A 72,089-nucleotide genomic window follows, 5' to 3' on the forward strand; every position below is an offset into this window, starting at 1 on the left:
AGCCAAGCTATATATGTCTCTGTTTCATGTCCATACACGAGATATCTATCTAAACTTATACTTCCGTGATGAAATAAAAGTTATCCGCATAAAACAAAATTAAACATGAGGAAGTGACTAGCCCTTCTTCTCCTCCGAGGCTGATTCCATACGTGTCGGGTCCTTAGTTGTTGATCCATGCATCTCATTCAGCTCTATGATGCATGGAATGTGACAATCAATTCTGTCCAACTTGATGTCTTGCTTATGAAGTTGGAATTGAATTTTATGAAATTCTTACTTGTAACTTGGCATACCTTGGAGTTTCACTAGAATTTCTATTGATATTTGTTCCATTTCTTTTCCCAATAGACTCTTCATCAACTATTAGAGGTATAGGGTCTGTTTAAACTACATAATTCTTCCTCTAGTGTTTCCTAGGTCTAGGACTAAGGCCCTCGAGTTGTCCATATCCTCATTTGTGTCACTGCCTTGCTTTATTTCCTCCTCCCACTCTTCTAACAGTTTGTGGATTCCTTCATGAGTCTCCTCACGGTGAGCCTCAACAGCTTCGGCAATAAGGTGTTCTATCAAATTTCTTCCCCTACGGGACTTTGACGTACTTGGATCCTTATCCTTCCTAGCGGCCTATCCATGTCCTCTCGTAGACCTAGCCATATCAGAATTTCCTGAGACCTGTTGACATCAACAATTTGTTAATCCAAAAACAGATCACAGTAATTTGGTTCCTTCCTATATTGTATTGTGGGCGAAGTGAGCGATACCATGCTTCTCCTCGACCCTTACACTATCGGACCCAGAGCTAGGATGGTCGGAAGACTGGTCCCCAAATTGGGTCTGACTCCAGCCTCCCACTCACTCCCCTCCTCCATACCCATCACCTTCTAGTCACGATTGGGTACGACGCCCCTTTCCTTAGCCAAACACACGAGCCCACCCTCATCCTCGCATAATTCCAAGCAAACATTAGGAAGCCTTCCCTCTCTACCAAAGAATTTTTAGTGCTACCACTCACTTTCTCATATTCAACTTTCTATTATAGCTCCCCGGCATTGCCAAAGCCCTAGTGGGAATTCCCGCTAGCCTGGGAATTGATTTGGTTACGATTGTAAGGTCTGCCTTCTATGGAATTTGTTGACTATTTCCCCCTTCCCCCATCTTCCATCCCATTTCGCTCACCCATTTTCCTTCTTCGTTCAGCCCCATGCCAAACTCGGTTTACAGAACCCGGGTTGTCCAAACCAGACATCATAAGGTCATCCAACAGTAGCCATATGCATTACCCAGCTGGCACAGGATATAGACACAAAACCAAGAAATTGCCACCAATTGCCTACCCCATTGCCACCAGAAATTCTCAACCCCCTAGTTAATCTTCCTACCTTCCGCCCTCTCCCACCAGCCAAATCCAAAATACGACGTCATTGTAATGGAGGAGCAAAGCCAGAAAACATATCCGAGTATAGTTGTATGTCGTCTTGAAGCTTGGGGTCAAAAGATATGTCTCCTTCTCATTCCTCTATAGCACCTCCTTATTCAAAAAGAAGAACTCTAACGATTCTCTCTTGCCTGTCATGCTTACCTTTACACCTTCCCTCACCTCTCGCCTTGCCACCTTTCTCTCCACCCTTGCATGCACTCATTCCATGGGTCTCCACACTCATCACCTTAACCGTGTGGGGGGTCGTAGTGCAAGTCTCAGAGGTATGTGTCATTACAATATCCAGTTTTCCCATAAGAGAATAGGCAAAATGATTCTCGAGACAAAATTTTGAGAGCTCCACCAACATAAACAATATACAATGCTTGCATGCTGAATGTATGGAAAACCAATATATGAACAAAGTATTTTCCATACCTGAGTTGTATGTTGACATGTAAGGAAACTATGATTGTCATTTTCTGATTCCTCTTTGCAGGTAGGACAAATGCTAGGTCCTTTCCATTATTGATTTTGCAAGTTTTCCCAAGTAAGATTTTATTATGGAAAACCAACTAGGTAAATAGAATGATTTTGTTTGGGATATTAGTTTTCCAAAAATAAAGTAATACATGTTTCTTGGTCAGTTGTGTATCCTCAGAACATAGAGATAGGTATATATCTGCAACTTTGATGTTATCATTCTTCATCTTTCCTGACCAGATTAATTTATCATGATTGCTAGCCCGACAAATCCCAAGTTGTTTCATCCCAGCAACAATGCGGTCCCATTCTAGGATCCAGTACCAAGATAGACCCAATTCATGTGCATTCTTCTGGGCTGGGTATGGACCCCTCCTTAGTGAAATGGCTTGACACTAGAAGTATATGCCTCTTCTATTAAGAATATTTAAGAGCCCCTCTCAGATCATATCCATATTGTGAGCACTCAGAATGTGGTCAATGCTAATTAGAATGTTGTGGCTAGACCCAATGTTCCAAGCTAGGTGTTGTAGGAATATTTTTGTGAATTTTTTGAAGTTGAGCCAGATAGTCGATCCATTTGATACCCCAATGGAAACTCTTTCGAACCAGTATATAAAATCAGGATTCTTTAAGTATTTTTGTCTGATGACCAGAATCCATGTTCCTGTCCTAAAAATACCTCTCTGTAGTGACTTGATTAATGACGCCCATCCAAAACGATGGAGGTCAAGAACTCCCCATCCCCCCATCACCTTTGGTAGAGTGATCTTGGATAATTTAGACAAGTGAAATTTCTTATGTTCATGACTATCACCCCAAATAAAATTAGCCATAACATGATTGAGTGAGTGAATGATGGTAGCAGGAATATGATAAAGATGGGCCCAGTATACCCCTAATTGATTAAGGACAACTTGTGTAAGGAGGCTTGTGTATAGGATAGATTCCTATATTCCCAGCCAGAGATATTCTTGAAAAATCTATCTATAAGCCATAACCAATCAACATTCCTATATTTGCAGGGTTTGAGATGTATCCCAAGTACTTCATGCCATGACCCATCAACTCAGCTTCAATTCAAACAGAATTTTTATATATGCAATGATGTCCAATTCACAATTCCCATGATAAATAATATATTTGTGAGCATTCATATACAGACTAGTAGAATTTGCAAATTTCCTTAAAATATGGAAAAGGAATAACCATGAAAAATGATTTAGCATACCCATAATGAGCACATCATCGACAAAGAAACCATGTGATATGTTGATTTTTTAGCCCATCTTAAGAGCCTGGAAATGATCTTGTTCCACCACTTTTGAAATATGTAGGCTCAAACCATCCATAGCGAGGATAAATAATAGCAGCGACAAAGAAAAACCCTGTCTCAAACCACGCCTTGCTTGGAAGAAATTTGTGGGGTATCCATTAATGATCACAGAATAATAAAAATTTATGACACATGCCATAATCCATTCCACACATTTGAGATGTAGGCCTATCTTGAATAGGACCAGCATGAGGTAACCCCAATCCAGGAAATCAAAAGCCTTCTTCAGATCAACTTGCAGGATGGTTTCACTTAGATTTTTGGTACGTATCGAATGCAAGAGTTCTTGTGCATTTGCAATGCTGTCATGTATTTATTTGCCTTGTAGAAACCCATCTTGTTCAGGAGATGTATGGTATGAAAGAGTACTTCGTAGACGCCTGACAATGGTTTTTGAGATAACTTTGTAGATAAGGTCTCATAGCAAAATTGGTCTATATTCCTTAAAACAGGTAGGAGGATATTGCTTCAGGATAAGGGAATTATAGGATTTTATGTGATGGTGTACATTCCAAGAAATTATAGACTCCACCATTTGCAGAAGTTCATTTTTGAAAAGATCAAAGAAATGTGTGAACAACTCCACGGTCCATCCATCTGGTCCCAGACTTTTATCACCCTTGAATGATTTAAGGACACTGATTAATTCCTCTTCAGTGATTCTTTTGTATAGTGCATCAATTGATTCTTGGTCAAACATAGTTGGGTAGTGCTCAATCCCCCATATGACATCTTCGGCATCAATGTTTTCGCTGCGCTTATATGCCGCTTTGAAATGTGTGGTCGTAACTTTAAAGATTATCTCCTGCTACTGGATATGATTTCCCTCAGCATCTTGAATCCCCCATATATAATTTGTATTACATCTATGGTTTGCATAACGATGGGAATTTTTTGTATTTCTGTCTCCCTCTTTAATCCATATAGCCTGGTCCTTATGCTACCAAGTGGCTTCTTTAAATTCTAAGAGTCGTTTCCTTTTTAATTCCAACTCTGGAATGTGTGAGAGGGTAGCATCTGGAAGATTGTTCATGGCCATCAACAGGAGGAGGAGGTGGATGTCCTTAATCTCTTTTATCATGGATTGATTTTTTCTCTTCTGTCAGTTTTTCACTTCCCTACGAAGAGTCTCCAGTTTGTCTAGTATATGATCCATAGGGGAGGATTCAATATCGCCCTCACAATGCCATGTGTCCCTGACCATAGTGGTAAATTCTAGATCATCCAACCATGTTCTGTTGAATTTAAATGGGATACCTAGGTGCACCATCGACTTCTTCCAAACAAATGTAATAGGTCTGTGATCTGATAAGAAATTGTTGATGATTTCTGTCTACACATATCCAAAGTAAGAAATCAACTGTTCATGCATTAAAAAATGATCCATTCTCTTGGTAACATATGCCTCACCAGTGCGTCCATTGTCACAAGTGGGAGCCATTTCCTCCAGGAAAATGTCCACAAAGTTGTGTGCTAGAAGAGCATCACGAAACATCCACTCCAAGGGGTCAATCCTTCTGGACTATCCCCAAACTTCTTCCAAACCAATGGTACAGTTTAGATCACCATCAATGATAAGGGAGGCCAACTCCATTATACTAGAAGAAAACAAACGGTTCCAAAAAATAGTCCTATCTCTGTGAGGATTATAGGTGTTTAAACTATGAATGCGACCACCCATTCCTTGGACATGTCCTTCAAGGAGAATGCCCGTGGAACATCTGTATTCTTTCAAAATGACCCATGTAGGGTCCCAAATTTCCAATAAACCACCAGAGAGATCCACAGCCACAGTAGCAGATATAAGCCATTCTAGGAGCATTTTCCTAAAATACTATACAACCTATGGAACAGAGTGCATGGATTCTTGCAAAAGAATGATATAAGGGTGAAGAGAGGAGAAGAGACTCTTGAGTGCCCAATATTTTGGGGCAGGCCCCAAACCTCGTATGTTTAATGACAGAATGAAATTCATGGAGACACCTGTTCCGACAGCCCTTCTCTAAGGGACTATGGGGGGGGATGTCAACAATAGGAATATCATCTAAAAAGTGTTCCATTGGGGAGGTAAGAGCATTAGGCCTAGGACGTACTCTAAAATGCCAGCTTCCACGGTTTTATTTCTACCGGACAGTAATGTTACTAGCAGAAGTAGGGCTAATGTGGGGGGTAGGAGAGCCAGATGGCTTGTGGATGGTAAGGGTCTATAAGTCTAATGATTTTCTATCGAGCAAAAATTCTAGGTCACTACCCACTAAGTTGGTAGGTGAGTCCAGTGGCGAGTTGGACGGAGTGACACTTGTCCTAGGTCCCTTGTTCCAATTAGTAAAAATGGAAGGTGACGAAGATGGAATGTATGTGATTGGGTGGTGGAGCATATGTTAAGGAGAGGGTATGGAGCCAAGAAAGGTGGGGAGGCTTTTGGGCCAAGGTGGATTGCTCTCGGAGAGGGTTTATTGGAGAGTATTATTGGACTAGAAGGAGTCAGAAAATCAGACTTCAGTGAAGATAAAGGAGAGTAAGGAACCAAAATGGATGATGAACCATTTAGAGAAGAGTCTAATGTATCAGAGTAGGGAGGACAAGATCCAAGGGGAATACCTGAATGCTATCGAGTAGAAATTCCATGTCGAAAAATTTATGCAGGCTGACCTTCCTCATGATGAGACTTCAAAAATTCCCAAAAGAAAGGCCTACCATGTAATCGTCATCCCGGCCGACGTGGGAATTATGCTAATAGATGTCCAGTGTGGTGGAAGAGTGAACACAAGAAAGGAACTCCCCATAAGTCCAGTCTTCGAGATAGCTAAGTCTCACCCTAGAACAAATCTATATGGTCTAGAAAATCACCACGATATTCCTTTTCAATCAAGATCGATGCCACCCAATTTTCCGGAGCCCCCAAGCATCGAGGGTCTACATAAAAGAAATTTTACAATTGCGTTACCAATATCCATAAGGATCTGTTTTGTCCAAAGCTCAATTGGAAAACTCGGTAATTTCACCCACATAAGCTTGTTTTGTTGCATGTGTATGGAGAGAATTGTATCTAATGTAGTAGCAGTGTAGTGCTAGGAAGCTCTTCCCATTAATCCATGGCACAAATTTTATTTTTTCCAAGTCCTCCCGACTTAGAAAATGGAAACTATACTAGCCTTTCAATAGCCGCACGACAATCAGCATGTCACCAAGCATTGATTTCCACTTCTTCTCTACCCAATCCCTCATATATGCGTTAGAAATTTATGAGAAGTACCACCTTTCTACTAGAGCATGCTTCTATAGACTGATAATCCTGTCATATAGAACAACATTGCTCAAAGATAACGCAGGTGGCGGGGAGATGGTTTTAATTGAACACTGCTTGTGTTTGGTACGTCATCCCCATGCAACATGTTCTCCACCTTGCGTAAAGAGGGATGCATGGTCTCCATCTGGAAGACGAGAATCACCCAATATGTTGTGACAAGTATCGGGTGAATGTGGGCCACCCTAGCAGTTAGCATTAGTAGATTGCAGAAGGAGTGACTCAACATCCATCGTGGCCCAAATAAGGGCCTTGTTGGAAGATGAGTCAGAATAGTGACCCGCCATAATAACTAGAGCACAAAAAGACTACAATCGAATCCCAAAGGGTCGTCTGACAACAATAAATGAAGATGTACAGGGGGGTAGCTAAGAAAATAAATAAACTGGGTTCTGAAATATCTGCGATCCCCTTAGGGACTGGGAGGAATGTTCACGAGGGAGAGGACACGGTCGGAAAATAAACCCACATACCACCAAGAATGAAGTATGTCGTCAAGAGATCATCCAAATCAAGAAAAAATGTCGATGTTGACATGGGGAATAATACCATATTTAAAGGGGCGATGTATGAGGATCCCGAAGCACATGGTAAAGTGTCTGGTAGACAAGTGTTGTTAGCGAGATGTGATCTCAGAAGTAAATGCCACCTACACTCGTCAGAACAATACCGTGCGTCAAAGAGAGGGACAATTCTAGTACTAAATAAAAGTAACCGACAAGAGGCCAAAGTCGAATGACTAATTCTGATAGGAGCAGATGAGAGGATGGCAAAGATTAACAAGTTCCTAGCTGCAACATGAGTAATAATAGTCATAGCATGACATCTAGTAATTACATACCCTGAAGCCAAAATTTTTGCAAGGTCGGGTGATATAGCAAATGCAGGGCCAATGATCCTGAATGGTAGAAATAATGTTAAGGAGTAGACAAGGTTCTTCCTTAGTGAAGAAGGCCGACCAAGAGTCTCTAAAAGAATTAGACCCGGGCATATGGATATATATATATATATATATATATATATATATATATATATATATATATATATATATATAGAGAATATAGAGAGAAATAGAAAATATAAGTAAAATATGACATAGAACAGATTGCATAAGGCGATACCTAAACATGATATCATACCAAGAAACCTATCATTCGAAGATAGAGACAAAACAGGGTGGAGCAGAGCTAATACTGGACACCCACAGTGATCTTAAAACTCCATAGGATATCTGAAAACACACCTCGAAGGCTAAAGAGTGGAGTAGTTGTTATTCAGACGAAACCAAAAAACTTCTCACCTTTGATTGAGTGATTTAGTATATTCCTCCAAACCATACTCTGTCTGGCCTCCTTTCTTTCTGGCATTTCGTAAGAGCACAGTTGGAGGTAAGGAAAATTTCATTTTTTTCCTTGTGGTAAGGAAACAACATTCTTGGTAAAAGGAATACGAGTGATCAAAAAGGGTGGAAATAGTTATAGGAATGTGTTGTAATGCAATTGCAATGCTATATAGTTTACATAAGCAACTAGTAAAATTTAAGGTGAACTGTGAAACGTCCTAATCAGTCAACAAAATCAAACGTAGTTACTATGTTGTGGAGTTGGGAATAAATAACAACTATTCCTTTTAACATTTCACTAAAAATATTCCATGATTAGTAATCTTCATTATTTATTTTCAAATTTCCATTAAATAATATATGATCTACTTCGTGTTCTATGTAAGAGGTCATATACGTAATTATTTGGATTTTTTTAACTAAACCCGATTTTTTTGTTAGCCAAGCCTTCTAAATAACTTGACTAAAAATATGTATTAATAGCCACAAACATCAATTCATCATAAACTCAAAATATTTATTTAATAGTATATTTACTTTGTTAAAATAAAAAAATAAAAAAATAAAAAAAATCATAAAAAAAATAATTAAATTATTATTATTATTAAAAAATTATATATATATATATATATATATATATATATATATATATATAAGAAAACATGTAGAAAGATTCTTAATCATGAAAATTCATCTCCACTTTATCATATATTTAGATAGTATATGTTACAATATCATGAACATGATTTACCAATATCACATACAGAACAAAATAGCCTATAATTTATCAATACCATAGACCAAAAAAAAACATAGCTAATTTCATAAGACACATGATATTTTCTTTAATTAATCAATTTAATTAAAAAAACATAAATAAATTTCAACATTTAAATTTTACATATAATTAAAATTATTCTAAATTAAATATATGCTATCCACTCAATAATTAATAATAATTAAATATATTTATATAAAGTCACCCTCATCTTTCTATCCATTAGCTAAAATACTACCAAAACCCAAAAATTAATCGACATCCCTTCGCATGTCCATAAAATATTTGTAACACATCCATATTAAACTCATAATATATAAAAAAAGGTTATCATTACCATATCACTAAAGTGCTAACTTCCACAATCCTTGACATTATAATAGTCTAAGATTAACTTTATAAAAGTAAATACAATCCATTATTAAACCTTGAAATGCAATGATAGTTAAAACCTTAGATTTTATTATGCATTGGGTTCATAATCCATGGCGGGATCATTTACATGTGCAATCAATTAACTTATGGTTTGAAATTAATTTACATTTATTGATTTTGGTACTAAGCTGGATTTGGCGTTTATTGTAAATCGGCTCCAGTCCTTGAAAACCCACCATTTGTTTTATGCCAATTTAATGGACCTAGTTGTCCTGGCCTAGCCAGTAGTCTAATATACTCCAAGTTGTCAACTTGCTACACTTTTCTTGGGATCTGCCTTCCTCATCGACGACTCTTGTCAACTTGATTGATCATATGGTACTCAAGGGTTCCAACCTTCATTTCCCAATGGTTTTGCTCCTGTTTGGCATTGTGTTACTTTAGAAATATGATAGACTTCGACTCTATTACGGTCTGGTGACTTGGGTCCTGGTTCATCTGGTTGCTTTGCCCGAAGTAGAGGTTTTCTTATCTATTAGCTCCGTTCCCCAACGTCCAGGTTGTATTTGGACTTGTTTGTCACATTGTCATAGATTCGTTAGGGCCCTGGAGCTCAATCTGTTGCGTCAGGGTTTTCATATTGCTACACAATGGTAAGATTCAACAGTTTTCCATGCCTTACATTTTATGGTTATATAGTTCGTTATGAAGGTTTTATCTAATCATTGGTTATTTGTTGTCTTTATGGGAGGACTTTCAAGTGTCGAAGTTTTTAGATGGTGCCGGGGAGGAAACCCGCTTACCAACTTCGTCTTTCAAGAGAAAGAACCCACCATTCATTGGGTATTTAACTCCTATTTTTCTCCTTATTTGGAAAGGTTATGCGGCCAGAGGGCCTGGAGTTTCTTAGAAATTTAATATCATAGTCATGAAGGCTTTCTTGTCTTATGGAAGATTTGACCCTACTGTTTAGATTGTTTTAAATTGTACAAAATTAAATGGCTTCGGCCATATATAGTAATTTTGGGCACTTTTCCTCGGACCGCCATTTCATACAAGCATGGTCATTTGAACCTATAAATAATGTATGGTTCTAGCTACTAGTAAAATTTATTTTTCCTCTATCGAGACATTGTTCATGATTGATATATTTATATATATTTACAAGATTTGAGTAAAGATTTGGATTATTGTAACCAGTCATATATCTGCAAATTTCGATCTCTTTATTCCTTGGAAATGTCTTTGTTTATAATATGGTGAAGGATTGGATATTGCTTGGTTTATATAATGGCAAAAGTGCATCATAGAGTACTATGCAAAGTCTAGCAATAGCTCAGAATTTCTCAGTTTTGTACTTGCATTATTTCGTTCTATACAAAGTCTGAATATTGATGTTTAATCTTGTTAAAAGTAACAGTCTGCATGGAACCCTTTAGGGGTGTCGGATAAATTCATAATAACTGTGCTACTCTCATTGTTAACCTTTTTCTGTCTAAACTTATATCCAGAACATGCTAGAATGTGTAGACAACTAGGGTTTTTGTGACTGATATTCCTATATTAATGTGAATAGAAAATTAGAGGACTCTGATATTTTATTGATTTCGTTTATACATACAATTTACTATACCCTGTAAGGGTTCTTTCTGTTTGTAATGGGGCTTTACTTCTTTATGGAAATTTTTTTTACCAGAGTCTTTTAAAATTAAATTCCTATAGAATAAAGGTATTTTGTAATTCCTTCCAGTTGAATTCATCAATTTATAATACATAACTTTGTATTTCTTTAATTGTATTCACTACTGAACTTTTTTGTTACTAGCTTTCCTTTCTTGGGTTTGTATTTGGTATTCACTATTTCTCTTAATAATTACTGCAATTTTCATTTCGAATAATGAAGGTGGTTCCTTGCTTTTGTTCATGTAACTCTTTATTTAGGAAACTTTTTAAAAGAAATCTATCCTTCAAATAGAAGATAACCTACTGATATCTTTCTAGAATTAAACAGACTAAGTAATTAAATCATTCAATAACTCAGAAAAAGGATTATTTATCTACATAATACTAAGCTTTACCCAGAAAATATCACTTATTTGATTATGCTACTTCCAAACAGATGTTAACTTATCTAATTACGTTGCGTCCCAATTAGATATATGCATAGACCTACACTTTATTACCTGAATGTCTTTCCATTTGATTATATGATTAGTGTCATAAATATATTTCTTAAGTAGAGAAACATGGAAGACATTGAGTACACGAATTTGACTAGGTAAGGCATGTTGGTAAGCCACTCGTGCGATTCGAGCCAAGATTTGAAAAGGTACACAAAATCGGGGTGCTAATTTAACACACCTGGTCCATTGCAAGGTGCTTTTCTTGGCTCGTACTTGAATGTAGACATGATCCCCTACTTTGAATTCCCAAAATCTCCTCTTCTGATCAACAAAGTACTTTTTCCAGTCCTGAGTAGCCTTTTAATTGATTCTTATCTTTTTCACCATTTCCTTCATCTCTTCTAACATGTTCGGTCCTAGCAACATCATATCCTTATGTCCACTCCAACTCAAACATGTCGTGCATTTTTGCCCATATAATTCCTCAAAGGGACTCATCTATGAGGATGCATGGTACCCATTGTTATAGGAAAACTCCTCCAGGTGTAGATAATCTTCCTATTTAGTGGGCTACTGCAATACATAAACTCACAGCATGTCTTCAACAACTTGATTTACTCGCTTAGTCTGCCCATCCATTTGTGGATGGTATGCAGTACTGAAGTGCAGTTGTGTGCCCAATCCCTCAAAGAGGGCTTTCCAGAAAGCTGATGTAAATTTTACATCTTGGTCAGAAATGATCATCTTGGGGATTCTATGCAGTTTAAAAATGTTATGCATAAAAATATTAGCAATTTGGACTGCTTTATAAGTTGATTGGACAGGTATAAAATGAGCATATTTTCTCAATTTGTCCACCACCACCATGATGGAGTCATTTTTCTTTCTTGATTTAGGCAGCCCGGTAATGAAATCAATAGATATTGTTTCCCATTTCCATTCTGGGATGGGCAGAGGGTGAAGTAATCCTGCTGGATGTTGGTGCTCAACTTTCACTTGCTTGCACTCCAAGCATTTGGCTAAGTATTATGCCACCTCCTTCTTCATACCACGCTAGAAAAATTTCTTCCAAGTAGAAATCATCTTCTGGTATCTAGGATGGCCTGCAGAAGGAACCTTATGGTATTCATCTAAAATTAAATTTTTAAGATGTTGTTGGTTAGGCACATATATCCTCTTCCTATAAATCAATAAATTTTCTACATTTATTTCACAACCCAATTGTTGTTTATGGCTGTTTGTAATTTTTTCTTGTTGCCATAAATGTTTATATGTTGAATCCTTCATGGTTGATTCTTGAATTTGCCCAAAAAAGGTAGTTTGTGATTCACTTAAATAAATTTCATATAAACTATTTACCTTCCGACTTAAAGCATCTACCACCCAATTTTATTTTCCTTTTAAATGTTTGATCTTGAAATCGAATTCACTTAGAAAATATGCCCAACAAGCATGCCTGGCATTTAAAGTTGGATTTTTGAAGTAATTAATTAGACTATGGTGGTCAGTCATCAACAAAAATTTCTTACCTAATAGGTAATGTTGCCACATTTTTAAGGCATGAATGACTGATGTTAGCTCCAAATCATATGTTGAATACTTTTGTTCATATTCTTTAAGTTTTCTAGATTCATAGGCCACCACTCTACCTTCTTGCATTAATATGCAACCCACATCTTCCTTACTAGCATCAGTACAAACCACATATTCTTTATTTGGATCAATAATGCTCAGAATAGGTGTTGTGGTAAGAAGATGTTTGAGCTAATCAAAGCTACTCTGACAGTCAGGGGTCCATTTGAAAGATTTTCCTTTCTTTTTTAGGGAGGTAATAGGATATGCCATTCTAGAGAAACCCTCCACAAATCTTCGATAATAACCAGCTAGGCCCATAAATGATCTTATATCGACTACATCCTCTGGTACTGGCCAGTCCATAATGGTTCTTATCTTTTCTGGATCTACCACAATTCCATCCTTGGTGATGACATGTCCCAAGTATTGGATTTTCTCCTTAAAGAAATCACATTTACTATACTTGGCGTACAATTGGTGTTCTCTTAGGACTTGCAGAACAATACAGAGATGCTCCTTATGTTCTTCCATGTTCCGAGAGTAGATCAGTATGTCATCAATGAAGATTAATACAAATTTATATAAGAACTGAAGGAATATGATGTTCATGAGACACATTAAGGTTGTTGGGAATTAGTTAGCCCAAAAGGTAAAACCATGAACTCATAATGTCCATAACACATCCTGAATGCAGTTTTTTCAATATCTTCCTCCTTTATCCTGATCTGATGATACCCAGAATGGAGATCGATCTTTGAGAAGACGGTTGCACCTTTCACTTGGTCAAATAACTCGTCTATACAAGGAAGGGGGTATTTGTTTTTAATGGTCAACTTGTTTAGCTCGCAGTAATCCATGCACATCCATAGGGTTCCGTCTTTCTTTTTAACAAATAATATCGGAGCTCCCCAAGGGAACACACTGGGGTGGATATAATTCTTATCAAGAAACTCTTGGAGTTGCATTTTTAACTATGTTAGCTCTGGTATTCTCATTCGGTAAGGTGCTCGAGAAACTGGGACAGCTCCTGGAATTAGTGCAATGGTAAAGTCTATGTCTCTTTTTGGGGGTAGGCCTGGTATTTCTTTGGGAAATACATCTGGGAAATTTTGTATAATAGGTATATTCTCTAATGATATAGATTTATCTTTAGAGTCAGCATACCCTACTTGTATGGCATAGACTTGACAACCTTTTCTGATGCATTTGGCTAATTAGGAGGTTGTTATAGGCCTTAATTGCAGAGGTTTCTGCACACCTTGAATTTCCTCTCTTCCCTCCCTCATCTTGGTAGTTAATAGTTTTTGTCCTACAATTTATGAGGGACTAGTCTTTCTCCAACTAGTCCATGCCTATAACAATGTCGTATGACCCCAGCGGTAACACATTCAAGTCAGCTAAAATAGGTTGAATAGATAATTTTAAAGTGAAGTTTCTTACTTTAGACAAAAATATCCTTTTTGCTTTTGTGACTAGCTGTACTAACCATGGGTTATTAAATTAACAACTTGTAATTTAAATCGTTCCACTATCTTGGGACTAATGTAGCTTAATGTGGCCATGAGATCTATTAAAATAGAATAGGTTTGGTAAAAAATAGTACCTTCAAATTCAACCATGATCGCTGAAACTCTGCCTGATGATATTCAAGAGTTTCGTTAAGTTTAGGGATGCTCCTTGCCACTTTTCCCACCATAGATGCCTGTTGAATTTGTGAGATCTGATCTACTCCCTTGCGGTGGGGACAATTTTTGACATTGTGCGAGCCTCCGCATCCCCAACATTGTACAACTGGTCTGCTAATAAATTCTACTTCATTTCTTCTAGCCTGTTCATTTGTCCTGGTTTCACCTAGTACTTTAAATATGGGTTTATCCACATTTCAGTTAGTTTGACCTTTCTATAATCCTTTTTTGTTGGTGCCCTTATCCCCCTTGTGGTTGGCAATAAATTTATTTTTGATCGTATCTCCCTTTGGTTTATTTTGTTGATAGTAGATTAGTGCTTTCCGAATGACTTCGTCCATGGTTTTTGGGTTGTCGAATTCCAACAGTTCCTTCATGAACAAAAGAAGACTGTTGATAAACTATTATCCTTTGGCCTTTTCTTCATGAATATAAGGAACGTACTGCAATGATGATGTAAATTTTTTTATAAACTCATCCATGGTCATTTGGCCTAGGTGGAGATCATGGAATTCTTTCTCATCATAAAACCTTTTGGTTAGATATTTTTCTTTAACAAAATTATGAAATTTCTCCCATGTTATGTTTTTCTCATTGACCCCACGGACTATTTTTACTTCCTCCCACCACAATGTGGCTTTCCCTTGAAGTTGAAAAATGGCCAGATGGGCCTTCAAATTGTAATCATACTCGTATAGTTGGAAATAGTTATTCATATTAATTAACCATGCTTTCACCGCCTCTTCTTGCTCACCATCGAAGAGAGGAGGCTTGATTTTCCAAAACTCCCCTTGGAGTTCAATTTTTTGCTTTTTCTGAGTCTTGTGATCAGACACATTACCTAATTCTTATTCTTGGTTTTCTTCACCTCCTCCCATTTCCACATTTTCAATTCAAAACTCTTGTTCCCCGGTTGTATGGTCATGCTCCGTGTTGGGAACTAGTGGTCGATGATTCTATCTATCTGATAGGCTTTTTAGAAGCTTTTCTTGTTCCTGCATCAATATTTCGTTGTCTGCCTGGAGTTGGGCCATTTCCCCTTTCAATTCTTATACAGTCACCTAGATGTTTGTATTGGGATTTTGCGGCTCATCCCCTAGTTGCACCCAAACCTCAGGATTGCCTTCCTGAAATGGTGTTGACCCTGTTCCCAATATGGAGCCATGTGGTGGATTCCCAATTCGCCTCATACTGACTTTTGCTACCTCCTATGTGCACATCACCGAGTTTGTTATTCCTTATTCCAAAGGTCTTAGTTTTGGAAACTTGAGAACTCTGATACCATATGTAACACATCCATATTAAAGTCATAATATATATAAAAAAATTATTATTACCATATCACCAAAGTGCTAACTTCGATAATTCTTGACATTATAATAGTCTAAGATTAACTTTATAAAACTAAATACAATCCATTATTAAAGTTTCAAATGCAATGACAATTAAACCCTTAGATTTTATTATGCATTGGGTTCATAATCCATGGTGGGATCATTTACACATGCAATCAATTAAATTATGGTTCACAATCAGTTTACATTTATTGATTTTGATACTAAGCTGGATTTGGCATTATTGTAAATTGGCTCCAGTCCTCGAAAACCCGCCATTTTTTTTATGCCAATTTAATGGACCTAACTATTCTAGGCTAGGTGGTAGTTCGATATACTCTGAGTTGTCCACCTATTGCACTTTCCTTAGGATCTGACTTCCTCATCGACAACACTTGTCGACTCGATTGATCATATGGTACTCAAGGGTTCTAACTTTGTTTCCCAGTTGTTTTGTTCATGTTTTGCATTCTGTTACTCTAGAACTATGATGGACTTTGTCTCTGTTCCAGTCTAGTGACTTGGGTCTTGATTCATCTGGTTTCTTTGCCCAAACTAGAGGTTTGCATGTTCCCCGACATCTCGGCTATATTTGGACTTGTTTGTCAAACTTCCATAGATTATTCAGGGTCCTTGAGCTCAGTTCATTCTGTCAGGGTTTCTCATATTGCTACTCAATGGTAAGATTCAACGGTTTTCCACGCCTCGCATTTTCTGGTTAGTTTTTATACAGTTCCTTATGGAGGTTATTATCTAATCACTAGTTATTTGTTTTGTTTGTGGGAGGTCTTTTAGGTGTCGAAGTTTTCAGATGGTGCCAAGGAGGAAACCCTCTTACCAGCTTCATCTTTCAAGAGAAAGAACCCACCATGCACTGGGTATTTAACTCCTATTGTTCTCCTTCTTTGGCAAGGTTCTGTGGCCAGAGGGTCGGGATTTTCTTAGAATTCAGATATCATAGTCATGAAGGCTTTCTCGGCTTATGGAAGCTTTGACCCTACTATTTTAGTTTCTTTTACGCTGTACAAATTTAAACAGCTTCGGCCATATATGGCACTTCTAGGCACTTTTCCTTAGACCTCCATTTCATACAAGCATGGTCATTTGAAATTATAAATAACACATGGTTCTAGCTACTCGTAAAATATTTTTTTTCCTCTGTCGAGACATTGCTCATAATATCTTTATTTATATATATTTACAGGATTTCAGTAAATATTTGGATCACTGTAATCAATCTTATATCCAGAAATTTTGAGCTCTTTCTTAGTTGGAAATGTCTCTTTTTATAATATGGCGAAGGATTGGATATTCCTTAGTTTATATAATGGCAAAAGCACATCATAGCGTTCTATGCAAAGTCTAGCAATAGCTTAGAATTTCTCAATTTTGTACATGCATTATTTCGTTCTATACAGGGTCCGAATATTGATGTTTAATATTGTTAAAAGTAACAATCTGCATGGAACCATTTAGGGGTATCAGATAAATTCGTAATAACTTTGTTGCTCTCATTGTTAACCTTTTTCCATCTAAACTTATATCGAGAACATGCTAGAATGTGTAGACAGCTAGGGTTTTTGTGACTAATATTCCTACATTAATGTGAATAGAAAATTAGAGGACTCTAATATTTTATAGATTTCGTTTATACAAACAATTTACTATACCCAGTAAGGGTTCTTTCTTTTTGTAATGGGGCTTTACTTCTTTACGACAATTTTTTTTACTAGAGTATTTTAAACTTAAATTCCTTTAGAATGAAGGTCTTTTGTAATTCCTTCCAGTTGACTTTATCAATTTATAATACATAATTCTGTATGCCTTTAACTATATTCACTACTAAACTTTTTTGTTACTAGCATTCCTTGGGGTTTGCTATTTCTCTTAATATTTACTGCAGTTTTCATTTTGAATAATGAAGGTGGTTCCTTGCTTTTGTTCATGTAAATTTTTATTTAGGAAAGTTTTGAAAATTAATCTATCCTTCAAATGGAAGATAACCTACTGATATCTTTCTAGAATTAAACAGACTAAGTAATTAAAACATTCAATAACTTAGAAAAAGGCTTATTTATCTACATAATTCTAAGCTTTCCCTAAAATATATTAGTTACTTGATTATGCTGCTTCCAAAGAGATAATTAAATCATTCAATAACTCAGAAAAAGGCTTATTTATCTACATAATTCTAAGTATTACCCAGAAAATATCAGTTATTTGATTATGTTTCTTCCAAACATATTTTAACTTATCTGATTACGGTTCTTCCAAATTTGATCTGTACATAGACCTGCACTTTTCTTTCCTCCTTACCGTGAGATTCACTATGCGAGTAAATCTCGCCTCATGCTACCGGTGATCCCAGGGAATTCTTTCTCTCCTTAGAGACTAAGTGTATATCCAGTTGTTTGGTCTTAACTAGACATAACTATCACAAAGTGTCTGACTTCTCAGCACAATTTCTTTTCCTTTTACTGATCTTAGATACCCCTATCCTCTTGATCTCTGTTTTTTAAATTACTCTCCAAGATTCAGTTTTTCTTTTCTTGGAACAGCTCTTTTAACTAATTAACCAAAAGAGACAACATTTACTAATAAGTGCAAAATTTCTTTCCATAACTTAATTTAAGAACATTTTATAATTTTAAAGAAAAGTAATAGTTTGTTTGGTTGAAGTAAAAATAAATATTTACACTAATAAGGATGTTACAATATTAGTTGTACTTAACATTATAAACATTAGAAAATAATGACAAAGACAAATCACTAAGAGAATAATGAATAGACGCACTGAGATATTCTTCATACAAGGATCACAAAAAATGAGGAAGAGGTAACATACATATGTCTTATAGTTATTATGTTCTTTATTTCCATTTTTATGGTTTTATAATGTATTCTAGTATGTTGATCATCTTTGATATTTATATAAAACAAGGCTGTATAGCTAGGATTCCCTACTGCTTAGTTTAATAAAATATTTTAATGTCATGATGTGTTGTATTTACTCCAAACAATAACATCTAATTGTCCAACACAGCTCAGACAAAGGGTCTTCATCCTCAATGATTAACTGCTCTACTTCCAGCGCAGAGGTAAACTCAACCTCATATCTGCTTCACTTACTGCTCCCAGAATACGTACCATCTGTTCCTGTCTCCCAACCTCATATCTGCTTCACTTACTGCTCCCAGAATACGTACCATCTGTTCCTGTCTCCCACACGCAACGTGCTAAGTCAATGAACTCTGCGGTCAGTTATCCTCAATCACTGAATCATGGCCCTAGTTCTGAATTATTCATATATAACCGAGAGTCTAATTCAGGTATGGATTCGTTAATTCAAGACAACTATTGCAACAACCATTTTAATTTTAGGCATGATGATATTTCAGATTCAAATATACATCATGTCAATGACACTTTGAGGAATAAGAAATATATTTCATGTTTTAATAATAGAATTGTTAATTATTACGCTGATTTTAATAATGCGAATAAACATAATAATGAAGTTAGTTTAAGTTATAATAATATTAATAACAATAATTATGATAATAATGAAATTAGCTATGACAAGGATTTTTCTAATTCTAATAGTTCTATTAGTAAGAAAACTATTAATATTATTAATAATAATAAGAATAACAATAATGATATTAATAATAATTATGATAATAATAATAGTATAAGTATTGAAAATAGTTATGATAGTTTTATTAATAAGAAATATATTGTTTTGACTAATAATAACAAGAATAAAATTATTAATAATAACCTTTATTATGGTAGGACCATGAGTTATGATAATAGTATTTTTAATCACAATAAAAATAATAGTAATAATAATAATCTTCCTCCTTTCTCTCATTCTAATAAAGTGGTCAATCTCTCTAGTCTCTCCTTTCCCCCTTCTGTCTTTAATCTTTTGGGTAAGGGTTTAAATTTTTCCCTAGCCCCTAAAAAGATCCTGATAGAAGACATTATATGCGACATAGAGTTTGGGATTAAGGGCTTACCCGATAATATTAAGGACACTATAAGGCAAGATTGTGTCATTGTCCTTAGGAAGGCTAAGCCCCCTAGAAGCAACATCAGCAGGGATGAATTTGAGGCCCTCAAATCCTTAAACCACAATAAAGATATAGTGGTTCTGAAAGTCGATAAAGGAGGGGCTGCCGTCATCCTTAACAAGGAGGATTATCGGCATAAGATGTTGGATCATCTCTGTAATAGTGGAAGCTACAAGAAGCTCTCCAAGAATCCCCTGAAAAAGATATCAAGGGTAGTGGCTCTTGCCATCAAGTCTAGTAACTCTGTGGCTTCCATTAGCCATAAGCTAATTGAGAGTAGCCCCATTACTCCAAGGATCTATGGGCTTCGAAAGATTCACAAAGAAGACCCCCCCCCTAAGGCCCATTGTCAATACCATTGGTGGTCCTACTTACCTTCTGGCAAAATTCCTTGCCTCAAAACTTAAACCCCTAGTTGGCCTCACAGAGTCTTTTATCAAAGACTTTTCATCTTTCATCGAAGAGCTTAAGGGCATAAAGCTTGACCCTGAGGACATGCTTGTTAGTTTTGATGTTGTATCCCTTTACACGTGCATTCCTATAAAAGAGGCCATCGATGTCATCAACCACCTCATGGACCCTAATACCGCTCATTTAGTGGAGATCTGTCTTACTTCAACTTTCTTCAGATTTGAGGGTGAGTTCTTTGAGTAGACCTGTGGTGTTGCCATGGGTTCCCCCTTGTCCCCAGTTGTTGCTAATCTTTTTTATGGAAGATTTTGAATCCAAGGCTTTGGATTCTGCTCGACTCATTCCCAAGCTTTGGAAGAGATTTTTGGATGAGACAAATGTCATCTAGCCCCATGGCCAAGAAGAGTTGGATCTTTTCTTTAATCATCTCAACAATCAGTCCTCCTCCATAAAGTTCAATATGGAGCAAGAAGTTGATGGGAAACTGCCCTTCCTCGATGTTCTCATTTCTAAGAATGATGACGGTTCGGTCTCCCACCAAGTGTTTCAGAAAAAATCTCATACTGAGCAGTATCTTCATGCTAGTTCCCATCATTTCCCCACCCAAAAGTTAGGTGTTTTGAACATGCTAGCTACTCGGGCTCTTAGGATTTCTGATGAAAAGAGCCTCAATAAGGAGAAGGCTCATCTCCTTAATGTTTTTTCCAATAATGGTGATAGTAGGCACCTCGGTGAGAAAGCTTTCCTCAAAGCCAGCAAGAATTCATTGGACAAGGAAGACTCTAAAGAGCATGTCTCAGGGGTTCATATCCCTTTCATCCAAGGGATGACTGATAATATTGTTATAATTCTCAGGAAGCATAATGTTCCCTCCACCTTTAGACCCCTTAACACCATACATAACTCCCTCAGATCGATAAAAGATCCGATTGACCCTAAGGACATGAAAAGTGTCTATGTTATTCCTTGCTCCTGTGCAATGCCATATGTTGGTGAGACTAGTTGCCCTATTAACCAAAGGATTAATGAACACTCAACCAACATAAACCATAGGAGAACCCGGTCTTTCGCCCTGGCTGAACATGTGGAGAAGACAAAGCACCATATATGTATTGAGGAAGCCCATGTCATCGCCAAGGTGGCGCATTTCCATCACTGTAAATTTAGGGAAGCTATAGAAATCTAAAGAAGACTGAGAAACCTCAATAGGGATGACAGGTGAAAGATTAGTAGTTGTTGGATCCCTACCCTCTCTTCCTAGCTACCTCCCCATTTTTCCCTTCCTCTCCCCCCGTCCCCGGCTCGGTTTCCTTGTTTTTCCCCCTCCTTGCCTTGACTTCTTTGATCATTGTGATTTTTCCCTTCTTGTCTCTCTATTCTCCTTCACTCCCTATATATATATATATATATATATATATATATATATATATATATATATATATATATCTTTTTATAATTAGGTTTGTTTTATTTACAGATAGGCAGATTAATAGGTTTAGCTCATGTGATTTTTTTTTTTTTAGAAACTAATTTGCATAATAAGTAATTAACTACTTATATATTTAATTCAGTAAATGATTTAAGGTTTTGTTTTGAGGATATAGATGTATTTAGTTCTCCATATATATATATATATCATTTTTTAGAACATTCATTTGTGTTTTTAAATAGGCTATTAATAAGACAGGGTCAGGGTCTTATGAGTTAATGTTTTTTTTTTAATAACTCATTCACTATTTACTTATTAAATTAGGAAGGTATATTTTTACATATCTTTCCTTACTATAATATTGATGTATATGTGTATTTCATAATTATCTCACAATATACGAAATCATTTAACTAGTATTCCTATTAGCAATTTTAAGTTAACCAAAAAACTAACTTCATGATTTATGAACAATTGATATATTTTTATTATAATTGAGCAACTAATTTTATTAATTTTCAAAAAATAAATAAAATAAAATTCAAATGCTAGTAATTTATATAACAATATTTTGATAATAATCATAACTTAATCATTTTTCCTCTCCCTCGGTCCAGTCAATTTGGCCTGTCAAATTTAACCGTTTCTTTGTCAAAATAGTTGTTTCCTAGTCAAATATAGTCGTTGCAATATCTGCCCTCCCTATTTAAACTCTAGCCATGGTCTGGTTCTTCAACTTGTGGTGACGATGAACCACACTCGTTGGTTCGAAACACATCCACAAAAATACTATAATATGATCTCCCAAGAAAAATCTTCTCATTAAACTTATGGATCACAGAAGCTTAAATTCAACAATAATAAAATTGTAAAATGAATTGTATGAATATTTGTTTAACCTTTTTTACTAATTTTTTAAATATAATTAAACATTTTTTGGTAAATAATATATATATATATATATAATTGACATTGAAGAGAATGGAAAAAAGTTAATAATTATTTATTTAATATTGAATGATGACAACCTTTTTATATAATGCTCATATTATAGTACACATATCATGTTATTAGAGTATAGATTGATATAATGAGAGTTGTACAAATTGTACACATGTTATTCTTACATTTTTTTTTAATTTATATTTTTTAAAATTAGTTTTTTGTAAATTAAAAATAAAACCCATAAAAATTGTCTATTCAATACTTTGCACCAATGAGAAAATGGAAGTTTTGAATTTAATTACAAACGATTCGTGTTTATTTTTCAAATTATTCATATTTATTGTATATGGTAATTAGTGATATGGTACCTATTAATTAATAATAGACTACACAAAAGTCAATTCTTGTGATCATTACACAATAAGAGAGAGACATTTCAACCAATCATATTTGAGATAAATAGAAATAAATTTTATTTAAAAATAATAAATTTAATTTATAATGTTAAACTTGGAATAGATTTTAAATTTTTTTAGTCAATGAAAAACTAAATACGTGATAGTAAGTCAATGCAAAACTGAATACATTATATCTTGGAGCCAAAAGGATAATCACAATATCAATAATGCTGCTCTGTTTCAGCATCGTTTTCCTTTGTCAAACAAAACATTTTTGGAAAAATCAAAATGTTCGGAACAAAAAGAAAGGTTCAAATAATCACTCTAATATTTTTAAATTTTTTTATAACAATGATATGAACTTCATACTATAAAAAATTAAAAATTCAATAAAATTTGATATGCATCACATAATTGTGATACATTTTATTATTAATATTTTAAAAATCCATACGAAATAGATAAAATTAAAATTTTATTTTAAATTATTGTTACTATAAATTAATAAAACAAAAATTATTCAAAAATTGATTAATCAATTTAATATCTTTTAATTTTACTGGTTAGTGTATTTTTTTCCTTTTCTGATAAAGTGATTATGAAGTTCATAGCTACATAAAATAAAAAATTGGTTTAAAAAATGATATGCATCAAAATAATTGTGATATTTTATATTATTAAAATAAAAACAAAAATTATTAAAATAAAAACAAATTAATTAATAATTGTAATTATAATTATTATTAATTAAAAAAATAAAAATCGGTTAATTACCAAAATTAATATTAGAGTTTATAACCAAGTTTTTATAATGAAAGTGACTCCATATATTATGATAAATATATTAAAAATCTAATATAGTATTTATAAGAAGAATTTAAATGAAATAATTATCTTTTTCTTACTATATTATATAAGGAGTAATATTATTAAATATAAAAATTGAAAAGGTAGATAAACCAAAAAAATATATCAAAAATAAAATTGTTATATTAATATATACACAGATGATAAAGAAATTTTTAAATAAATAAAAAACAATCGTTGGCAAATAAATAAAACTCAATAATTATATGTCATAAATTCTTAGATTGCTATATTAATATATATAGATGCATATGGATAAAGATTTTTTAAATAAATAAAAAGCAATATTTCTAAAATAAATAATACTCAATAATTATATGTCATAAATTTTTATGATATTTTTAAAATTTTATATTTTGTTTTTTTGGCAAGACTTAGGATCGATCACCATTTTCAACTTGTTAGGCCAATATGTCTCTCAAGAATAAAACTAAAGTGGAGGGGAAATTAAACTCACTAATTACCACTCAAGCTATTGTTTTTTGACAACTCTTTTTTCTGTAGTCGATAAACCATCTTTTATTAATTCATTAAAAGATTATAGTTGAGAGACACCAATACTCTTGCTCTCTCGGTGTCACTCCTTCTGGATTAAGCAAGAAATATAAAAATTGAGAGAATACTTCCAAAATTTACATAATAACCATAAGAAAAATGACCACAAAACCCAAAACACCAGATGCATCTGGAGTTATAACATCCCTGTGTACATGAAACTACAAATGATAAAGGCTACCCTAAACTTGATCAAGATGATCATTTATGCACCATTGAATCCTTCTAAGCAAAACCAAGTGGTCGAGAATGTCCCACTTACTTGGTTGTAGGTCATTCATAGATGTTATCATTCTGTTATGGATCTCATGACGACGTTGTTGTCCTAATTCTTCTAAAAGTGCAGTGATGTGACACATTTGTAGGTCCAAAGAATCCATGGAGGGTGGTAGGTCTACTCAACCGGGAGAAGCAACCTAGTCTTGAGCTAACTCACCATCGAACGCTACCTCTATGCCCCCATCACCATCCACATCCCCCGCGGAACCACTGCAATTCACCCATTAGCCACAAGTTCCTAGCACCTGTCGAGCCTGCCCTCGTTGCCCAAGCATTGTAACATATGCAAAAAACCAACAAGACCTAGGACTAGTACTTGCCCAAGCACGAGGGACTATCACAATTGCCTGATTTCCATATGGCACAATGAGAAGGCCTCCAAGAATTACCCATCTAGCCCCCATGGTGAAAATCACCTCTCACTTATAACACATGAAACACCTTTGACTACACTGTCTGAAGCGGCCAAGGGAGAGTGACTCCAGAAAACAAAAGAGCCACCCCAGTACTCCAAACTCCATGCCCGTACCCATAGTGACCAAGGTTCAAAAAAACATGCTAATTACCACTATCAACTTGACAATTCTTGAAAATTTTCATAGTTTCCAGGGTAGAGGGGACTGAATTAAAATAAAATCAACCCACTCAAGCTTCTCGTGGGAGAAAATCTCTGAAATCTAGTGGCCCAAGAAAAAGGACTTACTAGGAAGGCATTAACAGTACCCAAGTCACCTTGTCTTGGAAAGAAGTGAGCCGAACCAGTGAAGAACCCTCCCACACTAGCACTAACCAGAAATAGGAAAAATTCTCGTGGAACCTTTCTCTAGGATCCTAAACCCTATGAATTGGTGTCTCAATGGAGCTACACTACAAATCCCAAGAGCCAACTATAGACATAATTGTAGAGCTCATGAGACTCAAGAGCGTGCACAAGTTGGTATCCTTTACTTACTCAACATTGTTCTCACCAACCTTGCAATTTCACATATCCTAAAACCATAATTGATGGAGCTGAATCGTCATCCAATTTATGTATAAAACAATGAGCATATCAAAGCTTTAGAGCGTCCACTAACAACTATCCTTGGTGTCACCCTTGTATCTGTCAATTTTAAAATAGGAGGGTGAAACCCACTCCTTTCACACAAAAAATCCATGCTCCTACACCCCCATCAAGGTCTCCTTATTGTTATCTACAATTCTCCTTAATTGATCCATCCAGTTGGAGGGTAACAAGGGTAGCCAACCTTGGGGGAGTGAGACGCCTATGTCCTGACTCTCCTAGTTCACGATCAATTTCATTGCCTTATTCTCTGATCTCATCAATTCATTTGTGATAATGGTAGGGGAAGAAAGCACCGAGGAATGAATTTTATGGATCAAAACACCTAGGCACTATCTCTTTATGACTTTCTTATAATAACCCTCCTCACGTGCTAGAATCAGAACTCACTTGAGAGTTGTAAAATTTTCCAGATTATTTATTATATTGCTATAATACCCAACATAGAAATGAAGGGATCTGCCTCTGTCATCCTCAGGTAGTCCACCATACCTTACTAGCATTGGATATCCTTTAGACACTCCATCAAATTTAAATTTTACAAAACATTGGGGGGAAAGGGAAAAAAATCAAAGATTACTTCTCTAATCCACATAGTTGTCATACTAGATTAGGAGCTAACAAATTTTGTAATGTTTCCAGGTCATTCAAGATTTGAACCTAGACCCCTTCTACCTTCTAGTCCTCGTTTGCCACTTTTTCGAGAATTGTTTCCCTAATATTCATCTTCATTCTCTGCCACACTTCATCCTTGGTGCTCCTACAATTCTTAAAGATAATTATTTCGCACTCCTTCCAAACATTCCATAGTAAAAATCCTAGAGCTAACACCTAGGCCATATTAACAATTGGGTTTTTTAAGAGAGTGGTTTACCATAATTCAAATCTTTCCCAAAGATTATTGTAGGACCTATCAAGGTGAACCAATAGGGATTTGATCTGGATCCACAAAATTTCCATTCAGAGGCAAGTGTTGAGTAAATTTTCCATGCTTTCTTATCTCTTTTAATAGATTAGGCGCCATGATAGCCCTTCAATTCCTTTGCATGGCAAGAGGTCCCAAGTTAGCATTATTAGATATCTAATCAACTAGAGAAAACTTGTAACCTTCAACCACAATTTCCCCCTCCCCAAACATTTCACAAGTGCACTTCCTTTGGGATATTTTTGTGATTTTCCATAAGGTTGTAGGAATCCTTTATAGTTAACATACCTTGAGTTTTGTATCCCCATCTCAGCCTGTCCCCATCCCGCACCACCTAGATTTTCCTTTCCTTAAGGATTTCTTCCATATTTTTTCATTCCTATTAGGTGTTGTCATGGTTTCAATCATCTTGATTCTTCCACTATATCCACTTCTCCTTAGTAGCAATGACCTTCCAAAAATCCATTATGACTGTAACCCCTATCATTATAGTGTTCTCTTTAATACTTCATAGATCCTTATGACTCTCCATCCATGGAAATTGTTTCCAAGATTCTTCCCAAAATATGTTCGTACTCCCATTTATGATCTCCTAAAACATGTGATCTTGGATGAGTGTTCTTTGTGCCATTACCAAATTCAAAATCAAATACCCCACCAAGAAGTCTTGATGCCTCGCTATCTCTTCTTGCTCAGTCACCAGAAAATATTGCCTTTGCCATATTTTTCTCCAAAATTCTCGACCTCCTGAAGCCAATTCCACCATAATTTAGCACCATAAATTTGTTAATCATTTCAGGATCTCTCAACCCTAAGTCTCTACCTTTTTTTAGCATGCAGGCCTTCTCCCATGCGACTAAAGTCAACTTTATGGTCTATTGACCCCCTTGCCACAAAAAAAATTGAAAGCTTGACAAAATGTCTTTATAAACAACTTTTGGATTAGGGAGTATGGAAAATTTATAAACTGGAAGAGCTTGTAGCACCACTCTTAGGAAAAATAGGTGCATCAAGAGATTTAATGTTATGAATGTCTAGTTAGACAACTTGTGTCATATCTTTTCCTTAATATGAGACCATAGGGAGACCTTTAAGTAGTTGGCTGTTAGGGGGATGCCATGGTACTTGGTTGGTAAAGTTCTGATTTGAAACCCCATAATTCTTGTTAGGTTCCTTTGAACTATCCTATTCGTGTTGAAGAAGTACATACATAATTTATCTCCATTAATTGGGATACTAGAGGCTTCCTAAAATTTTATAAGGATATGGTTCAATGTCCTTATCTCTTGGATCAATGGTTCCCCAAATAACATAATGCCTTCCAAATATTGTTGATGTGATATAGGCAGGTCCTACCTCCATAATTGAAAGCCCTTAACAATGCCCTGTTTGACTGTCACTTTGATATATCAACCCAAACCTTTAATGACTAGAATGGAGATAAATGGGTACAACGGATCACCTTGATGAAGGCCTCATAAGACCCTAAAGGTCCGCGATGGCGATCCATCAATTGGGATGGAGAAGTAAGGGGATGATATCAGGATTTGGATCAAATGAATCCACTCAAGAGAAAACCCATAGGCGGCCATAATACTGAGAAGATACTCCCAATTAAGTCTACCATAATCTTTGGAGAGATCCAACTTGATCACCATCCCTAACTTTCCATTCCTCTTGAGCGAGTGAACAACTTCATGGGAAGTGATAAGTCCATCCTAGATTTGGCACTCTTTAGTGAAACCATATTGCTATGGATCAATGAGGTGTTTTAGTAGTGGTTTAATCCTCTTAACTATGACAAAATAAATGGTATTATATATCACGTTGCACATAATGATTGGCCTAAAGCCAATAGCTTCCCTATATTGACTAATTTTGGCAATCAAAGTGAGGAAAGTAGTGTTCAAACCCACACCTGTTCGGAGCTTCATGATTCCTCTAGTACAACATTCAACTCTTTACTAATAAATGATCAACATACCTTGAAGAAGTTGGTGGTGAACCCATCTAGACTTGCGGCTTTGTTGTTGGACACCTCTTTGATTACTTCCTCCACCTCAGAGAAGGAAATAAGGAAATTTCCCTCATGGGTGTCACATTCTACTCTTGGTTGACCAGTTTCAGGATGTATTCAATAATTTTAGATATGGCTTCACCTCTATCTCCATGATTCTTAGAGAGGAGATCTTTATAGAATGATACTAGCTCCTCCTTTATGTCCCCATGCTCAACAAGTGATGTGCCATCACTAGAATTTAGGGAGTAAATATAATTGTGGTGTCTATGCTTATCAGGGATTTATGGAAGAAGGATGTATTTTCTTCACCTTCATGGATTCATTGCACTATTGTTTTCTCTAGCGAAAAGATCATTATTAATAAATTTAGGTCAATTAATATATCATTATTAACTATTATATACATTTCTAATTGCTAGTTGTTTTAGATTTTTAGGTTTTAGCTTTTTTGTTCTGATGGTTAGGTTTCTCATCCATCCAATTTTTTCATCCTCTTTTTTCTTTATATTTATACATCTCCCCTTCCTTCTCTCATGCATTATGTCCTCATCATGGGTACATTTTGGACTCCAAATGTCAACTAAAAATGATTATTATTAATCAACTTCTAGACTTTATTTCTTCAGGTTCTAACCACCACATAAACTTACAAACAATAAAACATTTTTTCTAATAAATAAAATTTAATTAAAATATATTAAAAATTTTCACAATACTACTTAAAATAATTCATATTAAATACTTTTAATTTTATTTTCTAAATATTTTTTAAAAAATTATAAATTAAAAAAAAAAAGTAGTGATATATTTAAAATAGAATAATAAAAAATAAAAGTCTATATTTAATTCATAAGAATATTTATTTAATAAAATAAATTTTATTAATATTTGAAAATTTTATTAAAAATATATATTTTTATAAATTATTAGTAACATTTTATTATATTTAATTTTTTATTTTTTGTTATTGTTGTTGTAAGTTTGGGAGGAATACATCTTCATCATGTCCAACATATCATCCTATCAAAACAAGAAATTAAACTCCCTTAAACTTGTTGTTTAAATCCCCTAAAAATATAATGTAGAATTTCTATATGTTTTTAAAAATAATATATAAAATAAATTTATTAATTATCATTTTAACTAAAAACTTATACAAATGAAAATAATAAACTCAAAAACTTAATCAAAATATTCCACAAACCAAATTAATCTATAAAATCATCATCATTTAAATTAATAAATATAATAAAATTATCATTTTATTATTTATATTAATAAATCATTTAAATTATCAATACAAATTTATATCGATATAGAAATAATCTACATTTTATATATGAAAATATATAAAAATAAGGAAAACAAATTCCACAAATTTAAAAAAAAAAAAAAAAAACTAAAATGGTTTGCAACCCATTTATTTGAAATATTACATTATGATAATGGAAAATTGAATTTTTTTATATTAATTTAAAATTATAGGTACTAATTATAAATTTAATTTAAAATAATAAATTTTAAAAATACAAATGATTCTAGGAATGTTAGGTAGATTCATGTATTTCTAATAGTATGTTTTTCCATAATGAATTTTGCTTCTCTGCCATTTTAATTCTTAAAAACAAATTACAAATATTATAGTCCTTTCAACGCAGAATTCCAAAAAAGCTACTTGCACGCGCAATTCCTTCTTTGTCACTTAACAATGATTCACCTAGTGTACAAATACTTATTTTTTTCGCGTGGACGCGGAATAAAAAGAAAATTCTTTGACCGTTACTTGGTTCTGAATCGTGATGATGGATCTGCATACCCGTAGAGGAGAGTAAAGACGCACCTAGTGTACAAATATTATATATTTTTCGAAACATGCGATTGGTATAAATAAAGATTATGTTAAAAATAATAATTTATCATAGGGTGATGATAATTTAGTTTTTTATTTATTAATTTTTAATGTTTCATATTATTAAAATAAATTAGTAATAGTTTTATATAATCAAATTTAATAGAGCTATTTAATTTTGAGAGCTAATTCATAAAATATATTACTAAATGGTCACCATCATCACATTTAATAGAGTTACTTAATTGTGAAATTCTAACATTTATATATTGATTATGCTAGAGTTTTTAAAATTATTAAATTTTTTTAAACAATATTGTTATTCTACAGTTTTTAAAATTATTAATTTTTTTTAAACAAAGCAGAAATTGAAGATATTTTAGATATTAAGAATATCACAATGATAATATATGAGAATATATATTGTTTTGATTTATATGGATGATTGAAAAAATAAATAAAATGTCATAATCTTTAATATTAGTGAGAAAATAAGAATGATAACATATGAGAATATATATTGTTTTAATTTATATGAATGATTAAAATAGATAAAATGTCATGATTTTTAATATTAGTGAGAAAATAGGGTTGATATATGTATTGATAATTTATTAGTCAAGTATAAATTATATGGTTTATATGAGATTTAGTTAAAGAAGGGTTAAGATTGGAAACTAATTATGTAGGTTGCAATGTCCCCATAAACATTTAAATTAAAAACAAAATATTTTCTTTGTCATCTTCATACATAATAATAATAATAATAAGTCATATTAAACTTTAGTTAATAAAATTTATCCTTATTATTTTATTTTAATAATACAATATATATTTCATAATTATTATTATAAAAAAATAAAAAATTATGAATAATAAAATTTGAAAAGTAAAATTATAATAGAAAAATCCATTACTATCATAAAGCAAGGATAAAAATTTCATTTAGTTATACAAAAATATAAATTAATTTCAATGATAATGACTGTTCATATTAATCTATTATTTAACTTATTTAACCCACATGGTAGCACTAATATTAGCCAGCTAGTTTTATTTATGTTTTATCTTTATAAATAGCCCTTAAAATAATTGAAACAAACTATACTTTTTTCCACCGACCGAAATGAAGGTAAGGAAAACTCCAATGTTTCTCGTGGAAATGAAACAACATGGTAGGTAAAGGGAACGTCAGTGACCAAAAAGAGCTGAAATAGGTTACAAAAATGTTCAGAAATGCCTTGCAGCAACTAGAGTGCTATATAGTTTCCATATGGAACAGTAAATGTTAAGGTGAACTGTGAAACCAAACATAGTTAATGAGTTGTATGGGATTTGTAACACTTTAGGTTACTTGAAAGAATTAATGTGGTTATTAAGTTTTTTTTATTTCTTGTTGTATTATTTTTTTTACATTATGATAATGACTAGGTTGGAAGACTACATTACAATTTCTTACCTAATTAATGAGTAATTAGGTGTTCAGACATGTTAATAAAAAAATAAATTGTTTGCAATAGTTAAGAGAAACAGTTAAATCCAAAAGGAAAATATAGAGGGGAAAATAATGGAGAAAGGCTATCTTGGAGCTGGGTGGAATAAATGAGTGGGAAGCCACTCAAATACAATAAAAAAACAGATAATGAGACCTCAGGTACCTGACTGTATCTGGATATAATCCAGTTGTAAAAGAGCGAAAGTGTTCGAAGAAAAGTTACCGAACTGTAGTTGGATATAGTCTAGTTGTGAAAGAGAGCAGTTGGTCGTGAGAATTGGGGAGGCAACTTTTTGCATGTGATTTCCCAGCATGATATTGTTCCTCGGATGCTCCTTGCACCGGTTGAATCCATTGCTGAGCCTTTGACTGCTATCTTGCCGTATTGGCATGGCAAAGTCGCTGATGTTTCTATTGAAGATGCTTGTAGGACTCTTCTTAAAAGTGTCCTGCAGTATACTGCTACAGTGGCATACTATGGAGTTGATTCAAGGGGATCAGATGGGGTTATAAAGAGAAGCCCATACAAACCTTTTGGTACTTGTATGTTTTGCTCAAACCATGGCGCAGCTTGTATTGAGAATTCTGAGACCGTTTTGATGATGCTTCATTTGACAATGCAGAGCCATGAAAAGCTTTCTGATATTATTGTACAGGACTGGTTTTCAGAGCATATAGGATATGGTTCTGTTTTGAAACATGTCATAGAAAACTCCATAAGTGGTAAAAGATTTGCCAATTCTGATTCCAAATCCTCTTACGAGATGGGAATCTCAGTGCAATTAGAAGCTATTGGTTTTGAAGCTCAGGTAATACCCAAAATTCCTTTTTGATTAACATTTGAAAGAACAAAAAAATGTAATGTGTTTTTTTATATCAGTAAATATGTCTAAAATGTATGAGAAGTATAAAAGTACAGCTAGAATAGCTAGAATGGGCTTACTGGTTATGAACATGTGTTTTGTTGTATGACTTTGTACGTTTAAATCCAAAAAGAATTTAAATCCATTAACTTTAGTAGTCAAGTGAGTGCAAAGTTGGATACGATGATATTATTGGGCCTCATTTGATATTAGTAAAGCCACAAATTCACACAAAGGGATCCCCCACCATGGCTGTAGAGCACCTCCCTTCTCGAGATGGAACAACATTCCAATCTAATGAATTACAGGTCTTTATTGTGAACGCTGTGGTTCTTAGGCTGGCCTTTTCAGCTTTCTTCATGCTAGTTTATTATTGTATAAGATCTGATATAAGATTTTACTGTAGCGTTGTATTGATCTTCCCTGCTGCTCTTTTGAATTTTATTTTCAGGCACAGTAATCCTTGTTTGAAATGTTGTTGAATTGGTGATCATAACTTTGTGCAGAATGATCATGCACAGCTTGCCCTACGAAAAGCTGGAGAAACTGAAAACAGGTATAACACAAATGTTGATAGGCTAGCTATTGAGTTAAGCCTGAACCAAAGTCTTATGGCAGAGATTGAATGGTATAAAGAGGGTTGTGAGAAGAACGGTGGCATCGGATATTATGATACCTTCAAGGGACTTGACAAGAGGGATATCGATGCTAATTTGCGTAGGCAAAGGCTTGGCGGGTTTTGGGATGATATTATTGAAAAATGGGAGGCTCATGAGTTGCCAAGTGATTTCGAATCCCAAAATAAGTGGATAAATGCTGGCAATACATATAGAAAACTGGTAGAGCCTCTGGATATTGCATATTATTATCGCAATAACAGCAATGGCAACTATCTTTCAGATGGAAGACACAATCGCCATAAAGTTCTTCAGAAATGGATGGAAGCGAAAGAAAAAGCTCGCGGTTCAAAAGGTCAACGACCCCGCACAAAGCGTACATCCCTCACCCCGGACTCGTGCCTTTGGGCACATGTAGAAGAGGCTTGGAAAGACCTGGAAAATCTAAAACAAGGCCAACACGAAAGCCTACAAAAGCTTGAAAAGTTTGAAGAGTATGTAACAAAGATGGAAAACGATCTCAGCATTTCTCGAGATGTTTTCTTCCAAGGAAGCAGCTTCATGATGTGGTGGGAAGAATGGAAAGAGTATAAGAAAAATCAATCCCCTGATTGGAGCTCTCCTTTATGTCAGAAAATGGAAACGTTGCAGGTTATTTGAATGGAAAAGCTGTTTAGAACATGATCTTCCCCTGAATGGAGCTCTCCTTTATGTCAGATAATGGGAAAGTTTCAAAGTTGCAGGTTATCTGAATGAAAAAAAACATGATCTTCCGGTTAGGTTGCTTGTATTGTTTTCGAGATTCAAGGAAGAGGGTCTTCTGCTAATTAGATTGCTTGTTTTGCTTTAGATATGCAATTTCTGTTTCTACCTCCAACTAAAAGACATTTTCCAATGAGGTTGCTTCTTCTCTCAAGAAGAGGAGCTTCTCCCAATAGCTTTATTTTTGAATAACTGTAATATTTTGATTTTTATGTGTATTTTGCTTCTCACTTTCCAAGAAGAATTGAACTTTTTCCTCTGTAGCAATCCTGATGTTTCATAAATGTGCGTCCTCATGTTTGAGTAAAAACACTCCGGCCATTGGATATACTTATAGTTACAATATAAAGTTTGTTTATATATATATGTTGATGTTGAAAAAATGAGATAGTTGAACATAGAGGATTTTTCTTCAATAAATTATTGATAATTTTTTATCAAATTAATAGTTTTTTTTATAATAGAAGACAAGTTTAGGAGGTGAGATTTTAAGGGAAATCATAGAATATTATATCAACAAATTATTTTTTAGTTTTGGTTAATAAGTATGTTTATTTTGGAACAGATTTACATAATTTTAAATTAATTATCAATAATGATTAAATAGATGGTAGGGATTTAATTTCTACAAAATATTCTAAAATATTTTATCTCTAATGTAGTTATGTTTTTTTTTTGCCAATGTATTTAAATTGGTTAATTAAAAAATGTCATATATTAACCAGTCTTATATGAAATGAATTGTGGTTTTTTGGGCATGTGGTAATAATAACCCATGGTATTTTAAAAAGTAAGAACATCCATGATAAAGCAGGTTAAATATGCATGGTTAAGAATCTTGTTCCATGTCTGTTTTGCTTTTTGTTTTTTGTTTGTTTGTTCCATGTTTGTTTTGCTTTTTTATTTTTGTTTGTTTGTTCTATGTTTGTTTTTTTGTTAGTGACCAGAGAAACGGCAATTGGTTAGTATTGACATCGGCTGGTTTCATACTCTTGTCATACTCTTGTGACATAGGGTCCACTTCTACTCTACCACTATAACCCTTATGTGCCTACATATGCCCCTTTTGCAAACACATGTAATTTAGGAGGATTTGAACTTCAAACCTCCTAGTGCATAACACTTCATTTTCATGGCCATAACTATTCTCTAGGGGCTTTCCATTTTTTTTTAAATGTACATATAACTTATATTTCTTTTTAATAATAATAATAACAAAAGCCATATGATGGCAATATCACTGCCTTTGCTTTTTGGACATTGCTACCAAGTGGTTTTTATTATATATATATATATATATATATATATATATATATATATATATATATATATATATATATATATATATAAAATTGTATATATATTATAATTATATTTTAATAATAACGTGTATAGGTACAATATAATTTTTATGATTTTATATTCATCCAGATTTAATTTTGTGTGGAGGGTGTTTTATTCACCATTTTATTAAACAATATTAATTATATTATTAAAAGGTTCTTCAATATGTAGAGTTTAAATTAATTTATAAAATATATTGAGTTGATATGGTAAACACTCAATTAATGGAAAAAATAAAATTACATAACAATTTACAGTCGCCCTTCTAAAAATGTTCACTAAACATAAACAATTGGATTCGCAAATAAAATATCTAACAGGAGTAAAATGTAACAGACAAAAGAAGCCATTGGACACCATGAGATCATAATAAGCAACAAATAACAAGGAATATTAAGACACCCCAACACAATCTTATGTCAGAAGTGCATCAAATCATAATTTAATATATCATTCCACGTTAACTTAGGCATTCCAGTGCAACACATCTTAGAATTGTCATGATGGAATGAAAAGTAGCAGCTGAAAAATCCAGTCTCTACAAATAGAAGAAAAGGTACCAGTAAAAATAAGATGAAGTCTTGAAGGTACCAATAAAAAGAAAAAGGGACAAGAGCAAGATGGTAGGATGCAGAGATAGTTATATATTAGTTATCCAAAACAATGAAAAGAAAGAGAACACAAATTAAATTGAAAATAATTCGAATACAACATATTAACTTTCAAAGTCTGTTGAAACATGCATATCAATAAAAGCAATGAAAATGCATTGTCAATCATGAATTTTATCCCGAACTAAAGTTGAAATTCATCAATACACAACCTATAGAAATAGTCAAGCTCAAACCACTCAATCTATTCTAGTATTTTAATCTCCACCCTAAACACAACTTCAAAAGACATTTGCTGCATTTTTCTTAACATAATCATCTCCATCAAAGATTTTTGGTATCGACAATCAACCACACTAACTTTGTACATTGAGCTATCAAAATGATTGCCTCCAACAGTCAACAGTTCCAATGTTTTCTTCGCTTTACAAGTATTAATGAAATGTTTAAAAGGTTAAGGTTCTAGCTACGTCAGCATTACGTCAGTGCTGGAAAGCAAACAAATTCACAAGTAGCCCACCTACATTAAGACAATAAATGTTAGCCTTAGTTTTTTTTCAGAGAGAAAAGCATCATGGATTATATTAAGACAATAAATGTTAGCCTTAGTTACTAGCTATTAGGTTACATAAAGCTCCCACAACAAGAAAATAAGATATATAGAATTGCATTTCTACAAGATCTTTCCTTTGCCAAGGTGAGGATTCAATTACAAACTGTCTTGAGTTGCTTTTCCGCCTGCACAAATCCAATTATTACCTGCAACTCATCCAATTTCTTTGTATTGAAAAGCAACCAACTAGAGTGCAGATTTGGTTAGATTCAATGAAGTTCACTCTGTCATTTGTGTTATTACTTAGCAATGTCACCAAATAAACAATAAAATCAACTAAAAGCTAATGCAAATCACATACTTCCTCACATATGTGTAACACCCTAAAATCAATGATTTCTATTCACAACATTTCCAACCATATCAAAAAAATTGTTGATAGAGCGACATTGCAACAAATAAGCATGATTATCAACCTACCTAAAAAGCTAATGACTGGTTCAGAAGGCGATCAAGTATGCTAAACTTGAGCATAATTTGATGCAAGCCAGAAATCAAACTAAACACATTAAGGGAAAGATATGCACACCTCAAAGGGGCAGAAGGGAAGATAATGAAAGAGCGAGAGTTTTTCTTTTTTTGCTACAAATAAATCTGACGGGTAGGGTAAACCAACAATGTGGGTCATAACTCATAAAAAAAAAAATTAATTGATATATAATACAAGATACAAACAACATACAACATAAGGTTAATGGAATATGAATCAAATCAAAAACCTTCGAGAAAGTGCTACGAGAAGAGCCTCAACGTGAACTCTAGGCTTGTGGTTGGGAGGAGAGACTTTCCAGAGGAATTTGGACTTATATATTGACAAGTTTAAATCAGATAAGTATCATAGATTTCATTTAGGAAAGGATAATATTAGATTATAGAAAGTTATTTTCTTACAAGAATCATGTAAATATTCATCAAAAGGGACAAACAATGATATACAATAATGCATAATAGTTAGCAAATAAAAAAACCATGCTTGCAACATTTCCTTTAATGAACAGTGCATATGAAGTAATGCATAATATCTAGCAAATAACGAAATCATGCTGGAAACATTTTCTTTGAAAAAGAGAGGATATACAATAATGCATAATAACTAACAAATAATGAAACCATGCATGAAGCATTTTATCTCCGTATCATATTGTTACCTCACGGAGTTAGGAGCTAGAGCAATAGTCCTTTTTTATTTACTTAAGAGAATGAAATACATTCTATAAACATTAACAAATGGAATAATAAAACCCTAAGGTGGAATTCCTCTCTCAATAAAGGGTGAGAATCATTATTTCAGTCAATTGTACTAAGAAAGCTTGAATAAACGAAGCAAGGAGAAGAAAATTCCTTAGTTGTTATTTAATCGGATAAATCAAAGCAGAAATCGAAAGATGAACTATCAAAGTATTCCAGAAAGACTGTAATAGAGTCGCATCCCATGTACTATCAAATAATCCTTCCATAAAGGTTGTAATAGAGCCAGAATCTATATATATTTTATTAACGTAAGCACATATATATCTAACGGAATAAACAAGCATAACCTCAACAGTCTACATAAATCACGTCACAACGTATCCAAACTGGAAGAAAAGCCAAAAGGCCCTCAAGTTCTTATTTCCTCGGGAGGTAAGTATTCCAGGGAATTTAAATTACATATAGACTTGCAAAAATAGCAATAGTCTTATGAGCCAAGAAGCCCCAAAAACCTATCTACATTTCAACTCTGGAAACAAAGAGCAACATTTTAGTCATTCACAGAGTCTTTCAAATAAAATAAGAAAGCAGTAAGTTTAGGCTAAAGTCTTCTACAAGACAAAATCTCCCACATGCAACCAAATCGAAAACATTCAAACTCATGGAACTCATGGTAGATATTTTCCAACCCGTGAATGGCCATGGAGAATATAAGTTCGCCTAATCTCTGGAGAAGTGGACATAATCATGAAAATACCATGACAGTAACAACATTTTACCTACAATTTGATTTACAGTTGTTCTCAGAACATTTTGGAAGAATGCTTGTCTTTTATTTAAATGATAAAGAATAATAATTGGAGAATGTCAACCTTACCTGATTTTGGAGAGCTCCATCTGTGGGCCATCCGTCTTCCTTGCACAGAAACAATTGATTGGTTAGAAAAACAGAAATAGGGAAAATTGTAAGAGAGATATTGCAAGACAAAAGGCTTACCTTCTTGAAACTGGTGTTGGAACCCACCACCCTTCACTGAACATGAGGAACCTCGTGCCAGTCCTCGCCATCGAGAGCCATTTGTTAACCCTTTGTTTCAACAAGAATTTAAAGAAACATCGAACATATTTAGTAATGGAGAACTGGAATGAAGGAGGGCAAGGGTTCTGGTTACCTCCCTACGAAGGATGGACTGACAGTGCCATTACTCGTGGACAAGGAGTTGCAGAAGCAACTAAGAAACTGGTAGTTGAAGTCGTTGCAAAGCAACTAATACCTCCAACTCTAGGTAGAAATTGACCTCCCCTTTGGCCGGAGATGGTGAGTTGGGTAGTTGGAAAAGCCCTAAACCCTTCTCACCGTCAGATCACCCCATCCAGATCAACAAAAAAATACCAGACCAGTTGTCACAGTCATATTTAACTAATGGACAGACACATGCAATACAGCATCCCAAAAGCAAGTTGTTTGGCTGAGCGTACAAAGGGTATTTAATCGAGACTCTGGTGATGGGCCTAATGCCTTGATGGAGGCCATGTGACCCATTAAAGTATGGCGGAGATAGATAGGCCAATTGTGTAACAATTAATAAGGTGTTTAATTAATAAATATGCCATAGAAGTCATCGTCCGCCTCCGTGGCATAATATTTAAGATTTGGTTTAAGTCGTAAGATTATGGTTTGTATTTTTTTTTATATATGTTCTGTATTATAGTTAAATGATGTTAAAAATGGTATCAAAGCTTAGGTTCATACACTGAGACTCTTTAGGGAATATATATATATATGTAATGAATGTGATTCTTTAATTTAACTAAGTAAATATGTATATGAAGAGAGAGACCGCCTCAACTCAAGAAGGGGCAAAATGCAGATGAACCTAGGACCTCCCATTCTACCAGAGACAATCTATGTGAATGCTAACCCTGACATTTGGATATAGCTCGACGTGGAATCTCGTCAAGCTGATGCAGTTTTACTCAAAATTGTTCAGCAGCCGCATGTTGACATGAAAAATTTAAGAATAGACAAAGAATGACTACGTTTAGAAAAGGAGAAAATTCTTAGAAGTCTGTCCAATTGATAGAATCAACGACATCCAGACCCTAGTGCTGAATACAAGGAGAAGACCGTAACGACCCAACATGGAGAGGAAAATGCTGAGTTAGCATAAAAACATGGGGAATATGAATAAGGATGCCTAGACAATGTTTCTGACCAACACAAGACAAAAAGACAGAAATTTGAATTACAAGGAGAATTTAAAAATATTAAACCATCACTCTTTAAAGGGGAATCTGAAGAGGCAGTGGGAGCATTGTTAATTGATATGGGCAAATATTTTCAGATGTATGAGTACACCGATAAACTGAAGCCACGATTGAGATTTTATTAGCTAAGGGGTAAGGCTAACTTTTGGTGGGAAGAAATCAAAACAGTGAGGAAAATTGATGAAGAGCAGGTTGCATGGAATGAATTCCAAAATAATTTCAAAGACAAGTATCTAACTGGACGTTATTATGACAAAAAAGCAAAAGAATTTCACGAGTTAAGATTGGTAACCTTAACCATGGATGAATATGTGACATGATTTGCTTCCTTGCTATGCTATGTGCCTTATATGCAAGAGGAAAAGGCCAAAATTCAATGCTTCATTAGTAGCCTACCCAATTTTATGAAGGAGAAGCTAGAGTTTGACTACCCCAAAACAATGGATGATGTCGTGTGGAAAGCCCACATCGGCTACCAGCAAATGAAACAAAAAAATGAAGGACCTAAAGGAGGGCCGAATAGGAAAGGTAGAAGCCTGATCCCAAATAGACACCCAAAATTCTCTATTGGCAGAAATATACAGCAAAAACCCCTCAAAAAATTTCCCGCAAGGAATCAGCCTAAAGCTGCATATTCTCAAGAGAGACAGTTAGAGGGAGTTATCAAATTTGTTAATGACCAACAGTCAAAACTGTTGATGCAACATTGGGGATGCGGAGAACCCCACTATTACAAAAATTGTCCGCATAAGGCAAGAATGGAGCAACTATCAAATATGAAGGAAGCATCCATGGTTGGATAAGTGGTAAGGAGCATGCCCAAAATTAATGCTGCTCTCGATGATCATCAAGAAAAATATCAGCCCACCATGATCGAATGTGAAGGTATGATTACTAAGAAACCTGTCTCTGTTTTATTTGATCCCGATGCTAGCTTAAGCCATGTTAGTCCTAAGGTAATAGAAAAGTGTCAATTGCAGAGAAGGAAGTTTCCAAAACCATGGCCAGTTCAATTAGCCACCCAGACGAAAAGGAGGGTAATTGCCAAAACAGAACGTTTCTCATAACAATTTCAGGTCAACCGATTTATGTTGACCTCAATATACTTCCTTTGGGTTCTTATGAAATTTTAATCAGGATGGATTGGTTGGAAAACTGTTGGTCCCTAGTGGATTACAAATAGAAAGCTGTTAGTTTTCTCACTGAAACAGGCCAAAGGAAGGAACTCCAAGGAATCAAAACCAATACCAAGTTACGTCCTATCACTACTAGTCATCTAGGAAAATGTGTTAGGAAAGCCTGTAAAATATATGTTGTTCAGGTGGGATTTACAAACAACAAGAATAAAATGATCTCCTTGGAAAACATTCCTGTCATTCAGGAAATTGTTGATGTATTTCCTAAATCCATTATAGGATTACCACCAAAGCGTGATATTGATTTCAGCATCAAACTAATTCTCAGTACAGCCCCTATATCCAAGGCCCCTTATCACATGAGCATACCTGAGTTGACAGAACTCAAAATGTAGCTTCATGAGCTTTTGGATAAAAAGTACATCTACCCCAGTATGTCCCCTTGGGGACCCCCCGTACTATTTGTACGGAAGAAAGACAGAACCTTGAGATTATGTATCGATTATCGTAAGCTAAATAAGCTGACCATAAAAAATAAATATCCCTTACCACGTATTGATGATTTATTTGATCAAGTGAAAGGAGCCAAAGTATTTTGAAAAATCTATTTAACATTCGCCTAACACCAAATAAGGATAAAGGAGTAGGACATTTTCAAGACTGCATTCTGAACTCATTATGGTCATGTTGAAGCGTTGAAAATCATTGCTTCAACATGGGGAAAAACCACCCATTTCGGACCTTGGTTGGTAGCTCCTTTTCCATTTGGTGTGGTGGCTCCAATTGGGGATACTGGGACTAGTTTCCCAATCTAATTTATAATAGTGTTGATGGGGTGATATGTGATATTTTGGAGTAATATTTAAGCTAAAAGTAATCTAATCTGAACTAATAATCACATGCATTTTATCCTAATTTAAACACTATCTAATTATAACTATACCCAAGAATGAATTGAAGTATGTGATCTACAATAATGTCCAAAAGAAATTGATAATAAAGATCATTCAATTGCAGTGAGAAATGAATTCGTTTAACAATAATTGTTTTGTATAAAAAGTTATCTGAAATGATCGTGAAATATATATCGTATAGGAAGTTATTCATGTATTCAACATAAAATATAGGCCATCATCATAAAGAAGTGCAATAATGCTAACCAGGATTCAAACTTTCATACATAAACAACTTGAAGATAAATTATTGCTTGATACATAAGTAAAAAGAATTACGAGATAAAATTACCATTTATAATACATCCTATTCATGTGCTTCAACAATATTGATCTACTTTCAATCCATTCAACACAATCTAAGAGTACAAAAGTGCAATTTTAGTAGAAGATGCTAGATGAGATAAAAATAAATCATGTTCCATTAATTTCACCAAAACTTCATCAAAGGGACAGAAGTGCATGTTTTGAAGATTTTTTCTAATAAAATTTATGGACCCCTCTCTAAGTGAATGAGAGGGGTTTAAATACTAAACTATAAAACTAAAAATAGATTATTACAAAAATAGTTGAGGAGTTTTAAACGACCTTCCTCAAATTATGCAAAATAAAAATAAAAATAGAAATAAGCATGGTGACTAACTATTTTGCATTTAATCCTTTAGATTACAAATGTTCATCATGGGTTTGAGCTGTGTCAGTTGGCCGATTTCAGCTTTCAAATGCCTAGTGAACACGATGTCACTCAGTTCTGGCACCATTTTCTCCGTAGAAGTGGTTAGGCATCACAGGGTCATCCACTGGACATGAGGTTTCGCTAAATGTCACCAATATGCTTCCTAGTTTAACCTGGTCATTTGCCTAATTGCTTCTACTTTTTCTTCTATTGCCTGTCTCCACTGTAGCTCAAGCTGCTTTACATTAGGAAGAAAACTCGAAATGGATTCTTCCACAAGGTTGGTGCTATGTAAATTTTAATTAATATTTTCGATAACACTGTTTACTGTTGCTACTGCATCCGTTGTTTCCTTTTCTGCCTCTCTAGGTTGAGAATCTCAGTTTGCAAATAAGATTTTTTTATGTGACTCCTCCATTTTAGGCAAGTTGGCTTTTCTCCCATCTTCTGAATTCTGCCAAGTGATGAACTTGGAGACCTTTTTCAAGATTTCATCATATTCAAGTCTCGTTTCCATGACTTGATTTGTCAATTTGTCGCTTGTTTCGCAATAACAATTCCATTGTGAAATCTTCTAGCATAATAGTTCCTTTTGGTACATCAGCTGGGAGTTAAGGCCGAGCACTTCAGTAATAAAATAATTAATTTTTTGATCATCTTTATGTAGATCAGTTATTCCTTGTATTTGCGCTTCTTTTTCTGCTAAGTTGGCTTGATGTTTTATTTGCATCTGCTCGAACTCTTGTTGAAGCTTAGCTAACTGTGTCTCTACTTGTTGGTTAAATTTTCCTTGTTGTAGTTATTGTTCAAGAAACATAATTTTATATTCTTTTTCCTTAAGGAACATTTTCACCTCTATTGATTTGTCAAGGTTCATTTTAGCTTAGGCACCTGCAAACTGTGATATTATAGTAAGGTTGGCAGACGGGTCGATGGATAAGTCTTTCCAGAAAAATCCATCCCTTCATTATGAGGGGTAGTAACAGTTGTAGAATCCAAATTCCTTGTCTTCCTTTGTCTTTTAACAACAACACTGTGTTTTGGGCTATAAAACACATCTAGAGGGGGAGTCTCCCCTATTCTCAAAACAATTTCAGAGGTGGGGGTAATAGGGATGTGCTCTACCTATTGAGTATTTACAGTCTCCACTGTTGTAATTTCTTGAGTTTTTTCTGCTGTGGAGTTTGCAACTCTGGCATTCGTTCCTATGTATGGAGCCTTTTATTAAATTTGTCCCATTCTTCCTCTAAATAAATCACCAGGGGTTTGATTGGCTGTGTGGAGGTGACATAGTTTTCAACCCGTTTTCTAGCTGAAGTTTTCTTAGTTGTCTTCTTTGTAGATTGGGTTGTATCTTTTTACGACTCCCTGCTTCTGCTTTTCCCATTTTTTGATGACTTCTCCGACTCCCTGGTATATTTCTCTTGGTATTCTGCTCCAGAATTAGTTTTAGAATTTTCTTTGAAATCTACTTCTAGACTTACACTGGGAGTAGGATCCCTTATTGGTTCAATAAATAATTGGTCCAATGGGACCTTCATTAGCCTCCTTTCTTTGTACTCATAAAAGGTTTCAAGATCTTCATGGTCAAAAAGTAATTGTGTCATATGCTTCACCTCTATGAAGGTTTTCTTCTGCAAAAATATGTCATCAAATACATATTCTTCATTACTGAATACTTTTATTTTTACCATGGTGGTAAAGTATTTGACAGTGTCGAACGGGTCATATTGCCTTCCGGGGAATTTAGGTAATTGCAGAGATAACATAATCTCTGCTTATTTAAATGCATGCCCCAGATTGTGCAATGCAAATTCTCCACACTGTAAAGTGAATGTAGGTCAAATGGCCTCTTTTTTCTTCCTTTAATGTTTTTCTCATCCCTCCTTCACTAGCTGTTTGATAGGCTATCTCTCTAGCCATTAGTTTGTATTAAACATAGTATGGGAGGACATGTGGGGAGGTAATGCTACCAAATACCCTGATATATGTAAATGCTTCCTCCCAAAACCATCTGGCCACTAGGAGGATATCTACCTCAACTTCTTGGGAAAACCTGGGGGAATATCGATTATAAAGATGTTTGTGGATAAGGAGCATAACTCCATGACAAATTTTGAAAAAATGTGGTTCGAAGTTAGATTCCCACATGTCTTTATGGTATATGTGAATGGGAAGTGGATTTTGGATAGTCCACTTCCATCCCATGATAGGAAATTTCAAATCAAAACAAATTGCATCCATTACATAGGCCCTCATAAAAAATGGAGGGTAAACCCTTGAAGCAACATTTATTTTCCTTCTGTACTCTATTATTGCTCTTGCTAAATTGTCAGAAAAAATTTGTGCCCAATTTATTATAGTTGTGTTTATGGTTGCATCTATTAATGAAAACCATTCTGGGAAGAATTTAGTACTATCGGGTTTGCCAAATAGTCTACATAGCATGGCCACTGGAAAATTATGAGGTGGAAAAATAGACGCAGTAGAGTACATACTATTCTTCTCTTTCTTGATTTTGCCCTAATTATATGACGAGGTCTAGGTGCAGTCAGTTGGGTCCTCATTCTCTTTGGCAAAATTCTTGACGAACTGCTTGTTGTAGATGACTTGTGGCTCTGGTAGGTGGTACTAAGTCGCAGGCTGTCTGGCGTAAAAGATCCCATAACCTCTTGGCTTCTTGTCTTGAATTCTCTATCTAAGATTCCGGCTTCATCAATAACCCATTTAACCATGTTTGTGTAAGGGATTATCTTCAAGTGCACAACTATGCGATGCAAAAATGAGCATGCTATCTCAAACATGGAAGCGTCTGAGGAATCACATCCATCAAATGTAACCCTTGTTTCCAGAATCCTTGGTTTCTCTTCCTCTAGTATATTATACATGGCTTCCCATGTAGAGGTTCCTCCCTCTATGTTGCATGTAGTATCCGTAAACAGAGGAGTAATTTATGAGTTCTCAGAGACGACTACCTTACGTTTGTTCACCATTGCTCCCAATGATTTGCTCGATGGATTTTCCCTAAAAGTGAGGAAAAATAGCTATCAAATAAACAAAGATGACAATGAACTTGAAATTAAATTATGCAGATAACTTATAAAGGTGACAAAATGAGTTTTATTCGAACACACGTAAGAAGATATCATATCACATTAAATGGGCTTTCACACATAAATGTAGTTAAATATTACTAAACGCCCACTAATGCTTCGTTATTCCTGAGCTGTAATGCTTGTAAACGTCTACATCATAAGTCGAGAAGAAAGATTCTAGGGTGGCGAGCCTTTGTATTGCGATAATGCCAATTTTTTGATTTGCTAAGCAATATGGCAGATCACAATATCGCATTGTGCCTTTTCAGTTTTCTTGCCTTCCCTTACGTTTTTTCAAGATGCGAGATGCTAGTCGCTCGTTTATTGCCCCAAAACATAGCTACTTGTCAGGTTATTCCTATGTAAAGACATTTTTAATGAATGGCAGACCTAAACATTTGTTCATGATGTATTAAAGGAGGGGATCAACGTCTTGATCGCATTTCACAATATCGACTGATGGTAAGTTTGCGGTACTCTTTTAAATGCTCGAAATGTGATGCGATAAAGGTTACGATGCCATCGCAATTTCACATTTCACTTGTTTTGAGATAACCTTTTAAGGTAGGATCTTCATAAATAGTGATATGTGATGTGAGACTTTTTTTGGAGGGAAAAGCTTTAGGACCTAGTTTATATAAAATAATATGATGTATAAGGCGTAGGGTCCTGTTGATGCCTCGAAAATCGCTGCAACAACATTGGGGATAACCACCCGGTCTGGACCTTAGTACAGCTCCTTTTCCATTTGGAATAGTGGCTCCGACTGGGGATAATGGGACCAGTTTCCCAAAAGTGGATAAACGGGATGAATGGATGATTTATAAACTAAACTAGCGGTGAGCGAATAACTAAAACTATTAACAAGAATACAATAACTATGACCTATCCCGGGAACTTATTGAACTTTAAAGTGCAGCGCTTGATGATCCGTGTCTATAAACAGGCATATAGATGACTCCATTTGACAGACATGGACATTATTTCATTCATGATTACTATGCTTAAATAGTTAAGCAAAGTGATTAAAGCGATATTACCACACTTATCATTTATATCATTGACATATACATGATTAAAAAGAAAGGCACATCATAAAACATCCAATAGTGGAATGAATATAGATCTGCTGTTACAGCGCATGCATATAATCAATAATAGCAAGAATAATCACATAACAATTCATATGAAAGGAATGAATTCAGACATAGATAGAAATACCATATGAGCTGCTTGACACTCCCAATATCAATCGCTACTTGTAATTCTTCCTTCAACGCAGAAACATTCTCAACAAAGACAATAGTGCACAATTGCATAAAAAAACTTGTTGAATTAAGAACAACTGGTCCAATTTCATAAAAGAATATTGACTGAAGCACAATAGTGCAAACTTCAGTCTTTAAGTCTAGTACAAAACTTTATGACCCTTTCCAAAACAATGAAAGGGTCTATAAATACTTAGCTAATCTACCTATCTATGAAACAAAAATCCTATTTAATTGGTATCAATCAATCTTGACATGATTTTCTTGAGCGATCTGGCAGTCGGCGGCATGATTCATCAGGTAGGTTGCTTACCTTTATATCTGAGCTGACTTATCGCAAGCATTGGCTCTACTTCAGGAGGTTTGTTGAGGCGCGAACTGAGCTGGGCGGCATAGGTGGCATCCTGAATATCGGGAATCATATACCCGATTGCATCTGTTATGCACTTAAGGGCGGCTCTCTGTGTATGCGGCTTTACCAGGAAGAACCAATATGTGTCCCAGGTTAAACTGTTAATCCCAGCGATTAATCTCCCCTTTTCCTCTAAATCAGGATATCATGATTGCTCCAATGTGTTCATTGTTGTCAACTTTCCTGGTGTGCATTGGGAGATCATGTTTGATAAATAGAGAGTGTTATTAACCAGTTCAACTAGATTGCTGTAAGTTGATTTGCATCTTGAAGCTGCCCTCTCTGCTCTCATTAACTGGGACTGCCATTCCGTAAAGAGTATATCTTTATGTATTTCTAGGATCCTGGGAAAATTCGCCACTTGTCCTTGATCAGAATCTTGCCAGTCAAGAAATGCAGCTATGGTTTCTTCGGCTTGATCCAATTCAGTTCTGGCCTTCTCTACCTGCTTATTAATGGATGCCGTTAATTCACACAGTGGCTTTGCCTGGGCGATTTGTTGACACAAAAGCTTAATTTGGGATATTAATGCAGTGTTTATTTGTAATGATTCTGCTCTAAATTCAGCCACTTGTGGAACGCCCTTTATTTTTTCGAGCTGTGATGACAATTGAGCAATTTGCTCATCTTTTGTTTTCATCATTTGCTGCTTTTAATTGTGCCAATGCCTCTGATAATTCCTTCTGTTTCTGGATCGCGCTGTGGTCGATCCTTTGCTTTTCTGCCTGCAATTGTTGAGTTAGTTGACTGTTCACTTGCTGTTGTGTCAACAATTACTGCTCTGCCTGCTCTGCCTTCTACTTTGTCTCGGCTAACTCTGCCTGTAATGAGAAAATCTCTTGATCCTTGGTTTTCAGTAGAAGACTTACCTCCAATTCCTTATCAATTTTCGCTGCCGAATAGGCTCCTGCATACTGCGACAGTTTTGTCAGGTCGTCGGAGGGGTCAAATTCCTCCTTCCAAACCACATTGCCCATAACAGTTTGCTCTGGGAAAAGGGAAGGTTGATGAGTCCTTCTTCTTTTCCTTTGTCTTTTCACCACTGCTTTATGCCTCGGGCTGTAGAAAACATCCAGGGGAGGAATATCTTCTACCTGGAGAATGATTTGGTCGGAGGGGTCCTTTGGTATTATCTCAACGTCTTTAGAAATGGGTGGGCCACTGGTTCCACTCAGAACCTGTGATGAAGTGATTTCTGGTGTATCCGTTGTCTTGGAAGTGTCTGTATCCTTTGAACATTCCAACCCACTGATGATGGAATCAAATTGCTTCCATTCCTGGAGCAATTTAGGGTCAATACGAGTATCTATATTGACATCAATGGTGGTTTGTTTTTGCTTTTCGGCTTGGGACTCCTTCCGCACTTTTTCCTGCTCTCTCTCCTGTTGTTCCTCTTGTTCTTTCTTTTGCCTTTCCTCATGCTCTTTCTTTTGCTTTTCCTCTTTCTCTCTTCTCTGTTTTTCCTCCTGCGCTCTCTTTTGCTTTTCTTCTTTTTCTTTTTTCTGCCTTTCTTCTTGTTCTCTCCTCTGCTTTTCCTCCTGTTCTTTCATATGATCCTTTGTTATAACCGAAGGTTCCTTTGACTGCTGCCGACCAGGCTCGCTTGATGATGTTGCTGGGGTTTTCGCTAGTAAATCTAGAGGCAGAGTTTGCAACCTCTATTCTCTAAGTTTATTAAATTCAGTCAACCCTTCATCATTATATTTCGCTTTGGCGAATGCTTTAAGCTAATTTATTGTCTCAGCTGAAGAGAACAGGTCGTCAAACATATCTTCTTTATGGTCAAATCTTGTCAATTTGGCCTGTTCTAGTGCATTATAGGCAACTTTATTTGGATCAAACTGCCTATTTGGGAGAGTCGCCAGAGTTAAGGATTGAATCTTTGTGGCTTCCTTTTCTGCATGTTTGAGATCATGCAGAGTATAGACACCACACCTCAAGGGAAAAGAGGGCCAGCCCTTCTTCTTTTCCTTCTTGAGAGTCTGTGTAACACTCTCAGCCATAATCTGGTAAGCGATTTCCCTTGCCAGCAGTTTATCAGGTATGTATAAAGGGAGGACATGGGGGTCGGCTTGGCTACCGAAAACTCTTATGTAGGTAAATCTCTCCTCTCCAAACCATCTACCTATTGCGGTTAAATCACATCCGGCTTGATACGAAATCTTGGGAGCAGGTTTATCGAAAATGGAATAATAAATAGGCAACATAAAGCCATTACAGACTTGGTATAGATGATGTTTATAAGAAGATTTCCACAATTTCTGATGATATATATGAATAGGCGTGGGGTCTTGTGCAGTCCACCTCCAGTCGAATACGGGGAATTCAGAGTTAAAACACAGGGTATCTAGATATAGGCACTGTAGTAGAATGGGGGAATTACCCTTTCAGAAATACGGGTCTTGCTTCTAAACTCAAGCACAGCTGTTGCTAATTTGTCTGAGAGGATAGTGGCCCAATCCATAATTACACTGTTGCATGCTGCTTCCATTATGGGAACCATTTCTATGGTAAAATTAGCAGAGTCATGCAATCCCCATAATCTACACATCATTATTCCAGCATAGCAATAAGGAGAAGCCAGAGAATCAACCGAGTACTTACCGGAAGATTCATGTTTGTGTTTTGTCGGATTTTGTCTCCAATCCCGGATGGGTTCGGATTCAACTTCATTTTCGTTTGCGAATTTCTCCAGGAACACCTTATTATATATCTTCTCTGGCTCGGGCAAATAATACATTTGCCTTAGATCATCCGCCCTGAATGACCCGAAAATTCTCCCGTCTCTGGTGCTGAAGATTCTATCCAGTATTGGGATTTCTTCAATCGCCCACCGCACTATGTCTGTGTATGGGAGAATTTGCTCCCTAGCTGCTATCCGGTGAAGGAAGGAGTCAGCTAAGTCCTTGAGAGTACCCTCAAACTTCCGAGTTAAATCCACAGTAGCTTCTACTGTTGTCACTGCTGGTTCTTCGGCTTCAATCAGGTTGTAGGTACCTTGCCAAGTAACTCTGACGAGACCCAAACATGTAGTATCAGATATCAATCCCTTCTTTTTGTCCACGACAGCTTGTCCTGCAGCTGGTGTAGCGGAAGTGCCTGTGGTCTTCTTGGATTTCTTCCCCATTTTTCTTGAGCTTTCTCCTTTGGATGAATTCTGCACAGAGGTGAAAATAAACGTAACACAGAGATATGCCAATGAAAATCCAAAATGGGAAAGATATATTGATCAAAGCGTGCTGAGAGATTAACTCTTAAAAATGGTCGCGGATACAATCCATGGGAATATCTTACAATTACATTAAATGGCCATTTAAAACCTTCCACCCCTTAAATGCCCATTATACCATTATTCGACCGAATGACCCGTTTAAGCGTGCTATGGATGTTTTGGCAGTTGGGCGCAGGTGCATCATTGCTTAGCAGATTAAGCTTTAAATATGATTTGATCATAATATCCCTCCATTTAACGGCTTTTTTGAAATCCGTGCTATATCATAATCGGGCGTCGGGAACACTTAAATCCTTACGTTGACAATTTCGAAACCCCGATCGCCGATAGCGATATCGCATCGCATCAGGAGAATAGGTATTATATAAACATATGGATAGCATACCACCGATCACCGATAGCGAAATCGCATCGCATCGGGGTGAATGGGCATAACAATGTGCATAGATAGTGTATCGCCGATTGCCGATCGCGATATCGCATCGCATCGGGGGTATGACCTGGGCGCCTTATTATTGTGCATAGGATATTGCCGATAGCCAATAGCGATATCGCATCAGCGGGAACCCATATGTCACTTATTTGTTTTTTCTATGTCATTGCGATATGCGATCTTGCGATCGCTTTATCGCAATGATAAAAGATTGTTTTATTTGATCAAAAATGGGTTTTTCAAAAGGTTTTATATAATGTCTTCATTTGGTTTGTGGACCTTTTTCAAATAATGCAATATTGATACCAATTAACTTCTAAAGGGACCCATTTCATATGATAATTTTGTAAATATAAATGATATGAAATGGGGGGGGTTGTTGTAGGGCACAACAATTGGCGATTCACTGGAAGAACCAGTTATCTCTGAAAAGCATAGAAATACTTAAACTTTTGCAAAATAGAGTTCTAATCAAAGGGGAAATTTCTAATATAACTAGGTATGTATGCATTCCAAATAAAATGAATCTATTTTTGCTAATTTCCTTTCTTTTTTAAGAAAATAGATACATTCTAAGTTTTAAATAGGCCTCTATTGGTTTATAATTGTAAAACAGAAAACTTTTCCAAATCAGCTTTTATAGTGAACTCTTCTGTCATAGGTAGAGCCTCTGCTGCCAGCAAACGTTTATAGTTTCGACAGGGATGCCTTTTAACCATGCCATTGTCCATTGTTCCATCCAATTAAGAGTGTGATTAACAGAATGAATTCAAAACATGTTTTCATATTTTGTATTTCATTTCCTTTTTTCTGTTATTAATAAGATAAAAAGTCATTGTCCTGGTTTGGTGGCCAGCTATTGACAATGCCATTCACCGGTAGTAATTTAACCGAACAAGTTGGCTCGTGATGAGACCCCTTGTCTTATAATTTTAAGCCATTACCCTATTTTGGTATGCAGTATTGGTAATGTCGGTTAAACTATTTCCCTATGAACATGGTAAGCAGGCTTGTAATAAAACCTCTTATCTTTAATATCAGATATTTTAGAACTACACTCTGAGTAATCATAAACTTTAGTGAATGGGATGAACAATCTTCTCCTTAAGAGTAAATGGATGACAAGGTAAGAGTTGAAGATGCTGAAATTGGATTAGCTTCTATCTTGATATTGATAACCTTTTGAGACCAATTTGAAAACAGAAAATGATTTACAATACTTTTTAAACTTTGAGAAGAGTTCAAAAAACTTGAAATATGGTTTCAGAATACAATGATACCTAATTTCCTAGAAATTATCCTTTTTGGTTAAGAGTTCTATTATTTTAAAAGCAAATATCACACTACTTCTGTAGATCAAATTTTCAAACACAGCAAAGGTCAATAGAAGATACCTTACAACATTATTTTTTTACAAATCCTACAAACTACAAAAATATATCAAACTAAAAAGGAGAAGGGGTTACCTCCTCAATTAAAGAATTTCTTCAAGATAAGGCCATAAACAGTGAGAGAATATCTCAACCCTGATAAGTCTTGCAATATAAAGGTCGAATGGCCTATATTTTCACAGATCTGAAATGGTCCAAGCCACATCTTCTGGAACTTGGTGTGTTTTCCCTTGTCCTCATGGGCTTTGTCCCATTTTAGAACTAAATCACCAACTTGAAATTGTTTTGAACCGGATGAGACTGAATCAAAAGCTGCCTTGATGACTTGCTGATGTTTGGCATGAATAACCCTGGCTTTTTCTCTTTCCTCTTCTAATTTTAGAATTTGATCATGTATAAGCTGAATAGAAGAAGAAGGAGTTTCCTCAATGTACTGTACTAGGGCTAAAGAAGGAAGAACAATATTTGTGGGTAGTACTGCTTCTTTTCCATACACAAGGTTGAATGGGGAAGATCCTATAGAAGCTTTCTGTGTTATCCTATCGGCCCATAAAGCAAACATTAAGGATTTATGCCAGTTTTTATGATTCTGTTCGATAGTTCGCTTAATGATTTTGATCAGATTTTTATTAGTAGATTCCGCTAAACCATTACCCTGGGGATAGTAATTAGCAGAATATTTCGATTTAAATCCTCTTTTAATAGCGAAATCAAACATAGCATTGCCTGATAAATAAGATGCATTATCAAAAACAAGAGCATTTGGGACACCAAACCTGGTAATGATGAATTGATCTATGAATTCAATGATTGCTTCAGAATTTGTTGTCTTCAAAGGGATTGCCTCAACCCACTTAGTTAAATAATCGATAGCAGTAAGGATATACATATGTTGTTTGGAAGATGGTGGAGTAATTTCCCCTATGATGTCCAATCCCCATTGCTCAAATGGTTGTTCAATGTTGACTGGTTGCAGAGGGAAGCTTATTTACGTTGTCTTCCACTAGAAGTTTTTCACATGAAATTATCAGGTCACCATCATCGTTCGTGTGGGGTTTGGTTTTTATTGCCGTGGAATTACTATTATAATATTATTAATACAAAATAATAAATTTGATGGAATTTGGATTTTATAATTATGTAATATTAAATGTTTTTTTCATCTTGTTTTTAATATGATTTTTTTGAGTTTTTTTATGGATTTTTATAGTTTACTTTTTCTAAAATAGAGTACTAATCTATTGAAATTACGTGGATAATCATTACACAATATAAGTATTTTATACAGTGAACAAACTAGTTTAAATAACACAAATCAAGATTTCATCTCAAATATTTCCAATAACACCAAAAACTCCAAAAAAATCACACTAAAAACAACTCTTCTTTTACAGGTAGATTTTTAAACATTCTATGAAATTACAACCAACATAAATTCAAGGATGATTAATGTGAAATTTAGTTTTTATCCACATGGAATTGCTTCTATATGACATCACGGATTCCATATTTGTGAGATATTTCATCCCTCCTTATAACACGAATGTTAAAACCAGGGGCGTAAAAGATAAGAATGAACAAGACTTTAGTAAAAATGAACAAAGCCATTCCACATTAGAGTAATGAAAAATCTAGTTAACAACGGCCATTGAAAACAAATCTAGGTAACAAATTGTGCACTTTTCTTAGGAGATAGAAGCCCAGAGAAGCCCCTTCAAATTCTTCAAGTAATCCTTGCACCATCCTTCAACAATTCCAACAACTTAATCACTAAGAAAGGGTTCCTCCAATGCATCTTGAGGGAAACCTGAAAAAACACTAGGTGGAGAAAAGGAAGGCTATGAAAGATTTTTCACCTTTTTTTAGCGGATAGAAGATGAGAGAAGCCCTTTCAAATCTTTAGAGTAATCCTTCCAGCAATCGTTCCAGTAATCCTTCAACAGTTCCAACAACCCAAGCACTAAGAAAGAAATGCATGCATCCACAGAGTCTTTTGTTGTGCTCCCTGTTAATGGCAATGTTGATCCAATGCTCCCGTGTGTTTCGTGGCATGTGCTTAAATTTAGCAATGTGCTGTTTACTGTTTCAGTAGAGGATGCATGTGTATATACATTAGCAATAGCTTTGATTGGATCCTCGACTCTGGGGCATCTCACATGTAACCCCATGCAAAGATAGTTTTGTTTCATATAATCCTGGTGATTATGGTAGAGTGCATTTGGGAAATAATCATTTTTGCAGCATTGTTGGAGTGGGAGATGTCTAGATCAAGATGAAAGATGGAAAAGATATATTATTGAAATAGGTCAGGCATGTACCAGAAATTCGCATGAGTTTAATCTCTATGGGACGATTGGATGATGAAGGCTATTCGACAAGCTTTAGAAAAGGAGGCTGGAAAATTAGCAAACGTGCATTGGTCATGGCCAAAGGACCCAAGATAGGAACATTATACACATTGAAGGCACTAATAGGAAAATTAAATTTGGCTGCTGTCACAAAAGAAGGAAATTCAGTAGATCTGTGGCATAAGCATTTGGGTCACATTAGCGAGAAAGGCTTAAAAATCCTTGTTGGTAAAAATTTATTGCCAGGTTTGAAATCCTACAATCTTGATCTTTGTGAGTATTGTATATATGGTAGACAAAGAAGGGTTTCATTCCTTAGAGGTGGCCATGACAGAAGGAAAAATGTGTTAGAATTGGTACACTCGGATGTGTTTGGGCCTGTTAATATCAAATCATTAGGAGGAGCATCATCTTTGTAACATTTATAGATGATGCATCTAGGAAGGTTTGGGCATATCCTATTAAAAATAAAAGTGAAGTGTTTGGAATATTTCAAAAATTCCATGTTGTTGTTGAAAGACAGACTAACAAATTGCTGAAGTGTTTAAGAACAGATAATGGTGGAGAATATTGCTCAAATGCATTTAAGGAATATTGTAACAGGTTTGGCATAAAGCATGAGAAGACTGTGCCTGGTACTCCTCAACAAAATGGTGTCACCGAAAGGATGAATCGCACCATTACGGAAAAGGTGCGAAGTATGTTGTCCAATTCCGGTTTGGAGAAGAATTTTTGGGCTGAAGCAGTCAAGACCGCTTGCTACCTCATAAATAGATCTCCAACTACAACCTTGGATTGTGGTATCCTTGAAGAAGTTTGGACTGGTAAGAATTTGAATTATTCTCACTTGAAAGTCTTTGGATGTGAAGCATTTGTACATATTCCCAAAGAAAATAGAACTAAGCTAGATGATAAATCTATGAAATGCATTTTTTGGGATATGTGGACGAAGATCTTGGTTATCGTCTATGGGATCCAGTCAAACATAAAATTATTAGAAGCATGGATGTTATATTTAATGAGTCAAAAATGTTCAAGAGGACTATAGGTGAGTTGGAGGTCAGGAAGGTTATTCACATGTTTGAAGAGCAGCAGGAAAACATACCACCAATACAAGAAAATGAATAGCAAATTCAGGAGCATGAAGAACAACAAGTGGAAAATGATGAACAACAAGAAGAAGGAATCTTGCAAGAACCTTTACAAGAGATTCAACCTGATAATGCACCACCACAGTTGGTCCACAGATCTTCTAGGCCTCATAAGCCTTCACAAAGGTATCCTCCTTCAAACTATATTTTGTTGACTGATGAAGGTGAACCTAATTGTTTTCAAGAAGCTTGTAAAGTCAAGCACAGTAAAGAATGGAAGAAAGCAATGGAAGAAGAAATGAACACTTTGCAGGAAAATAGAATTTGGGAGTTGGTAAACCTCCCAAAATGTAGAAAGGCTCTACAAAACAAATGGGTGTACAGGATTAAGCATGAAGGTGACGAAAAGAAGGAGAGGTATAAAGCAAGACTGGTGGTGAAAGGTTTTTCCAAAAAAGAAAGTATTGATTTCACTGAAATTTTCTCACTTGTTGTTAAAATGTCATCCATTAAATTCATTCTTGGTCTAGTTGCTGCTTTAGACCTAGAATGTGAACAGTTAGATCTAAAAACTGCTTTCCTTCATGGTGAATTGGAGGAAGAAATTTATATGGAGCAGCCAGAAGGCTTCATAGAAAAAGGCAAAGAAGGCCTTGTTTGTAGGTTGAAGAAGAGTCTTTATGGGTTGAAACAGGCACCTCGACAATGGTATAAGAAATTTGATTCATTCATGTTGGAACATGGTTTTCAAAGGTTGGAAGTTGATCATTGTGTCTATATCAAGAGGTATGATCAAGAAAAGTATATCATATTATTGTTATATGTGGATGACATGTTGATTGTTGGGCATGATAAGAATAAGATCAATAAGTTGAAGAAAGATTTGGGGAGCAAATTTGCAATGAAGGATTTGGGACCAGCACAACAGATATTGGGCATGTGGATTATGCGTGACAGGAAAAACAAAAGTTTCTGGCTGTCACAAGAAAAATATATCAAGAAAGTGCTTGACAGGTTTAATATGAAGGATGCCAAGCCAGTTAGTACACGCCTTGCAGCCCACTTCAAGCTGAATATTGAATTATGTCCTAGTAATGACAAGGAGAAAGAAGAGATGAGCAAGATTCCTTATGCTTCAGCGATTGGAAGTTTGATGTATGCCATGGTATGCACACGACTAGACATTGCATATTCAGTGGTAGTAGTGAGCACGTTCCTTAACAATCCAGGCAAGCAACATTGGCATGCAGTAAAATGGATTTTGAGGTATCTCAAGGGTACTAGTCATTATTGTTTATGTTTTGGTCATGATGAGACTGTGCTTGAAGGATTTACAGATGTGGATATGGCTGGAGATATGGATACCAGAAAGTCCACTACAGGTTATTTGTATACATTTGTAGGTGCAACAGTATCTTGGGTGTCAAGGCTACAAAGAATAGTAGCCCTCTCTACAACAGAAGCAGAATAAATAGCTACAATAGAAGCTTGTAAAGAGATGTTGTGGATACAACGATTCCTAGGAGAGATAGGAATAAAGTAGGACAAGTATGTGTTATATTGTGATAGTCAGAGTGCCATTCACTTGGCGAAAAACCCAGCATTTCATTCAAAAACCAAGCACATTGACTTAAGGTACCATTGGATCCAGCATGTGTTGAAGGAAGAACAGTTATCCTTGGAAAAGATCCATATAGATAGGAACCCTGATGATATGCTCACTAAGATTCTACCACAAAATCAACATGAGTTATGTAGAGGCATGGTAGGACTCGGTGTGACTTGATGACTTATTTGGCTTCAAGTGGGAGAATGTTAAGTGTGAAGCCAAATTCACGTAGGATTATAGATCCTTCTAGATCATATCTTTCTAGATCTCCAGGATTCTAGATCTTTCTACACCGCCAGTAGTTTCTAGAATCACATGCAGGATTCTAGATTCTTTTCTACCGCCATTAGTTTCTAGATCATTCCATATCTCCATCTGAATCACATACAGGATTGTAGATCCTTCTTCTACCTCTATAAATTTGTAATTTCTCTGGCCAAGGAAAGCAAGCCAAGGCCCAAGCCTGTTATGTAATGCAAAGTGATTTCTGTTCTCTAGTGATTGTTTTATCTATTCCGTTGTTTCTGATTGAGTAATCTTGTTGTTTCTCCATTTGTCTGTCTCTGTGAATTATTCTATGCTATTGTCGTATATGTCTCTGAGTATAAATCCGTTGTCTGTTATGTATGCTTTGGTCTAACAACTAGTATTAGAGCCAAAGGTCTCGAGTTCGAAACACATCTGGCTTGCGTTGAGGGGGGAGATTTTTGTGCTCCTCGTTAATGGCGATGTTGATCCAACGCTCTCATGTGTTTCGTGGCATGTGCTTAAATCTAGCGATGTGTCCGTTTACTAACACTTGCAGGTTTTGGTGTAACAGCAATCGTGATTCCAACATCTTTGATTATAATAGATGGAATGGTAATGAATAATAAGTACAATAAATATTTAATGGCAATTTGAAACGCTCAAAATGGGGTGGCCCTGTTATTCTATTATTGGTCAAGGTTACAATCAGGCATGGAGTCGAAGAGTTATTCTATTGAGAGATGGAGTAATGGAGTTATTATTAAGAGCATGAATGGTGAAATTGATGGACACCTATTTTTTGGAGTTATAGAGACACATGTTCTTTGGAGTTATTATTAACAGCACAAAAGGGTGAAACTGATGTACAATTTAATGAAACCACAAACAAGTGTTATTTTGAATTGGACAGGTCACCAACGGTTTGAAACAGATGATGATCTTATTGCGAGATAAAAATAAAAAAAAAAAAATAAAAAAAATCCATATACTATACTTCCATATCTAACTTTTAAAATGGTAGAGAAATCTTTATCACTATCACTATCACTATCATTATCACTATCCCTCTTATCACTCAAAAATTTTAAATAATTAATAATATAAACACTATCCCTCTTATCCCTGAAATTTTTTAAATAATTAAAAATATACACACTATTAACTTTAACTTTTGATTTCATTTAATCTTACCCTAAATTGAGAAAAGAAAAGTGTTATCAAGGGTGTGCAATTGGTTGGAAGAATGGTGTATATTCATGCAGGAAGCAACAACAAAAATATCATATCATTGGAAAAACAAAACTAAAATCACCAAAATTTTCATTTGGTTGTAAAGCAAATCAACTCAAGTATAAAAACAATTATCATTCAAGTGAATAAAGTTTATTGAATTACATAGAGTGTTTAATATGCCAGCCACCAAATCAACGAAAGGTCTTTGGTAGAGTTGTTTGATAAAAACATTTTTTTCAAAATAAATATTCAAATTATTTTAATTAAAGCTTATTTTAATCTTATTTTAATGAATATATATATATATATATATATATATATATATATATATATATATATATAATTAGAATAAAATAAAATAAAGTGATATATATTAAGTGTAAGTAAGAGAAGTAAAGAAAAAAATGAATTATTTAATCAAAGAATATAAAGGAGTTTTGAAGTATAAAATGGAGAATTCAAAAATGACATGATAGAGAATCTTCTATGAGGCTTTTCTAATCGCACATTATAGACTAATTACACTAAAGGGGAATATCTAAGGAAAATCAATTAATTAACAAACTAATTATTAATTCCATAATCAAATAGAGAAGGAAAGGAATATATTTATCATTATTTATTAATATATTAGTTCATCCATAAACTCAAAAATTAATTTAAAAAATTAATTTTTCCTTCCTTTAAATTAAATTTTCTAACAACTTAAAAACTCAAAAACATTAAATTGTTATATATTGACATCTCATTATATATCAATATCTACATATGCATATTCAACACATTTCTTCATTATTTTATTCCAATATCTACATATTCACAATATTTCACCATTAGTTTACCTCAATATCTAATTAGATTTTATATTATATTTGAAGTAATTTTATAATTACATCATTTATATGCTTGAAATCATTTTATTATAAAGTAAATTATAAGAAAGTAGTGAAATTTACCTATGTGTGGATAAAGAAAGAATGCTTTCAAGATAGGTACAAAAATATACAATAAGATAGCTTGTAATAGTTGGTACCATAAAAAATATAAGTCAACAGAAAATAAATTATTAAATGTCAATTGAAATGAGGAGATTCATAAAATGAGTGAATGCCAAAAAATAACTTATGCACACTCGGAATAATCCTTCTTAAAAAAACTACAAATTAATTGGCATTGTAAATTTTCATCCTAAAAGAATGTGAATATAGTTACATTCACAAAGTTTGTTACTGGGAAAAAACTAAAGATTAAATGATAACATATGTTTTCAGCTTAATAAGAAAGAGATTAGGGAAAATTTCTCCTTTCTAACTAAATGTATAATAGGTTATTTTACAAGGAAATTTAAAGAAGTGTTAAACATGTTGTTAAGAGAAAACGCCCTTTCTCTTCCTAAGTTAGTTTTTAACTTACAGACACCTGTTATTTAGAATTGGACACACGTTACCAATGGTTTGAAAATGATGGTCATCTTATTCCGAAATACACCTTTCCACTACTATGCCAAGTGTATGTGTAAGGTGTGTGTTACATTTTTTAGTCTTCCCATTATGGTTAATCCTAATAGGTGTCAATTAACAAATGGCATGGTAAATTTTCAATGGAGCTTTGTAAAAAATTAATTTAAGCAAGGTTTAATCATACTATTTAGATATGCACCAAGTTAGTGGTGTGAATTCAATCCATTAATATTGTGGCAACTACAAGAATATACTGGAATCTTTAAATTCAAATTGTACGATCAATTTTTTTGATTAGTAAAATCATTAAAGTGCCCAACTCCAATAGGAGGGATGCCTATCTACGTAACAAGGTATTTTTCTACGTCTTTGTCCAAATAAATTCCATCCATTCTGGTATTAAGATCTCCTTCAATGTGTTCGAAGATCAAATTGTGTATTCCAATCTTCTCACGATGGAAGAATGTGGGCTACAAGTTGTGAATGCTATGTCTTCTTAGATTAGTAAAAAACTTTTCCATACCATATATAACAAAGTATTTTCCTATAATTTTGGCAACAACTTACTTCTAAGTCTGCTTTAATAATATCGGAACGTACATATATTTGTACACTGGCACAGGTGTGTGGTAGTGGAAAATTTAAGTGGACAACCTCTATGAGTTGGGTATTTTATATATACGCCCGCCCTTGACTCTTGAGAGGAATATGTGTCAACACACAAATGAGGAGTACAAGTTTTGACCAGCTTATGCCACGAATCTCCATGAGATCAATTATGTGCCCCATATAAATTTAGTAATTTACTTTTCAAATATAAATGTATAAAAGTAGCTCAGCTATAATTTAGGTTGTCCTAGGTTTTCAGTGTAGGATTAGTGTAGAATTAGGTAAAGTAGAATGAATGAATTTGTGCTCTAAAATTAATTCACAATAATTCAATAACAAATTTTCAAATCGCAAGCTAATCTTATTAGTTTTTTCTTTAAAGATTAGTATTGATCTATTTTAATAACAAATCTAAGAAGTGTTTACAGTTATATAATTCTTCTTGTGTATTTTTTTTAAATGTAAAATTTGGAAAAAAAATGTTTGCATCTCAAAGATAAATTGATAGAAAAAATATAGCCCAAATATAAAATAATCACATTACTTGAAATGGTTAAATATTATTGATAATTGATATATGTACCTGATATGGGCTTATGGGCATTTATCAACCATATTTATTAATGTGGTTCTGTTAGTTGTATTTTTTCTTTTTGGTCTAAGTAAGAGTGGAGCCTTCAATTAACCGATAAAAAAACTACATATGATACATGTCTTTACAATTTTAAAGACCAACAAAAGACAGACCCGTTGCTGGTTAACAGACAACAGGGTCAACAAAACCCAAAATCATACATCACATCACGGAGTTACAAAGACTCAAAAGCATATGCACACAAGATTCCCGACTTGCGATATGCGATTCCCATTTTCCACCATTGATCTCATCCGCCAGATCAACGGTTGTCGCAAGTTTGCATCACACCATCCAGTGATTTCACAGCTCTCGCATGCAAAATGTGAAAACAACCGTACTTCAAATAAATTGAAACCACACCAAAATCTTCTCAGGTCCGCTCGCCCAAGCCTAAGCACTCAATCACCACCGTCAAACTTACCTTCAATCTGACGGTTAATACTTCCTTCGATCAATAGAGCTGCTCGGTGATCTAGCGTTGTAGATCGAAACCCATTTGATCTAACGGTCTACAATGACATCGCCTCTAACTACTTACACAACATTTAACATCCTTACGGAGCCGATAAGGATTAAACCATTTTAATCTATAAATGTTTGGGTCGGTCCATGAGGTTAACATTCAATGCCTTTCTGGCCCGATTCCATTGGATGATGAAGGCCATTAAATCATACGGTTTGTGGCCCTTCATCTAGCAAACGGGTTAACCAGCTCTCGACCCTCGTAGTTGACTATGACGTAAGCACTGACTGCGGGATCGACAGTTAGGATTAACTGCGGCATTTCAACCCGGCTCAAGGACTTTTGCTCTCTCCTACTCCCGCTAGTCTACTAATCACCTTTGATCCACCATGTCGATCCGACGGTCCAAATTGATACTCGCCATTCACCATCCTCCAGTACTTAGATTGAAATACGCCTTTCAATTCTAAGCTCCACCTTATGCGACTTAATCCTAGCCGCCCATCACGAACAAATCACATCTGTTGATCTTCTAGATCCAATGGTTACTGTGCTTCAACACTTCACTTCTATCCTCTTCTCTTAATTTGAGTTTTTACAGTTAAGAGTTGCAGCGGCTCAAGGGCTTCTTCTCTCTCCTCCTTCTACTAGTCTTCCTCCTGCTCATTGTTCATGGTTTGGAAGTGCTCTATATCTTTGGCAGCCTGGCATTGACAATCATCATGCAGTTTACCAAAGGGTATAGAATCCCAATCATGCCAAATATGGCTTTCCTTACATAGCACTCCTTCATTCGCTAGATGATCAGCTAACATTTTGGCTTTTCTTCGCACATGAACAAAGCTAACTATTCTCAAGGTTCGCAAGTGGGAATGAATATGCTGAAAGACTTGTGATAGCCTCCAATGCTTCGACACTTTTCCAAGTGTTGTTCCATTAAACATTTTCTTGGCCACATTAATGACCAATTCAGAGTCAGCTTCAATGATGGCATTGTGTAAATTTGACTCCACCAGGATTTCCAGGCATTACTCTAAGGCCATGAGCTCTGCCATGTTATTGGTGGTAGTCCTCAAATGACTGTGAAAGATATCCTTTATGCTCCCCTACTCATCTCTTATGATGCCACCAAATCCAACCATCCGTGGGTTGCCCTTAGAGGCCCCGTTTATATTGATTTTCAAAAAACCATGAGGAAGAGGCTGTCAAATCTCTTTACCAGCAGTTGTTTTGCTCACACCCTTGTCAGTGTCTTGGGTAACCAGAGAATGGAGACCCAACTGCAGCAATATGCTAGCATCCTGGGGTGATTAAGGGTCCTCAGGAATTTTCCACATTAGGGATCCTACTGTATCTTTGAGCTGTCGTAAAATTTGGGCAATGATGTTCTGGGTCAAGCCTGTTATGTTCTTGAAAATCCTACCATCACGTTCTTTCTAGACATCCCAGATAATAAAGCTTGGAACTAGAGTCCAAGCCTTGTTAATGATTTCATTACCTGAGAATTCTTTCCTCCAATTCTTCAAAGTGTTGGTGATGCTGATTCTTTCACTGTCAGTTTGCCTGAAGATTGAGGCCGCCCAATCCCACAAGGTTGAGGTGAAGGGATAAAGGTTTAGTAAATGTTCCATCGTCTCCTCCTGTAAGCCACATAGATGGAATTTGGATGGACCAACAAAACCCCTTTTTAGAAGATTCTCCCATGTGATAATTTTCTTTTGGTGAACCAACCACATAAACAACTTGATTTTCATCCATTGCGAGTTCTGCCAAAGTTCATTCCATGCGTTTAGCCTCTTTCAGATTAAAGGTGCCTTTGATGTTTTGACCCCATCTCAGTTGGTTAGACAAGGATGACACCAAAATATTGCTCTGCTCCAGGTCAAGAGCAAGGGAATCCGCCTGGACCTTCAAAGGACTCTCTTCACTATAACCAAGATCCTTCCACATTCTCCATTTACCATTGTACCTTACCTGATCTCAGAAGTCACTTACCATAAGTAAACCTTTTTTTTCAGTGTCATTTTTGAGAGCAGTTAGTTCCTCTCTAAACAAATTTGGCTCCTGCTGCCAGTTATCCTCCCAAAACCAAGCAAGGTTCCTAGCTCGGATCTCCTAGAAACTATGCTGTTGGACAATGGCTCTATTCTCCCAAGAAAGGTTCCAAATGTGGGAGCCCTTGATGAGCCCAGACATTCGGATATGATCCCTCTCCTCCCAATTATTTGCATATTTCTGTTTCCAAAGCTTGGCCCAAGGGGTTACCACTTCCTTGAGCCACCTCCACCAAGGTTTGGCTCCTAAAACTCTACTGAGGGTTTCAGGGTCACGAAGCCCCAAACCACCATGGGCCTTAGGTTTGCAAAGCTTGTCCCAAGCTACCAAAGCCCACTTATTTTTCTCTTCCCCTTTGCCCCAAAGAAAATGTCATTGAATACTCTTGATTTGTTGCATAATTCATTTAGGAGCAGGAAGAGCTTAAAACATGAAAATGGGAATAGCCTACAGGATAGCCTTTGTAAGCACAAGATACCCCGCCAAATTCAAAGACCTGCAGGTCCATTTCCTCACTTTGTCCTAGAGTTTATTAGTTACCAGCTCCCACACTCCCTTGCTTAGAGGTTTGCCCTTAAGAGGCATTCCAAGGTACTTGGAAGGTAACCGATCCCTTTGAAACCTGAGAATTCTGGTGAGGTTCCTTTGAATAAAAATGTCAGTGTTAAAAAGAAAACCTTTTATTTGTCAAGGCTTACCTCTGTACGAGCGGCCAAAGAAAAGTCGTTCAGGATTTGTTTGAAAGCTCTAGCTTCCTTGACTGTGGGAATGGCCTGCAACATTGTGTGATCCACAAATCGCTGATGAGTATAAGCATCACCATCCGGGGTAAGTTTCAGCACTTGGATTCTTCCTTCAACATTGCCATTTTAATCACTCTGCCTAGCCCTTCCATCATGAGAACAAAGAGGAAGGGGGAGAGCGGATCCCCTTGTTTGAGACCCCTAAAAGGCATAAAGGTTCTAGAGGGAGATCTGTTAAGCAGAATGGAGAAGCTAATCGTGGAAACAAGGGCCACCACCCATCTTATCTAGTTGTGGTCGAAGCCATAAGCTCTTAGCACTTCCCTGATGTAAGACCAGCTTAGCTTATCATAAGCTTTTGCTAGGTCAAGCTGCATGATCATACCAGCTTGCTTATTGCTCTTAAGAGAGTGTACCACCTCGTGAGATTGTATGATGTTGTTGAGAATTTTTCTTCCTTCCACAAATCCAGTTTGCTCCTATGAGATGCGAGCAGGAATAAGGGGCTTGAGTCTGTTAGCGATCACTTCGAAAATAATTTTGTACACCACATTACATAAGGCTATGGGTTTGATGTCATAGCTTTTTCCTACTTTGGAATCAAAGCTATGAAAGAGGCATTAAGAGCCTTCAAGATAGTTTTGGATCTTCTAGAGTCCTCCACAACATCAAGGATATATTGTTTGACTATTTTCTAGCAAGCTTTGAAGAAGTCCACGTTGAAATCATCAAGGCGAGGAGCTTTCCCATTTTTCATCTCATTGATAACTTCACTGACCTCCTCTTCAAACACTAGCTTGTTAAGATTGTGGTTGTCTTCCCTAGTTACAAGCTTAGGAATGAGATTTGTGAAATTGTTAATAAACCGAGATCTGTCGACAAGAGGCTCCTCTATTATGCTAAGGAAGTGTTGAACTAGGACAAGTTCCATTTCTTTGTGAGAGACGAGCTCTTTCCCTTGAGAATATTTAAGTTTTGAAACTCTGTTATGTGATCTATGATCCAAGGTTGATCTATGAAAAAAAATTGTGTTTCTTTCTCCTTCTCTAATCCACTGCACTCTTGATTTCTGTCTCCAAAAAATATCCTCTTGCATGCACCGGTCTTCCCATTCGTTATGAAGAGATTCAGCCCGAATTTTCCTTTCCTCGGTAAAACCTTTTTTGATGATGATCTGATTAATCCCTTGGAGTTTCTTCTCAACTTCTTTTTTGGCTTTAAAAATATTACCAAACTCTTTTTCGTTCCAATCTTTAAGCCTAGATTTTATGTGTTTATGTCTTTGCTGTAACATGAACATTTTAGTGCCTTGAACGAGCATATATTCCATCCACCATTTGTCAATATTGCTAGTGAAGTTAGGGTGAGAGAGCCAGACATTTTCAAACCTAAAAGGTTTGTTCCTTGGTGTACCAATAAAAATAGCTTCAAGCTAGACAGGCCAGTGGTATGAGCCTCCGAAGGGAAGGATTAAAGCTGACACATCAAGGCCTGTGAGAAGGAGGTCCTCTGAGATTATGAATCTATCTAGTTTAGAGGTGACTTGAGAAGCCCCTCCCGACTTATTGTTCCAACTAAAAGTACCATTTACTGTTTCAGTCTCCACTAGCCCCATGTTATTCATGAATTTCTGGAAGGCAATTGAGTCTCTACCTAATTTTCTGGTACCACATCTTTTCTCTGTAAGAGATCTGATCATATTGAAATCCCCTGCTAGAATCCAGGGCATATCAGGATATCTCTCTCTCAACTTCTCAAGGGAGGTGAGAAGCTTAAATTTGTCTTATATTTTTTTAGGACCATAGACGTTAGTGATCATGTAGATCTCCTTATCATCCAAAGGTTGAACTACCAGCAATAGATAGTTCCTAGAAGCTTCAACATCCAGGATTCCAAGTTTCTGAGGATCCCATAGCATAAGAATCCCACCGTTGAGTTGTCCACTTTAACCTGTAGATACTCATACTTAATTAACCATCTACTATGTATCTCTCTGATCTTGTCCACCGAACATTTTGTTTCTCGAATAAAAACCATATCTAGGTTTTCTTCTTTTATTCTATTGCTAATATTTCTTTGTTTCCTTTTACTTCCAAGACCCCTAATGTTCCAGGTTGTAAACTTCATTAAGAAAGGTTTGTATAGGAGTAACTGGTAAGATCCCTCATCTTACCTGAGTTGATCACAAGTTTCCCACATTCAGTCAACAACTCATTCTGTTTTTTTCTTCCTCTTTTCCTCATGATTCTCTTCCTATCCATGAGGTCTGATATTTTTTTTTATTTTTTTGTATTCATAGCCTCTGTTCAAACTCCGTTGGTTTCTTGAAGCTATGCGATCCAGTTCCTTTGCTTCTGTCCGCAACCACTTGATTGTAGGAGGGAGATGAACTCCCTCCTACGCGCCTAGCGATAAAACTCTAATGCAAAACCCTAGTTCATATCGATCCTCCAGAGCTCCTCGACCTCCCAAGGGATTCAATTGGTGTTAGTTGTATTGATATAAATCTATATTGATAATTTAAACTGATAATTAATTGAAACTATAAAATTGTAATTATAATATAATTTAAATTAAATGTGGGTGTGTTAGCTATATTAATATAAATCTATGTGGATAATTTAAAGTGATAATTAATTTAAACAATAAAATTGTAATTATAATTTTTTTTATTAATTTAAACGATAATAATTTTTGAATTAATTTGAGTCATGGAATATTTTGAATATGTTTTGAGCTTATTGTTTCCATGGATGGTGTAAAATAAATAAAGTCGTGAGTCAAACCTATAATTAATAAAAATCTTTGATACACTATCTTTAAAAATAAAGAAAAATAAATAGAAATAAAATTAAAAAAACAAATTTAAATCAGAAAATTGAATATAATAAAATGTTTTTTTACTCCTTCATGAATTTTTATTTTTTTATAAGGTTTTCTAATATCAAAAATAATAATGTATTAAATAATGTTTTGAAAAATAAATATATTTTTTTAAATTTTATTATTTTAATTTTTAATATATCAAAAAATTATAAATCAGATTTCTTATTAATATTTAGAAAATAAAATTAAAAGTATTTATTATAAGCTATAGGAATTATATATATATATATATATATATATATATATATATATATATATATATATAATTTTATTTATTAAAAAAAAATAATAGCTTAAATGATAAAACATACTACCCTAATGAGGATTCAATCCTAACTCAAATTAAAAATCCAAAATATATTTTTTTACAATGTCATAAAATTTTTATAATATAAAATTATTGAAATTTATTTATTTAAAAAAAAATATATTTATTTAAAAAAAAAATCCCTTTACTATATATATATATATAATTTGATAAAATTCATGATTTATTAATATAATAATTACATTTTTTTTTTTAATTCTTCTATATATAAGTAATTTAGAAAATATTACTTTCTATATTATAATTAAAATATATTTCTATTTCAATTTTTATATATAATAATAGCTCTTAAGAAATTTTGGAGGCAGATTTTGATTAGGAAAACTAAAGATAATAATAAAATTGCTTTACATGATTGGAATTGCTATCTTAAAAAGCTCTATGAATTTCCAAATGTCATGGATAACTTTGAAACCCTGCCCACAAGGAAAGAAGTTTTCTCTCTAGAAGACATTGATTTTGGGGTTAAACGCCTGGCTAATGGGAAAGCTAAGGACATTGAAGGTTACCAGGTGGAAATCTTAAAAATTGGAGGCCCTGTCCTCATCTCCCACATCCACAAGCTTTTCAATCAAGCAGTCAAGAAAGGGTTCCCTAAGCTATGGATTGAGAGCCTCATTATCCCTATTTTTAAAAGTGGGGATACAAATAACTCCTCTAATTATCAGAAAATTATGATCAGCCCTCTCTTAGCTAAGTTATATGGTAGTATTTTGGACAATAAGTTGAGGATGTGTCTTGAAAGTGAAGGTAAGTGGGCTAAAGGCCAGGCGGGTTTCAGAAGGCATCACTCAACAACAAACCACCTCGTTACGCTTAGGATCATTGTGGAGGAATTTCGTAATGATAAATCCAATCTCTTTTGTTGCTTTGTGGACTTTAGAAAGGCTTTCGATACGATTCCTAGAAACAACCTTTGGAATAGATTAGAAGAGCTAAAGGTTCCTTTCGTGTTGAGAACTGCCACTATAAGGTTATACGAGAATGTAATTGCCAAGCTAAAGAGTAATGATGGGTGGTCAAAAGATATTAAGTGTAATATCGGAGTTAAACAAGGTTGCCCCCTCTCCCCTACCCTATTTGCATTTACATTGACAAGCTCGAAGGCTATTTATAGGAAGCAGGATGTGCTGGCATGATCTTAGTTGGGATAGTCATCATCCTTCTTCTCTATGCTGATGATATTGTTCTCCTCCAAGGTGTCCATCTGATCTTGATAAGAAACTTAGGCTTCTTAAGGATTTCTGCTCTACCATGGGTATGACTGTTAACACTGACAAAACAAAAGTTATGATTATCAAATCCAAGAAGGACACCTACGCTAATTTTATGTATGACAATAATAACTTGAAGGAAGTGTATTCTTACAAGTACATAGGTATTGATATTCACCACAAGCGCAACTGGAACTATAGCATTGAGAAAAGGATTAATGGGGGGCGGAAAGCTTACTTTGGTCTTGAAAATAATTTTAAAATGACAAACCTCGTAATGTGGGATAAAAGAAGTTCCTCTTTGAAACTTTTGTCGCTCCTGTTATCTTATATGGATGTGAGGTTTGGGGTTGCGGCATCTCTAGAGAATCCTGGAGAAAGATTGAGCAAATCCAGAAGCGCTTTATAGCGTATAACCTGAAAATTAAAAGCAATACACTCTACCCTATTCTCCTTTTAGAAGTAGGTCTTTCCCCTATCGAGGGCCTAGCTATGACTAGGCTTCTTTTGTACAAGCACAAGCTCAACAACATAGAAGATCATAGACTTCCTAAGCTAGCTTTAAATTCCAGCCAAAACCACCTAACGCTCAAGTGGGGTTGGTATAAAGACATGAGGGCCTGGTTAAACCATTGGGAGATCAACGAGAATGATGCATTGCAAAACATTAATAACATTAAAAATATTGTTACTTTTAAGTTCAAAGAAAAAATGTGGTGTGAGAAAGATTTAGCAGCTAAAACAAAATTAAGTTATTATAAGAAGGTCATCAACCCCACCCTAGAAGATCAAAAGTATCTCTCTGTTTTAGCTACCTCAAAGAAGAAAATTAATATAGCGAAGATTAGAACGAACTCTCATGAGCTCCATAGTGAAACAGGTCGTTGGGTAGTTCCTAAAACACCATGGATGGAAAGGATTTGCCATCTTTGTGAGAATAGGAACATTGAGGATGAAAACCACTTCCTCTGAGAGTGCCCCGCATACAACCACATTAGATCGTAGTTTCATAATCTTTGTCACAATACTGACCTTCCTAGCCTTTTACAATGTCAAAATTATAGTGAGCTTGGGAGGCTTCTCTCCAAGCTTTTTGAGCATAGGAATAAAATCTAAAATCAAACTAAATAATTTGTTTCTTTAGGTCCAATAGACCAAAGTTTGGTCTCAGTGAAGGTTAACCACCATCATCATCATTATTAACCATCTTATAATATAATGAAAAAAAAAATAATTATTTCGTTCAAATTATTCTTATAAATTTTGTATTAAATTGTTAATGTCTTCTTACTTTCTATATTATAATTAAAACATATTTTTCTTGTATTAAATTGTTAATATGTCTTCTTACTTTCTATATTATAATTAAAACATATTTTTATTTCAATTTTTATATATAATGAAAAAAATAATTATTTCGTTTAAATTATTTTTATAATTTTTTTATTAAATTATTAATATGTATTTTATATATATATATTCGTTTATTTGTATAAGATATAAAAGGTCCATATAGTTAAAAAAAAATTGTTTTTTTAGCTTTAACAAAAAGAGATTATTTTGCATTATTTTATTCTCGAAAAAAGTAAATTTAACTTTAATATTAATTTTCACAATTAATATTTTTATTAACTGATAATAAAAATTTAAAATATATAATTTTTTTGTTAATATTTTTAAATTATAATATTGTAATTTTTTTTTTTAATATATATCAATATTTATCCACTTTTTATTTTTTTCGCTATGGTTATAAAGAAAAAAAAAACACAATGAAAAAAAATATTAAAATGCTCAGGAACATTATTGTTATATTATAAAATATCGTGTAAAACCCATGGTTCAAATCCCATATTTAATTCTGAGTTGGAAAAGATCCTAACAACAAAAGTAATATCAGTACCATACAAGTCACTAACTTATTGTCTTTCACGGTTACTTTATTTTTATTCAATGAATTTCTTGTCTTTCACGGTGACCATTGAATATTACTTTAATTTTTATTCAATGAATTTATTGTCTTTCACGGTGACCATTGAATATTACTTTATTTTATTCAATGAATCCGATAACGTAAACTGTGCCATTTAATATCACTTTATTCTTATTTCAAGAAAAAGATATGCATATGGAGGAATTGTTAGGTGTTGATGTGACCTTGGATGACAATTGCGCAAAGAGGTCTTATTTAAATGCCCGGTTATCTCTTCGTTTATGAATTTCTTTTTG

General features: G+C 34.9%; 1 protein-coding gene across 1 annotated transcript; it reads left to right on the plus strand.

Moving 5' to 3' along the window:
- Positions 1-32,335: 32,335 nt before the first annotated feature.
- Positions 32,336-34,530, plus strand: LOC149244179 (lipase-like PAD4). The gene is made up of 2 exons (XM_089374753.1): positions 32,336-32,879; positions 33,440-34,530. The coding sequence occupies exons 1-2, from the start codon at positions 32,400-32,402 to the stop codon at positions 34,208-34,210; spliced, it is 1,251 nt and encodes a 416-aa protein (XP_089230879.1). The 5' UTR covers positions 32,336-32,399; the 3' UTR covers positions 34,211-34,530.
- Positions 34,531-72,089: the final 37,559 nt, after the last annotated feature.

Source organism: Pinus tabuliformis, chromosome 8 (assembly GCF_031772625.1).
Source record: "Pinus tabuliformis cultivar Carrire ecotype Pingquan chromosome 8, CPIR1, whole genome shotgun sequence".
NCBI classification, from domain to species: domain Eukaryota; kingdom Viridiplantae; phylum Streptophyta; class Pinopsida; order Pinales; family Pinaceae; genus Pinus; species Pinus tabuliformis.

Bases quoted from the DNA above. Each gene is read 5' to 3' on its own strand.
- LOC149244179 (XM_089374753.1), top strand. From the start codon at position 32,400: ATGCTCCTTGCACCGGTTGAATCCATTGCTGAGCCTTTGACTGCTATC. The intron at 32,880-33,439 runs GTAATACCCAAA...AACTTTGTGCAG, and splicing joins CTATTGGTTTTGAAGCTCAG to AATGATCATGCACAGCTTGC.